Here is a 72,089-nt window from a genome sequence, read left to right as displayed (position 1 = left end):
CCTCTCCTCACATTTGCCCACAGTGCAGTCCCTGCATTCATTCATTTCTTCCTTCATTCCTAGCTTCATTACATCACATTTGCCCACAGTGTCTGTGGGTTTATTTCAATATGTGTATGCATTTTATTCATGTCTTCTGATGTGTATCTTCTCAGATCTTGTTGTCCAGTCTCTTCTCCATCGACTTCAGTAAGAGCTCAGAATACTGCTGCAGGAGAGCAAATGCCCTGTCTCTCTCACCTTTGACCCCTACCTCCCCCCTCACTGCTACCTCCCCCCTGAGCCCTTGGCTTCTATGTACAGGGAGAGGTAGGGAGTCTAGTTCAGTCTTCACTGTTCCCAGAGCCTCAACCAGAATCCTCTCAATCTCCCGCTGCTCTGCATTGAGGTCTGCCCCTGACCCACAGCCCAGCACCTGGAGAGAAACAAGGGGTATACACAGTCAAATACGTCATATGGACACATACTGCAAACATACATGCATATACATAAAATACATATTTGCACAAACAAAATATTAAACACCCAAGATGCATATGCAGACACACACATGTGTGTACACCACAGGAGGCTGCTGGGGGGAGGACGGCTTATAATAACAGCTGGAATGGAGTTATTGGAATGGTATCAAACACATGGATAACATGTGTTTGATGTGTTCGACACCATTCCATTTATTTCGTTCCAGCCATTACTATGAGCCCATCCTCCCCAATTAAGGTGCCACCAGCCACCTGTGGTGCACACACACAAACACACACACACACACACACAAACACACACACACACACACACACACACACACACACACACACACTGACACATACACATACACCAGACTGACCACAATATAAATAAGTCCCAGACTTTATTGTGTGTTATCCTCGATGATTTTACCCATGTGCATGTATGGCTTTTTCAAGTTTTATGTGTGTTTGTTTTTTGAATTAATAAACTAAACTAAAAGCCCCAGACTGACCGTAGTATAGAGCTGGGTGGCTTTCCTCACACTGCTGTGCAGCTCTGCTATAGCCTGTCTGCATGTTTCCACCATGACAGGGGGCTCTGCGGGAGAAAACAATCAATCAAGTGTCTCATAATCAGTGAGCTGTGAGTAGTAAACACACACACACACACACACACACACACACACACATTAGTTCACATATCTTGCATTACTCATCTCATATATACAGTACCAGTCAAAAGTTTGGACACACCTACTCATTCAAGGGTTTTTCTTTATTTTTACTATTTTCTACATTGTAGAATAATAGTGAAGACATCAAAACTATGAAATAACACATATGGAATCATGTAGTAACCCAAAAAGTGTTAAACAAATCAAAATATATTTGAGATTTGAGCACTTGTTGGCTACTTTTCCTTCACTCTGCGGTCCAACTCATCCCAAACCATCTCAATTGGGTTGAGGTCGGGGGATTGTGGAGGCCAGGTCAACTGATGCAGCGCTCCATCACTCTCCTTCTTGGTTAAATAGCCCTTACACAGCCTGGAGGTGTGTTGGGTCATTGTCATGTTGAAAAACAAATGATAGTCCCACTAAGCGCAAACCAGATGGGATGGCTTTGACTGACCGTCATGTCTTAAAGTAATGATGGACTGTCGTTTCTCTTTGCTTATTTGAGCTGTTCTTGCCATAATGTGGACTTGGTATTTTACCAAATAGGACTATCTTCTGTATACCACCCCTACCTTGTCACAACACAACTGATTGACTCAAACGCATTAAGAAGGAAAGAAATTCCACAAATTGACTTTTAACAAGGCACACGTGTTAATTGAAATGCATTCCAGGTGACTACCTCATGAAGCTGGTTGAGAGAATGCCAAGAGTGTGCAAAGCTGTCATCAAGGCAAAGGGTGGCTACTTTGAAGAATCTCAAATATAAAATATATTTAGATATCTTTAACACTTTTTTTGGTTACTACATGATTCCATTTGTGTTATTTCATAGTTTTGATGTCTTCACTATTATTCTACAATGTAGAAAATAGTAAAAAATAAAGAAAAACCCTTGAATGAGTAGGTGTGTCCAAACTTTTGACTGGTAGTGTATATACTGTATTCTATACTATTCTACTGTATCTTAGTCTATGCCGTTCTGACATTGCTCGTCCATATATTTATTTATATATTCTTAATTCCATTGCTTTACTTAGATTTGTGTGTATTGGGTATATGTTGTGAGATTGTTAGATATTACTTGTTAGATATACTGCACTGTCGGAGCTAGAAACACAAGCATTTCGCAACACCCGCAATAACATCTGCTAAACACGTGTATGTGACCAATACATTTGATTTGACACACACACACACATACACACACACACACACACACACACACACACACACACACACACACACACACACACACACACACATGAGCTAATAGAACACACACATGCATTCTTCTGGGGGTGGGAGCGCAGCACGGGGCCCCTCTCTGGAGCACACACCTCCAGCCTGACACAGGGAGGGAAGCTTCAACAATCAATTGTTGTAAATTGCTATTGTTGTTGTTTTAATTGCATTGAGTGCATGTGTAGGGTCGGTCTTGCCCACCTGTCATCTTGCTGAAAAATGAGGACCACAATGGAAATAAGCCTTTATTGTGATTTTATTCCTGATCATTTTGTGCGTATGTAATGTTGTATCCGGGTGGAGCAGCTTACTACTTTTAATTATCCAATAAATTCAGTCAATCAAGCAATCAATCACATTTCCTCTGTATAATGCTTTAGAAATATATATTATAAATGTTTTACAACAAAACAAATAACCTGTGTAAAGAGTCTTGTATCCTCTCTATAGCTACTCACTTTCTCCCCTTCTGCCTTCTCCCTGGGGACATGGTCCTCTCCCTGGGGACATGGTCCTCTCCCTGGGGACATGGTCCTCTCCCTGGGGACATGGTCCTCTCCCTGGGGACATGGTCCTCTCCCTGTCTTTGTGGCCCTTCCCCTGTGCCCCCTCTATCAGGGGTCTCACCTTGGACATCAAAGGCCTCTGCTCCCTCTCATGGACCTTGGTAGAACATCACCTGGTTACAGTGTACAGTTCTGTACTAGGCAGGGTGAACGCAACTCTAGACAATGAAAAAAGCGTTGTTGGTGTTGCGTACATGTGAAAGTAGAAATGGGCTTCAAGAAGTATGTGTCATAAAGTCTTAATGGGTACAGTGTAACATGTTATAGATGCATTGGTTTATGCTTTTAGTAGGAGAACAATGTAACATGTTATAGATACATTGGTTTATGCTTTTAGTAGGAGAACAATGTAACATGTTATAGATGCATTGGTTTATGCTTTTAGTAGGAGTACAGTGTAACATGTTATAGTTGCATTGGTTTATGATTTTAGTAGGAGAACAGTGTAACATGTTATAGATGCATTGGTTTATGATTTTAGTAGGAGAACAGTGTAACATGTTATAGATGCATTGGTTTATGCTTTTAGTAGGAGTACAATGTAACATGTTATAGATGCATTGGTTTATGCTTTTAGTAGGAGAACAGTGTAACATGTTATAGATGCATTGGTTTATGCTTTTAGTAGGAGAACAATGTAACATGTTATACATTTATTTACATTTACGTCATTTAGCAGACGCTCTTATCCAGAGCGACTTACAAATTGGTGCATTCACCTTATAGCCAGTGGGAAAACCACTTTACAATATGTTTTATTTATTTATTTATTTTTTTTTTTTTTAATTATAGATGCATTGGTTTATGCTTTTAGTAGGAGAACAATGTAACATGTTATAGATGCATTGGTTTATGCTTTTAGTAGGAGAACAATATAACATGTTATAGATGCATTGGTTTATGCTTTTAGTAGGAGTACAGTGTAACATGTTATAGTTGCATTGGTTTATGCTTTTAGTAGGAGAACAGTGTAACATGTTATAGATGCATTGGTTTATGCTTTTAGTAGGAGTACAGTGTAACATGTTATAGATGCATTGGTTTATGCTTTTAGTAGGAGAACAATGTAACATGTTATAGATGCATTGGTTTATGCTTTTAGTAGGAGTACAGTGTAACATGTTATAGATGCATTGGTTTATGCTTTTAGTAGGAGAACAATGTAACATGTTATAGATGCATTGGTTTATGCTTTTAGTAGGAGAACAGTGTAACATGTTATAGATGCATTGCTTTATGCTTTTAGTAGGAGAACAGTGTAACATGTTATAGATGCATTGCTTTATGCTTTTAGTAGGAGAACAGTGTAACATGTTATAGATGCATTGGTTTATGCTTTTAGTAGGAGAACAATGTAACATGTTATAGATGCATTGGTTTATGCTTTTAGTAGGAGTACAATGTAACATGTTATAGATGCATTGCTTTATGCTTTTAGTAGGAGAACAGTGTAACATGTTATAGATGCATTGGTTTATGCTTTTAGTAGGAGTACAATGTAACATGTTATAGATGCATTGGTTTATGCTTTTAGTAGGAGTACAGTGTAACATGTTATAGATGCATTGGTTTATGATTTTAATAGGAGTACAGTGTAACATGTTATAGATGCATTGCTTTATGCTTTTAGTAGGAGAACAGTGTAACATGTTATAGATGCATTGGTTTATGCTTTTAGTAGGAGAACAGTGTAACATGTTATAGATGCATTGGTTTATGCTTTTAGTAGGAGAACAATGTAACATGTTATAGATGCATTGGTTTATGCTTTTAGTAGGATTACAGTGTAAATTAGTAAATAAGAGACACATGACACAGACACATGACACAGAGACACATGACACAGAGACACATGACACAGAGACACATGACACAGAGACACATGACACAGAGACACATGACACAGAGACACATGACACAGAGACACATACATATAGTCAAAGGGAAGGTTTGAAAGTAGTTGATGTGAGAAGGCATTAAGCTGACTCACCTTTCAGGCAGCAGTGGTGACAGTAGGAAGGGACAGAGACAGATGGACAGACAGGCCAGAAAGCACACGGACACTTATCATAAAGAGAAGGGTGGAGCGGAGGGAGAGACAGAGTAATGGAGAGGAAGAGTGGCGGTGAGGATGATAGAGGAGCGTCGGCGTTGATTCCGACCTGCCTGGGGGTCGGAGGTCAAGGTGTAGGCCTGGAAAGAATCTAGGGGGTGCTCTCTACACACCGCCTCCTCCAGATCTGGAACACTAAGAATGGAAAATAAATGTTTCATGGCACTTCATTGTTGTATTAGGGGGCTCTGTGTCAAACGACACCACATTCACCAAATATTGTACTACTTTCTTTTAGCCAAACATACTGCACTATATGGAGAATTTGTAAGGGTGCCATTTCAAATCAAATCAAATCAAATTGTATTGGCCACATGCGCCGAATACAACAGGTGCAGACATTACAGTGAAATGCTTACTTACAGCCCTTAACCAACAGTGCATTTATTTTTAATAAAAAAAGTAAAATAAAACAACAACAAAAAAGTGTTGAGAAAAAAAGAGTAGAATTTAAATAAAATAACAGTAGGGAGGCTATATATACAGGGGGTACCGGTGCAGAGTCAATGTGCGGGGGCACCGGCTAGTTGAGGTAGTTGAAGTAATATGTACATGTGGGTAGAGTTAAAGTGACTATGCATAAATAATTAACAGAGTAGCAATATGGGGTGGGGGGTGGGGGTGGGGGGCAGTGCAAATAGTCCGGGTAGCCATGATTAGCAGAGTAGAGCAGGAGTAGAGTCAGTGAGACAGTAGACACTGGCTTGATAGAAGTACAATGATTTTACTGCTTACTGTCAATTAGACAGAATCAATGTAATGTAATCTTTTTTTAAATGTCAGTGTTAGACAGGTGTTTACAAATATCACCTCCAAGATCATGTGTCTTGTGAAGCTATTGTACTCCTCCTCTGAGGCTAGGTTATTATTACCAACAGTAGTAGAATGTACTGTATGTGCTGTACTGAACATCAGAGGTACTGAGCAACTCACCCTCTGTGGCCAGGTTCTGTGCAGACTGGGACATCTGTAGTCCAGCTGCTCGGTCCAGAAAGGCTGGAGCTCTGGCCAGGGGGCTTGACATCCTCCAAAGGTGAGCCCCAAGAGGCCTCTTCTTCTGGGGGTGGGAGCGCAGCACGGGGCCCCTCTCTGGAGCACACACCTCCAGCCTGACACAGGGAGGGAAGCTTCAACAATCAATTGTTGTAAATTGCTATTGTTGTTGTTTTAATTGCATTGAGTGCATGTGTAGGGTCGGTCTTGCCCACCTGTCATCTTGCTGAAAAATGAGGACCACAATGGAAATAAGCCTTTATTGTGATTTTATTCCTGATCATTTTGTGTGTATGTAATGTTGTATCCGGGTGGAGCAGCTTACTACTTTTAATTATCCAATACATTCTGTCAATCAAGCAATCAATCACATTTCCTCTGTATAATGCTTTAGAAATATATATTATACATTTTTTACAACAAAACAAATAACCTGTGTAAAGAGTCTTGTATCCTCTCTATAGCTACTCACTTTCTCCCCTTCTGCCTTCTCCCTGGGGACATGGTCCTCTCCCTGGGGACATGGTCCTCTCCCTGTCTTTGTGGCCCTTCCCCTGTGCCCCCTCTATCAGGGGTCTCACCTTGGACATCAAAGGCCTCTGCTCCCTCTCATGGACCTTGGTAGAACATCACCTGGTTACGGTGTACAGTTCTGTACTAGGCAGGGTGAACGCAACTCTAGACAATGAAAAAAGCGTTGTTGGTGTTGCGTACATGTGAAAGTAGAAATGGGCTTCAAGAAGTATGTGTCATAAAGTCTTAATGTGATACAGCGTATTTTACCGTACCTGTCATTGCGCTAATGCTAGTTAGCATTGGCTCACGAATCTACCTCTAACTTCCTTCATACTGCACGCAGAGACATAAAAATGGTATTCACGAGTTCATCTGACTCTGGGTAAGTAAGAAAATGCCAGAATATCGCAGTATCCCTTTAAGGATCCCTTGTTTGTCCCAATACCTGTTGTTTGAGCTTCTGGCCAGGAATGGTGCTGACATACTGCTACTGAAAGCTCTGCTGCGCTCTGCTGGGGAGGAGTCAAATTATTTTAACGTTCCCATACAACAGTTTATGGGTAAAATGTCACCTCTATGTACAAAATTTGAGTGTGTGCTTGTGTCCTCTCTTACCCATATTGCTGGGCTCAGCCAGTGTTTCAAAGTGCTGTTTAAGGAAGGCCTCATGGTGACTGTCATCTAGTGGGTCAGAGACTTTCCTCATCGCCTCGTCCATACTAGACACTTCCATCTTCCTCTCCTCCTCCTCCTCCTCCTCCTCCTCCTCCTCCTCCTCCTCCTCTTCGTCCTCTAGGTCAGAACTGTCCTCATCTGAGCTGAGAGGCTCTGCTGAGCCCTCACAGTCTGGGAGGAAAGGTCAAAGTTCAAAGGTCAGTATGTGTGTTTGTGTGTGTGTGTTTGTCAGTGGAGGCTCCTCAGAGGAGGAAGGGGAGTTATCTTTTTTAGATAAAACTATACTAAATGTATTCACGTCACCAAATAATTGATTAAAACACACTGTTTTGCAATGAAGGTCTACAGTAGCCTCAGCAGCACTCTGTAGCGTAGCACCATGGTGTAGCCGGAGGACAGCTAGCTTTTATCCTCCTCTGAGTACATTGACTTCAATACAAAACCTAGGAGGCTCATGGTTCTCACCCCCTTCCACAGACTTCCACAGTAATTATGACAACTTCCGGAGGACGTCCTCCAACCTATCAGAGCTCCTGCAGCATGAACTAACATGTTGTACACCCAATCAAAAGATCAGAGAATGAATCTAGTACTGAAAGCATAAGCTACAGCTAGCTAGCACTGCAGTGCATAAAATGTGGTGAGTAGTTGACTCAAAGAGAGAGAAAGACAATAGTTGAACAGTTTTGAACAAATACATTTCTTCCAAAATTAAGGAGAAGCAAGAGAGAGAGAGACAGAGAGAATGTGAGAGCGAGAGAGAGAGAGAGAGAGAGAGAGAGAGAGAGAGAGAGAGAGCTATATTTGGTTGTATTATTATTATTTATTTTTTTACTTAGCTAGCGAATGCAGCTAGCTAGTTTAGCCTACTCAAACACCCAGCTCAAACAGAGAGGGATGCTATGTTAGCTAGCTGGCTACGGCTATCCAACACTGGAACTCTTCCAAGGCAAGGTAAGCTTTTGGTTTTATTCATTTATTGCCACCAGGGCCTGCCGGAGTAACTGCTAAACTGCTTTCTTATTGTACACTGTACTGCATGATTGTAGCGGATTTACTAACGCGTTACTTCTAGTAGCTATGTTGACTATGACGTGACAACAACGTAGGCTGTGTGAACCGGTTAGCGGTCATGATATGAAGGTTTGGTTTGGAAAGGTTTTTTCGCCCGGTCACAGACAACTGATGTGTTGTGCACTGAAGTCCAAAAGCGAAGGGAAAAGGTGAGAGAAAGAGAGCGCGTAGATAGTTGCGAGAAAGAATTATATATGCAAATGTGGCTGCTATGAAAGTTAACTGTGTTTGCGTGTGATCAGGGGTGTATTCATTCCACTGATTCTGTTGAAAAACGTTTCTTAAACGGAAGCAAACGGAACAAAATGGGGATAAACGTTGTCCAATTGAAACTCACATTTGCAAACTGTTGGACTAATGATTACACACTAGATCAGCTAGATGCAGGCAAGAGTGTGCAAGGCGGTAATGAATGTGTCACTGTCTGTCACTTTGATTACTTTTTTTTCGACCTGTGCACCTACGTTATAAACTTTCATTCATAGGCTAGGTTGTAGCAACCTCATGATGGGTATAGGGAAAATTTGAGTATCATGTAGTAGCCTAAACCTATCGATGTTACAATGAACTGGGTGAATGGAATATGAATGAGAGTCATCCAATATGCTGTAATAGAAATAAGGCCATGTTCATAAAAAATCTTAAACGGCACTGACCGCCACTGGTGTGTGTGTGTTTGTATGTGGGTGTGTTCTTACCTCCATGATCCGGGTCAGGAGTAAGCTCTCTACTCTCATAGCCTACAGAACAGGCACTGTCCTGGCTCTGGCTGTCCTGGCTGTCCTGGCTGTCCTGGCTGTCCTGGCTTTCCGGCTCACAGTTCCCCTACCCAGGCCGCGAGGCGACTCCTTCACCAGATAAAGAGGAAAACTAAAGGAGGAAGTCTGAAGGTAGAAGAGGTGTGTTTATTTATGCATAATATATGTGTCCTTATGTGTGAGTGAGGATTACCTGCCCTGTCCACTGGCAGCATCTTCGCTCCCCTCGGGGTACAGCACACCTCCATCAGTCCCCTGGGAGCCCAGGTTAGGATCAGGGTTAGGGTTGGTGTTGGGGTTAGGGGTCAGCCAGGCAGCAGAGTGGGGTCGAGGACGACGTCTCTTAACCAGCTCCTTCAAGTCCTGTTTCTCACAGAACAGAGGCATGTAAGGGTTAGGAGCAGGGGCGGTGTGTTCAATAGGGCGATATGGGCGACGCACTGCCAAACGGGAAAAGGAAGGGATTTTTTTTCTAATCAATTATATCACGGCAACAGTAGTTATCAGTGTTGTAATCTAGACGTCTGATCTGCCACAGTGCCACACTGCCACTAAATGTCCAATCAGGCTAAAGTCGTGCTTCAAATGGCTCCCCCCCCTTTTGGGGCGATTTCAGTCAGGTTGAAAATCGCCCAGAAGTCTGTCATAGACTCCCATGTAAAATCTATTTTTTTCAAATTTCAGAGCTTTCAATACAATCTCTATGGGTGTCTGAGGGCTTGCACTTACGCGCTTTCGTCATACGTAACGTAACCATGAACGTAACTAAGAAAAGACCGGGTAGCAGCCTCAATCAATTCACTACTACTATCAAAATGGCTAGGCTTCAGTGCAACTCGATTGTGTCTTTGAAAGAAGTTCCTTTTTGTCGGCGAACAAATGAAGATAAATTGGCAACGAAACAATTAGGACCTCCCAGACCAAATTTAATAATTCAACAGGTTTCTACTAAAGGCGGAAAGTCCTACACCCGAGGATTTTCCAAAAATTGGTACGAACGAAAAAATAACATTGCCACTCAACTGGATGAGGGATACAGGCTAGCTGTCCGCCGCCACAACGATGAGGTTAGTGTTGATAATCACAAGTTTACTGGAGAACTGAGACCAAGTAGAGACTTTGGACAGGGTGGATATGGTATAATAAAGGCAGTTTATTCAGAGGTAAAGATATCTGGAATCGCGTGCACGGACCCGTTCGTCAAACTCTTAGGGAGCTATACATTAAGCCCCATTACTTACCATATCAGATAAGAGAAATTGCTGCAGCTACATATATTTTACATCCTGGCCCTACATAGTTCACTATTTGCATCACTTACCAAAATATTACATGTGGTCATATATGCTTGGAAAGTGGAGATGCCATAGAACGTCAAAAAAGTAAACATTGCTGGAGACACATTGCCGTTTTGGAGAAGACATCGCGTTGCTAGCGAAGAGATTTGTTGTGGCAAATGAACTTGGGCTGGGAATTGCCAGGAACCTCACGATAAGATATATGCATTGCGAGTCTCATGATTCTATACGTATTGCGATTCGATACTGTGATTTTATTGCGCACCATATGTCTGTTGCAGAGGGATCAGAAAGCCATGAGAACGAGTTTTGATCAGTCATGGAAATAAAAGTGCTGAAAACAAATTGGCTCCCAATGTGAAAAGATTGAGAACAAGCTATGAAGGAACAATAATGGTGTTTTGGTGCAGGTACAGCCAACTAGCGCTAAAATATTGCGATATTGTCAATACAGTATATCGTAAAGTATCACTATGTAACTCGATTTCTTTCACCCCAATCCCTCAAATTAACGGTAAATAACTGAATTGTTTGCCCCACATTTAGCTAAGATGATTAGCTAGCCAGCTAAAATGTTTTATTTAGTTAGCAGTCGCATCTACAATAGTTTACTGTCAATAACATGTCTCCAAAAATGACGTGGTGTCTCCAATTGTGTTGACATTTTACAATTGCGATGCGCATCCATGAGTATCCACTTTCTGTAGCTCAGCTGGTAGAGCACGGCGCTTGTAACGCCAAGGTAGTGGGTTCGATCCCCGGGACCACCCATACACAAAAATGTATGCACGCATGACTGTAAGTCGCTTTGGATAAAAGCGTCTGCTAAATGGCATATTATTATTATTATTATTATTATCTGAAGAGAGCCCCGAAACATTGTGTGCAGACATTTTATGCAATAAATGAAGTAGGTTGAATCTAGTAGTTCTGATCTTCTGATTGGTCCTGATGAGTTGGGCGAGGTCCCCTCCAGGCTACTGTCACTGTTGCATTGGCTCTGAGTCGGGTTCTCTGTCTTCAAATGTTCAGCTAAGAGAGGGGATTTTTGTGTGTGTGTGTGTGTGTGTGTGTTTAACAGTGATGATGTGTGTGTGTGTGTGTGTGTGTGTGTGTGTGTGTGTGTGTTTAACAGTGATGATGTGTGTGTGTGTGTGTTTGTGTGTGTGTGTGTGTGTGCCTCAGAGCAAGAACTCGTGAGTTGGAAGAACTGAGAGGCCTATGGCGTGGGTGTTGTCCTTGGCCACCTGCTGACAAGGCTGACAAGATAGGACCCTTTTGTCCATTGTTATTGGATAGGAACAGAATTTATAACCAGCTCCTGACCTAAATAGATCTTAGCACAACATTTACTCAACATATCATATTCCATATTCACTATAACAAATATATTTACTACGACATTAGCAAGAACCGCCACATCCTCAGCCGGCTAATCCAGTGTGTGAAGTTTGCGGAGTGTTTGAGTTAGCTTTGCGAGGCAAAGATGAAACTGAGGGCTCCACCAACCCTGGTAAGTCAACACTTTTGAGATCAGTCAATAAATGCTTCTGGTATTGACTTATATGCTGCCCCTGTCTTCATGTTGTTGCTGGACATATCTTTTTTAAAATGTGTGTAGGTCACCTAAATCATCAGAAAAATTGCCCCCCCTGAGAATTTTTTCAGGAGCCGCCACTGGTTAGGAGTGTTAGGGAAAACCAAGTCCATCTACCTGTCTAGAATCTATTAGTAATCTATTAGCTATAGATATGACCTCTATTAAGGTACCTCCTCTCTCCCTCTCTACCTTTCTCTCTTTCTCTTTCTCTTTTTCTATCTCTCTCTCTCTCTCTCTCTCCCACCCCCCTCCCTCTCTATCTTTCTCCCTTTCTCCCTTTCTCCCCCTCTCCCTCCCTCTTTACTCACAAAGGCCTCTTGCAGCTGGAGATGCTGCCTGTTTCTCTCTCTCTGAGCCTTGAGGCCTTTATTGTGGGAGGAGCCGGTGATGGAGAAGGCGTCTAGCTGTCTCAGGTCCAGCATAGATTTGACCATGAACTCCAGAGAGCCCATACGGCAGGACCAGCAACGCCGGGCCGACAGGAGGGCTCAGGTGCCACAGGGCTGTCTGGGGCCTGGAGAGGAGAGGGTAGGGAGGTGGACGAGAGAGAGGGGAGAGAGAGTGAGGATAGAGAGAGAGAGTGTGAGCGAGAGAGAGAGAGAGAGAGAGAGAGAGAGAGAGAGAGAGAGAGAGAGAGAGAGAGAGAGAGAGAGAGAGAGAGAGAGAGAGAGAGAGAGAGAGAGAGAGAGAGAGAGAGAGAGAGAGAGAGAGAGAGAGAGAGAGAAAGGAAGGTAGAAAGACAGTAGCATGACCAGTTATCAACAGCAGAGGGCAGAATGGAGCAAGCTCTCTCTGTGTGTGTGCATGTGTGTGTTAGTAACTACAACAGTCCAACCGACCTTCTTAGATTCCAAGTCCTGTCCTTCATCTGATGCAGCTATAATAGACAAGAATGCAGTATTGAATGTAGTGGTGCAAGAAGAATCTGCCCAAACATTTAATCCAGATATGATCAGTCTATACCTGTGTTGTTGTCATGGCTACTCCCTGAGGAGGTGTTACTGTTGACTGTGATCGGTTCCGGGTCACAGGGGTCGTCCCCACTCCTCTGGCCCCTGCTCCTCCACTTCATGGTCACACTGTGATGACACCAGACCCAGAGCGGGCGCACTGTACCCCTCACGCCTACACCACACACACAACAGCAAAAAGGAGAGTGAAATATCTTCCCAGTCCTCTAGCCCATACCCCTTGTGGAAACTGTTACTCTACTGATTACACTCATCCAATCCTTTACCTGAGTATGGAGGTGTTGCAGAGGGGTGTGAGGGGGGTCGTCTGAGTTGGGAAAGACGTTCTCTCATATTCATTGTCAGCTCTGGAGCCAGACGCCACACAAAGATACAGCTGGAATAGACAATGGCCAGCGGTCAGGGAGATATATATCTAGCCACCATGACAGCTTTAACAGACACAAAGACACACATGTACCTGCCACTGTGACAGGGGGGTCATACCTGTCCCCAGACACAGAGATGAGATGTTTACAGTCGTTGGTGAACTTCATCCCAGTCACTATCTCTGAGAACAGGAAGAGAGAGATACTCAGCTGGCTGCTAGGTTGTTTTCATACTATGTGTATGTGTGCAGTATACAGTATGGCATGGAGTGTTACCAGAGTGTCCGAACATGGTGGCCACACACTCTCCAGAGCAGAAGTCAAAGATGCTGATGTTCTTATCAGAGCAGCTAGTGGCAACGTACTGTCCAGACGGATCAGTCTGGACCAGCATGGGGAGCAACACAACAAAAAGGTTGAAAAGTGGTGGATACCAATAATTCAATATGATATCGATATCGTTTAATATGGATATGAGCAAGCCATATCGTGATACCGGTTTATCCTTGCTGTTAACCGACACTATTATGTAAAAGAGCATACATACATGACTGATCGTGCAGGCACAAAACCCTCTCACTGGTTCTCAACTTAGCATACTTAACTGCCTGCTGATGGGCCATCAACAGGCTTCCTATTGTAGTCTAACTGGTTGGGTAAGCCTCCAGAACATTCAAACTTGGCCCAATGGGTCATCAGCAAGAAGTTGTATGAACTCCACAAAGCCGTGGAAGTAAAGTCCACACAGTTGCAATGTTATTCATTCAAACTGATTTGATACTGATATCGGATCGAAAAAACGCAACTGATATCAATGTAGATTTTCCATACCAGTGCTCATCACTAGTTGAAACATTGTGACTATCACAAGCTTCATAAATAACTTATTTGGCGAGCAGCAACAGTGAGCTGACATTTTCTTTCTGTCATTGATAGAGTTTTAGATAGAGTTGAATGATACTAAACCTTGAGCAGGCTGCCATCCTCAGTCTGTGAACCCTTGTAGAGTTTCTTCTGTTTCCCACTGCTGATGTTGAAGATCCTGATGCATCGGTCCTGGCAACACACAGCAGCGTACTTACAGCTGGGCTCTACATCCATGTCATACAGAGCACACTTCATCACCACGTGGTGAGACCGCCTGAACTCTGTACCTCTGTCTGTCTGAGGGGGAAGAGAACAAGAAAACTAATGATATCATTTGTTTATTTATCTAGCTTACTGTTGTTTGACTCTTGAACAGTAATGTCAACATCATCTTAAGTTATTCTCTATGTCTGCAGGTCACATACAAGCAGAGCTACATTACATTCCAGACAGTAAGGGATGTTTTTAATACTCATAAAAACAAGACAGAAAGTTAAATACTGACACGCAGCCACTTGGTAAAAACAAAGAGCATGTTAATAGATGGAACAGATCCCAGTTACTTACATAATACCTTACATAAAAGGTCCCAGTTACTTACATAATACCTTTTGGAATTCTGTAATTGTAACGTGGCACAATAGCATGTTCCTTACCCTGTGTACCCTGATTGAGTGTTGAGTGTCTTACCCTGTGAGCCATACGGAAGTAGATGCTCTTGTCTGCTCCACAGCTGATCATCCTCACCTTGTTGTCATTGGCTGAAGGAGAGGCAATGTCACCATAGCCATGAGACCAATCACAGAGCTTTGATCATGACCAAGATCTTACATAATTTTCTCCTACTGTCAAACCTTACTACATAGACTGTTTCTGTTCTACAGAGTGAGGTCTTCCTCTCTGATGTCGTGAGGTCACAGGTCACTCACCAGCGAATCGGACGGCTGTGATGGATGAAGAGTGTTCGTCCAGGGTCTGGACTAGACCATAGTCTTTGTCAGCATCCAGGACGTGGATCAGATGGTACTCCAGACACAGTATATCGGAGTCATGGGCCTCCACCTTCTGAATCTCTGCCATACTGCTGAGGTCATGAACCCTGCAGAACATACGCACAAACAGTGTGTGAAAAGGTACTCCTGTATTGTACACCTCTTAACATCCAGTTAGATACATACGAAACTCCATTCCCATCCCCATTCCATCCCATCCCCATTCCATCACATTCCATTCCATTCCCATCCCAATCCCCATCCCATTCCATACCCATTTCATTCCATCTCATCCCATCCCCATCCCCATTCCATCCCCATTTCATTCCATCCCATCCCATCCCCATCCCATTTCATCCCCATTCCATCCCCATTTAATTCCATCCCATCCCCATCCCCATCCCCATCCCCATCCCCATCCCATTCCATCCAATTCCATCCCATTCTATCCCCATGACATTCCATCCATTCCATTCCAATCTCCATTCCATCCCCATTCCATCCCATTCTATCCCCATCCCATTCCATCACCATCCCACCCCATTCCATCCCATCCCTATCCCCATCCATACCATTCCATCCCATTCTATCCCCATGACATTCCATCCATTCCCCATTCCATCCCATCCCATTCCATCCCAATCCCTATTCCAGTCCATCCCCATTCCATTCCATCCAATTCTATCCCCATGACATTCCATCCATTCCCCATCCCATTCCATCCCATCCCATTCCATTCCATCCCCATACCATCCCAATCCCATTTTAATCCCGTTCTGATCCCGTTTCCTACCTCAGTATCCCGTTGCGGTCTCCAAACGCCAGGTGTTTCCCATTGGGGCTGACACAGATTGTCCTGATGCCTGTCCTGGTCTCTGCTGTCTGACTGTCTGTCTTCTGTGTACTTACTGACACACTTCCCTCTGTATCCACCAGGGCAGCGGTGTTTCCATCCATATAGATCACCTTCAACAGGTCCTGAGGGGTAGAGAGGTGGATGAATGAAGGAAGGATGGCCGGAGATATTGGATGAAAGAAGTAAGGATGGCCGGAGATATTGGATGAAAGAAGTAAGGATGGCCGGAGATATTGGATGAAAGAAGTAAGGATGGCCGGAGATATTGGATGAAAGAAGTAAGGATGGCCGGAGTGCAGTGGAAGTAAGGGAGCAAGAAGACTCCCAGGAGCCAATACAGCAAGAGGTTTAACAGTTTATCTCAACACAATACAGCAAGAGGTTTAACAGTTTATTTCAACACAATACAACAAGAGGTTTAACAGTTTATCTCAACACAATACAGCAAGAGGTTTAACAGTTTATCTCAACACAATACAGCAAGAGGTTTAACAGTTTATCTCAACACAATACAGCAAGAGATTTAACAGTTTATCTCAACACAATACAGCAAGAGGTTTAACAGTTTATCTCAACACAATACAGCAAGAGGTTTAACAGTTTATCTCAACACAATACAGCAAGAGGTTTAACAGTTTATCTCAACACAATACAGCTTTTCACATGAAGAGGTGGGTTGCTACACTATATATACAAAGGTATGTGGACACCCCTTCAAATTAGTGGATTCGGCTATTTCAGCCACACCTGTTGCTGACAAGTGTATAAAATCGAGCACACAGCCATGCAATCTCCATAGACAAACATTGGCAGTAGAATGGCCTTACTGAAGAGCTCAGTGACTTTCAACGTGGCACCGTCATAGGATGCCACCTTTCCAACAAGTCAGTTCGTAAAATGTCTGTCCTGCTAGAGCTTCCCCGGTCAACTGTAAGTGCTGTTATTGTGTAGTGGAAACGTCTAGCTGCAACAACGGCTCAGCAGCGAAGTGGTAGGCCAGACAAGCTCACAGAACGGGACCGCCGAGTGCTGAAGCGCGCAGCGCATAAAAATCGTCTTTCCTCAGTTGCAACACTCACTACCGAGTTCCAAACTGCCTCTGGAAGCAACGTCAGCACAGGAACTGTTCGTCGGGAGTTTCATGAAATGGGTTTCCATGGCCGAGCAGCCGCACACAAGCCTAAGATCACCATGCACAATGCAAGCGTCGGTTGGAGTGGTGTAAAGGTCGCCGCCATTGGACTCTGGAGCAGTGGAAATTGGCAGTCCAACGGACGAATTTGGGTTAGGTGGATGCCAGGAGAACACTACCTGCCCGAATGCATAGTGCCAACTGTAAATTTTGGTGGAGGAGGAATAATGGTCTGGGGCTGTTTTTCATGTTTCGTGCTAGCGAGGTCCATACACAAATGGTTTATCGACATCAGTGTGGAAGAACTTGACTGGCCTGCACAGAGCCCTGACCTCAACCCCATCGAACACCTTTGGGATGAATTGGAACGCAGACTGCGAGCCAGGCCTAATCGCCCAACATCAGTGGCTGACCTTACTAATGCTTGTGGCTGAATGGAAGCAAGTCCCCGCAGCAATGTTCCAACATCTAGTGGAAAGCCTTCCCAGAAGAGTGGAGGCTGTTATAGAAGCAAAGGGGGGACCAACTCCATATTAATGCCCATGATTTTGGAATGAGATGTTCGACGAGCAGGTGTCCACATACTTTTGGTAATGTAGTGCATCTACCGGACTACATTGTGAGACATGGAACACTCACCTTACTGAGAACATTGTGTGTGTGCGTGTGTCCCTGACCCTCTGAACTCCACAGTCTGATTGTGTTGTCTGCTGAACAGCTGAAGAACACTCCAGAACACAGGCCAGACTCTGGGACCTCTGAGACCTCTGGGAACATCTGGAGAACAGAGAGCACTTCCGCGGGAAGTAGTATTACTTTATTACTCCTGTATGAGCGGACCAAAATAGCAGTCAGCAGCGCGGGGAGAAAAAAGTCATGGAGAAGGATACGATAGAACAGTATAGTAACACACTCTGTATAGGACTGAGGTACTTCCATATACAGTTGAAGTCGGAAGTTTACATACACGTAGGTTGGAGTCATTAAAACTCGTTTTTCAACCACTACACACATTTCTTGTTAACAAACTATAGTTTTGGCAAGTCGGTTAGGACATCTACTTTGTGCATGACAAAAGTAATTTTTCCAACAATTGTTTACAGATAGATTATTTCACTTATAATTCACTGTATCACAATTCCAGTGGGTCAGAAGTTTACATACATTAAGTTGACTGTGCCTTTAAACAGCTTGGACAATTCCAGAAAATGATGTCATGGCTTTAGAAGCTTCTGATAGGCTAATTGACATCATTTGAGTCAATTGGAGGTGTACCTGTGGATGTATTTAAAGGTCTACCTACAAACTCAGTGCCTCTTTGCTTGACATCATAGGAAAATCAAAAGAAATCAGCCAAGACCTCCACAAGTCCGGTTCATCCTTGGGAGCAATTTCCAAACGCCTGAAGGTACCACGTTCATCTGTACAAACAATAGTATGCAAGTATAAACACCATGGGACCACGCAGCTGTCATACTACTCAGGAAGGAGATGTGTTCTGTCTCCTAGAGATGAATGTACTTTGGTGGGAAAAGTGCAAATCAATCCCAGAACAACAGCAAAGGACCTTGTGAAGATGCTGGAGGAAACAGGTACAAAAGTATCTATATCCACAGTAAAACGAGTCCTATATCGACATAACCTGAAAGGCCGCTCAGCAAGGAAGAAGCCACTGCTCCAAAACCGCCATAAAAAAGCCAGACTACGGTTTGCAACTGCACATGGGGACAAAGATCGCACTTTTTGGAGAAATGTCCTCTGGTCTGATGAAACAAAAATAGAACTGTTTGCCATAATGACCATTGTTATGTTTGCAGGAAAAAGGGGGGACTTGCAAGCCGAAGAACACCATCCCAACCGTGAAGAATGGGGGTGGCAGCATCATGCTGTGGGGGTGCTTTGCTGCAGGAGGGACTGGTGCACTTCACAAAATAGATGGCATCATGAGGAAGGAAAATTATGTGGATATATTGAAGCAACATCTCAAGACATCAGTCAGGAAGTTAAAGCTTGGTCGCAAATGGTTCTTCCAAATGCACAATGACCCCAAGCATACTTCCAAAGTTGTGCCAAAATGGCTTAAGGACAACAAAGTCAAGGTATTGGAGTGGCCATCACAAAGCCCTGACCCCAATCCTATAGAAAATGTGTGGGAAGAACTGAAAAAGCATGTGCGAGCAAGGAGGCCTACAAACCTGACTCAGTTACACCAGCTCTGTCAGGAGGAATGTGCCAAAATTCACCTAACTTATTGTGGGAAGCTTGTGGAAGGCTACCCGAAACATTTGACCCAAGTTAAACAATTTAAAGGCAATGCTAACAAATACTAATTGAGTGTATGTAAATTTCTGACCCACTGGGAATGTGATGAAAGAAATAAAAGCTGAAATAAATAATTATCTCTACTATTATTCTGACATTTCACATTCTTAAAATAAAGTGGTGATCCTAACTGACCTAAAACAGGGAATTTTTACTAGGATTAAATGTCAGGAATTGTGAAAAACTGAGTTTAAATGTATTTGGCTAAGTTGTATGTAAACTTCCGACTTAAACTGTACCCTCAACCACAGCACAATGAATCATCTCTACAGCCCTCACATATTACTCTGATATCTTGACATTATGTTTCTTACCTGCAGGTCCCAGACACAGGCGGCGTGATAGAGGGCAGAGTGCACCTTGCCCAATCAATGGAGGTCCCTGACGTCCCACACATACAGGCTGTGGTCGTTATACACGCAGCTCAACCAATGACTGACCGGGTCATAGTTCACTGCCACCGAGTCAGGGTAGAGGGCAGCCATCTTGTTGGTGAACAGGTGGCTGATGGGAGGAAGGAAGGAATGTGTGACTAATGTTAATGCATGGTATACCAGGAGTAACCTGCATCATTCAGCTCATAATATGGTGTTTGTAAAACAGGGATGTGAAGTTGCCCATAGACACTGATATAAAGCCAGTCCAATGGTGGTTAGCATTGGGAAGGGTAAGGTGATCTTAGATCTGTACCTAAGGGTAACTTTTATACAAAGGTGTGTACGTGTGTGTGTGTGTGTGTGTGTGTGTGTGTGTGTGTGTGTGTGTGTCACACCTGGCCTGTGTAACGGTGGACACGTCAGTGCCGAGGTGGTGTGGTCGTGGCAGGGTGCAGATGAACCCCAGGTCAGCAGGGCTGAAGGCTCGTACCATGCCATCAGCACAGCCACAGAAGATCAGCTCCTCTGACACACACAGAGACCTGTCCACACTGGTCTACAGGGACAGGAGGAGATCGATCAACCAATCAGTCAGTCTACCAATTAATCAATCAATATCATTTAACTTGGAGGTACTTCTCAGACACAGAGGTCTACAGACAGGAAATGATGCAACAGAGAAAATGTAGTCTAAAGGACACAGGGATCCAGTCAGTAATGTCCTGGCCTCACTCCTGGTTGGACTTGGATGGACATCCTGTCCCCGTCCCTGTCCCGGTCCCTAACCCTTATCACTCTGTGATCCCCTTATCGCTGGCAGGACACAGGGGACACACAAACCTCTATAGAGCCTACAGTTGGACAGAGTCCATACCAAAGACAGACATGAACCCCTTTCACGCAACAGACACATCAAATCATATCAAATTGTATTTGTCACATGCGTGTAGACCTTACAGTGAAATACTTACTTACAAGCCCTTAACCAACAATGCAGTTTTAAGAAAAATAAGTGTTAAGTAGAAAATAGATAAGTAAAAATAAAAAAATTTGAAAAATAAAAAAAGATTAAAGAGCAGCAGTAAAATAACAGTAGCGAGGCTATATACAGGGGGTACCGGTACAGAGTCAATGTGCGGGGGCACATGTTAGTGGAGTTAATTGAGGTAATATGTACATGTGGGTAGAGTTAAAGTGACTATGCATAAATAATAAACAGAGAGTAGCAGCAGCGTAAAAAGAGGGGGGGGGGGGGACACAATGCAAATAGTCCAGGTAGTCATTTGATTAGCTTGGGGGTAGAAGCTGTTAAGAAGCCTTTTGGACCTAGACTTGGCACTCCGGTACCGCTTGCCGTGCGGGTGGCTGGAGTCTTTGGCAATTTTTAGGGCCTTCCTCTGACACCGCCTGGTATAGAGGTCCTGGGTGGCAGGAAGCTTGGCCCCAGTGATGTACTGGGCCGTACGCACTACCCTCTGTAGTGGCTTGCGGTCGGAGGTCGAGCAGTTGCCATACCAGGTGGTGATGCAACCAGTCAGGATGCTCTCGATGGTGCAGCTGTAGAACTTTTAGAGGATCTGAGGACCCATGCCAAATATTTTCAGTCTCCTGATGGGGATTAGGCTTTGTCGTGCCCTTTTCACGACTGTCTTGGTGTGTTTGGACCATGATAGTTTGTTGGTGATGTGGACACCAAGGAACTTGAGAGAGACCATGCCAGCCAAGTCCTAGCATGAGGCCACCTGTTAAAGGCAACTTCACACTCCAATGTCATTCACTAAGCCCCTCCCTAGGGAAAAAAAGATCAGAACTGGGCTGCCTGTGTAAACGCAGCCTCAGTGACTCACCCGTAGATCCACCCACTTGTCCAGCATCCTCTTGCTGTTGAACTCACAGAGCAGGCCGGAGAATGTGATACAGAAGGTGCTGTCAGCCTTAGAGCCACGCCCACATGCCACGTCACAGAATAAGTTGTTCCTCAGCTCCCCCAGGAGACCAGAGCGCCCCAGCAGAGGGACTGGAGCACTGGCCTGTAGGGAGACAACAGAAACACTAGTGTTATTAGTGTTATTAGTATTATTAGTAGTATTAGTAGTATTCACAGGAAGCTGCTGAGGGGAGAACGACTCATAATAATGACCGGAACGGAGCAAATGGAATGGCATCAAACACCTGGAAATCATGTGTTAGATGTATTTGTTACCATTACACCGATTCCGCTCCAGTCATTAGAACGAGCCCGTTCTCCCCAATTAAGGTGCAACCAACCTCCTGTGGTAGTATTATTAGCTAATATGTGTTAGTATCAGGAGACTGGAGCACTGGCCTATAGAGAGACCAAAGAGTGAATCAGGTTCATCAAGACCAGGTTTGGTGACTGCTCTACACAAATGTTGCAGTGGAAACAAAGAAACAGTGGAAACAAAAAGATGGAGGTACCTTGATAGATTTGAAGTGGTCCAGGTCCCAGAACTTGACGTGTCTGTTCCCTGCTGTCACAAAGTAGGAGCTGTCCTCAGAGAAGGACACTGCTGTCACCTTACTGGACACCTTGTTAGCAGCAATTACTGTGTTCTTCTGAAAACACAACATGTACAGCAGAAGGGTAGATACTATTGATTCACAGAAATGTCACACAGGGCAAATTAGAATTGAATTGGTTGACAGAAAGCTGACATTGGGCAAGTAAGATAGATGCCTATTGGCCAGAGGCTGCTGGCGTACCTTCCATGCCCAGACGTGGACCATCATGTCGTGCTGGTAGCCCACACTGACAATGTATTTACTGTTCGGAGAGAAGGCCACACAGGACACACTGTACTTATGTTCCTGCAGCTCTGCCACCTGCTGCTGCTCACACACACCGCAGGCCAGACTGGGAGGGGGGAGGTGGAGGGAGAGAGGGGGAAATAGATGGGTAGAAGGGGAGACAGAGATAAAGTCACAGTGAGATTACACATGCTGTGTCAGCCACAATCTACTCTGTCTGAACCATCTCACACACTATCAGAGGTCAAAAGGTTGTTACTTTAATCTGACTGTGTCCAGATCAGAGTTCAGGACAGGGTCAACCGAGGATACAGGGACTCTAAGAAAAACACTGTGTGTGGATCAGCTCCTCTGTGTGTGTGTTGTTAGATCATCCTCTCAGGGATACAGGGATATCCTCAACTTTATCTCTGACACATCCTACTGATTGTTCTGCTCTCAGTAACAGACTCATCATCACCTCCATTGTAGGGGACTTCCATCAATATAATGACAGAGTCAATTAGTGATATTCTAATCTTCAACCACAACCCAAATGAAAATTACATTTAGGAAGCATTCAATTGACATACACTCCTCAAAATAACCAACAGCAGTCCTATGGGCATGGTACTTGGTACTTTGACCCCTGCTGCTATTGCAACTCCGGAGCGTTCATCCACTGACAGGATTTAATCGGCTCTGATTGGCTAGCAGGGATTAGGCTAACGTGCAGCAGACGATCAACACAACAGCATGGAGTCACATGAGCTGATATGGAGCTAGAACATTACCACACCTACTGTACAACACAGGGAGATATTCAAGCAAACCTGCTAATCAGCTTTTGAGGATTAAAATCAAAGCAACATGAGAGAGAGTAGACTTTTAACAGTACATAGATGTACATCTATGCTAAATGTGGTGCTTTTTGTTTTGCTAAGCTGCCCAGCTAAGTGTGAAAGAGAGAGAGTTGGAGAACTTACCTCTCCAGTGACCAAGTACTTGCCATCTGGAGAGAAGGACAGAGCTGTGATAGTTTTCCTGTGATGAGAGAAAGAAAAGTATTCTGTTGTTACAGTCATACCTGTATCAGGGGATGACTAGAGGATGACTAGAGGATGATTAGAGGATGATTAGAGGATGAGTAGAGGATGATTAGGAGATGAGTAGAGGATGATTAGGAGATGAGTAGAGGATGATTAGGAGATGAGTAGAGGATGAGTAGAGGATGACTAGAGGATGATTAGAGGATGAGTAGAGGATGACTAGAGGATGATTAGAGGATGATTAGAAGATAAGTAGAGGATGATTAGAGGATGATTAGAGGATGAGTAGAGGATGATTAGAGGATGATTAGAAGATAAGTAGAGGATGATTAGAGGATGATTAGAGGATGATTAGAGGATGATTAGAGGATGATTAGAGGATGAGTAGAGGATGATTAGAGGATGAGTAGAGGATGAGTAGAGGATGAGTAGAGGATGATTAGGAGATGGTAGTGTGAGTGAGTAATCAGTAATGTCTCACCTGGATGTATTGAGGATGTGGTGCTGTATGTTCTTCTTGGGTTTCAGCAGAACCACCACACAGCTACAGATCAAGATACACACACACACACACACCCCAGGGTTACACAGTAGTCATTACTACTGTAACTACTACACTGTTAACTTTATTGAACCAGAACTTGCCCATGCAGTGTCATTTTCAAAAATTGCCTCACGTGTCTTGTCTAGAATAACTACATGACATAAAGGCAATTTGTGTTTTCCAAAAAGGCTGTGATTTGGTATTTGGTATTTGATGAATACAGAAGTGACAGAACAGTAGGGCTATGTGTGATGTAACACTAGCAACCCAACAGGTGTGTTAGTTAACTAACAGGCTTCCAAAGGGCTGTTTATTCTACTGTTCTGATTTCTGCAACAATGCTTCTCTTAATCCTGAATATGTAATATTTAAAGTAGCGTTAATACTGCAAAGTTTCCATTGATCCTAAACATAATCGCTAAGCCAGGCTGATAATCGTGTGAACCTCTTTGAGCTTCTACCTGCCTGCCATTCAAATTTGATACCTGAGTCCCCGTCATAATGCATGTCTATCACTTCCTGCTATCACCACTTCCTGGTCACAGTTATTGTGGGGTTGCAGACACCCTGGCAGCTGTGAATACTGTAACACAGCTCTGCGTGAACCAGGTCCCTGGACTATTAAGTGTACCAGGAGCATGCAGTACACATACAGACACACACACACTGTCACGCCCTGGCTCTGGGGACTCTTATATGTTGAGCCAGGGTGTGGATTTTTCTATGTTATAGTTTTCTATGTTGTGTTCTAGATCGTTTAGTTTCTATGTTGGCCAGGGTGGTTCCCAATCAGAGACAGCTGTAGCTCGTTGTCTCTGATTGGGGACCATACTTAGGCAGCCTGTTGGCACCAGTTTATTGTGGGATCTTGTTCCGTTAAGGTTTGTGTTATTAACCTAGGACTTCACGTTTCGTTTGTTGTTTTGTTCGTGTCAGTACTGAATAAAGTATGTACGCTTATCACGCTGCGCCTTGGTCCGCTTCATCATGTAACGATCGTGACACACACACAGTACACACACACACACACACAGACACACACAGTACACACAGACACAGACACACACACACACACACACACACACACATACAGTCCTTGGCACAGAGCTAGTCCAAGGACCTAATGATCTTGCTGCATTTCTGTCTCTGTTTACTGTTTCTGCTTACAGGCAGTGTTAGCAGCAACCCTGAGAAACTCTGATTGTCCATCCCTCCAACCCCAGCCAATCTTAGTTTGGACTCATTCAGCACTGCTAATGTTGAGCCAGGACCTTGCATAGTCTGCATGAGGCAACAGCAACTTTGTGCACAGCACAGCTAAGCAAAACCTCAGCATAGAGGAACAAATGTAGGGAATGAGTCCCGGGATGAGAGCAGAGTATTACAGAGCCATCTTGATGGGTTTTAACATCCAATGAGCACTGTTAGAACAGAGAAAAAAACTTGGTTCCTCCATGATAGCACACACACACACACACACACACACATACACACACACAGTTACCACAAACAGTGCAGTTTCATTGTATAGTGACAGCAATCTCTCTTTTGTTGTTTACAAATACAAGCGCAAATCTCTCTCTCCTCACCCAGCAGGATAGGCCACCAAACCTGAGTGGGGGTCACAGGCCAGACCACTGTTGCCAGACGCTGTGATTCCCAGAACCCTCTCCAGAGTCACCTACAGGGGAAGACAGAGATTTGCCATTTTAACAAACATTTTTCCCACTCCCAAATCGACCCCTAGCCCCCAACCCCTGGCCCCTAGCCTGTAATCACTATGCACTAGTGGAGTTCTGAGAGGGTTTTTTAAGTAGGTATTGCATGTTTATTTATGAACCCAGGAAGATTAGTCCTGATGGACTAATGGCGATGCTTTAAATAGCTTTTGGGGTCTGGACAGATAGGTAAACAAATACTTCAATACCTCCCTGGAATGTTTGGACACTGAATCGCATCTATTATCAATACAGTGTGAGAGGAGGCTGATTGATTAGTTAGCACGCTGTTAGTGTGTGCTGTTCTGTTCTTGATTTTCTCAACAATAGATCACATGATCAGATGGAGGAGCCACTGACTCAACCTCATGCAATGGAAAAGTGTCAGTCATCTCTGACAGTGAGCTGAGGAAAGACGTGTAAATGCCTAAAAATGATTAATTTTTTAAGCCTAAACTCAGACACCTTTCTGAATTGGTGTTTTGTGATGTTCATCTGTCAGAGATCAACTAACTGAGATAAAGTGTATTGAACAGATTTAACCCCTCCAAGCCCTTTAGGTCAGGGACGGCAGCCAGGGAAGGAGACCTGACAATGGACAGGCTTGGTTTGGCATGTCAAACTGAGAGCTTACGACTGAATCAGTTAGTGTCTTCTTTCCTAATAGGCTATGTGATATTCAGTTTAAAGGGGAGCAATATATTCAAAGACATATAGACTACAGTACACAATAGGCATTCAAAGGTCAATAGAGAAGCAAAATACATGCATAACGTTACGGTATAGAATACAATATATCCTTCTTTTTTTTTTTTTACCAGGTTCTCAGTTGTTCACAGCCCTAGGACTGTTTTGTAGGGAATATGAAGTCTCACATTTGAACATTTCAATCTGAGGTGCCTTCAGAAAGTATTCATACCCCTTTACTTTTTTGACATTTTGTTATGTTACAAAGTGGGATTAAAATGGATTTAATTGTAATTTTTGTCAACTATCTACACAAAATACTCTGTAATGTAAAATAAAAATTCAAACGTTTGTTTTGTATTAATAGGAAAATAAAACACTAATATATCTTGATTAGATAATTATTCAACCCCCTGAGTCAATACATGTTAGAATCACTGGCAGCGATTACAGCTGTGAGTCTTTCTGGGTAAATTTCTAAGAGCTTTGCACACCTGGATTGTACAATATTTGCCCATTATTCCTTTAAAACATTTTCAAGCTCTGTCAAGTTGGTTGTTGAACATTGCTAGACAGCCAAGCTTTGCCAAGCTTTGCCACTAAGTTTCAAGCCGATTTAAGTCAAAACTGTAACTAGACCTCTCAGGAACATTCGATGTTGTCTTGGTAAGCAACTCCAGCATATATTTGGCCTTGTGTTTTAGGTAATTGTCCTGCTGAAAGGTGAATTTGTCTCCATGTGTCTGTTGGAATGCAGACTGAACTAAGTTTTGCTCTAGGATTTTACCTGTGCTTAGCTCTATTCCATTTCTTTCTATCCAAGCATACCCATAACAAGATGCAGCCACCACCATGCTTGAAAGAAAATTACTCAGTAATGTGTTGGATTTGCCCCAAACATAACACTTTGTATTCAGGACAAAAATATCATTTATTTGCCACATTCTTTGCAGTATTAATTTAGTGCCTTATTGCAAACAGATACATGTTTTGGAATATTTTTATTATGTACAGGCTTCCTTCTTTTCACTCTGTCATTTATGTTAGTATTGTGGAGTAACTGCAATGCTGTTGATCCATTCTCAGTTATTTCCTATCACAGCCATTAAACTGTAACTGTTTTAATCCCTGAGCGGTTTCCTTCCTCTCCAGAAAAGGAGTTAGGAAGGGTGCCTGTATCTTTGTAGTGACTGGGTGTATTGATACACCATCCAAAGTATAATTAATAACTGCACCATGCTCAAATTTATTTTTTATTTTTTATTTACCCATCTTCCAATAGGTGCCCTTCTTTGCGAACCATTGGAAAACCTCCCTGGTCTTTGTGGTTGAATCTGTGCTTGAAATTCACTGCTCGACTGAGGTACCTTATAGATAATTGTATGTGTGGGGTACAGAGATGGGGTAGTCATTTAAAAATAATGTCATACCTGGCTGCCACTACTCTTGCACAACTAAAAACGTTATCTATCTCATCTACATTTTTTAAGTCACTCTAACAAAACGATTCTGAGGTAAGTTGATCTAATATTTAATAATTTAGAAAAAGTTATATACATAATCTAATTAATTTAGACCTATAAACTTTTTATATACAGTGGGGAGAACAAGTATTTGATACACTGCCGATTATGCAGGTTTCCCTACTTACAAAGCATGTAGAGGTCTGTAATTTTTATCATAGGTACACTTCAACTGTGAGAGACGGAATCAAATGATACAAACCCCCCAAAAATCAATTTTAATTCCAGGTTGTAAGGCAACAAAATAGGAAAAATGCCAAGGGGGGTGAATACTTTCGCAAGCCACTGTAAGTATCAACCCCTTTGTTATTTGTATTTGTATGTATTATGGATCCCCATTAGTTCCTGCTAATGCAGCAGCTACTCTTCCTGGGGTTGTCACGACTTCCGCCGAGGCTGCCTCCCCTCCTTGTTCGGGCAGGCTTCGGCGTTCGTCGTCACCGGCTTACTAGCCACTGCCGCTCCATATATCATCATTCCATTTGTCTTGTCTTGTCAATTACACACACCTGGTTCATATCCCCTCATTAGTCCGTGTATAAGTGTTCCCTCTGCCCCCTTGTCCTTGTGGGTGATTGTTTTATGTGAGTTGAATGTAGCTCGGTGGAGCTACTCGTACCTTGTATTGCCGGGGTAGATTGTTCCCCTGTGCCTGTATTTTATTGTCGCTATCCAGCGCAACTGTGTACGACGGAATAAACTCTGTATTCTGTGACTTACCCTCCTGCGCCTGACTCCTTCTAATAATATGCCATTTAGCAGACGCTTTTATCCAAAGCGACTTACAGTCATGTGTGCATACATTTTTACGTATGGGTGGTCCCGGGGATTGAACCCACTACCCTGGCGTTACAAGCGCCATGCTCTACCAATTGAGCTACAGAGGACCACTCATCACAGGGGTCCAGCAAAATGAAGGCAGTTATACATTTTAAAAACATTATAATACATTCATAACAGATTTCACAACATTAAGTGTGTGCCCTCAGATCTCTACTCCATTACCACATATCTATAACACAAAATCCATGTGTACATGTGTATAGTGCAAATGTTATTGTGTGTTTGTATGCATGTGTCTATGTTTGCGTTGTTTCACAGTCCCCACTGTTCCATAAGGTGTATTTTTCTCTGTTTTTTAAATCTAATTTTACTGCTGGCATGAGTTACTTGATGTGGAATAGAGTTCCATGTAGTCATGGCTCTATGTAGTACTGTGCGCCTACCATAGTCTGTTCTTGACTTGGGGACTGTGAAGAGACCTCTGCTGTCATGTCTTGTGGGGTATGCATGGGTGTCCGTGCTGTGTGCCAGTAGTTCAAACAGACAGCTCGGTGCATTCAACATGTCAATACCTCTCACAAATACAAGTAGTGATGAAGTCAATCTCTCCTCCACTTTGAGCCAGGAGAGATTGACATGCATATTATTAATGTTAGCTCTCTGTGTACATCCAAGGGCCAGCCGTGCTGCCCTGTTCTGAGCCAATTGCAATTGTCCCTCTTTGTGGCACCTGACCACACAACTGAACAGTAGTCCAGGTGCGACAAAACTAGGGCCTGTAGGACCTGCCTTGTTGATAGTGCTGTTAAGAATGCAGAGCAGCACTTTATTATAGACAGACTTCTCCCCATCCTAGCTACTGTTGTATCAATATGTTTTGACCCTGACAGTTTACAATCCAGGGTTACTCCAAGCAATTTAGTCTCCTCAACTTGCTCAATGTCCACATTATTCATTACAAGATGTACTTGAGGTTTAGGGTTTAGTAAATAATTTGTCCCAAATACAATGCTTTTAGTTTTTGAAATATTTAGGAATAACTTATTCCTTGCCACCCATCCTGAAACTAACTGCAGCTCTTTGTTAAGTGTTGCTGTCATTTCAGTTGCTGTGGTAGCTGACGTGTATAGTCATCCGCATACATAGGCTTTACTCAAAGCCAGTGGCATGTCGTTAGTAAAGATTGAAAAAAGTAAAGGGCCTAGACAGCTGCCCTGGGGAATTCTTGATTCTACCTGGATTTTGTTGGAGAGGCTTCCATTAAAGAACACCCTCTGTGTTATGTTAGACAGGTAACTCTTTATCCACAATATAGCAGGGGGTGTAAAGCCATAACACATACATTTTTCCAGCATCAGAATATGATCGATAATGTCTAACAAGCCTAAATTAGTTCAGGAGTAAAAATGTGCTTAAAAAGTCAAATAATAAATTGCATGGACTCAATCTGTGTGCAATATTAGTGTTTAACATGATTTTTGAATGAATACCTCATCTCTGTACCCCATACATAAAATTATCTGTAAGGTCCCGCAGTCAAGCAATGAAGTTCAAACACAGATTCAACCACAAAGACCAGGGATGTTTTCCAATTCCTCGCAAAGAAGGGCACCTATTGGTAGATGGGTAAAAAAAAGCAGACATTGAATATCCCTTTGAGCATGGTGAAGTTATTCATTACACTTTGGACGGTGTATCAATACACCCAGTCACTACAAAGATACAGGCGTCCTTCCAAACTCAGTTGCCGGAGAGGAAGGAAACAGTTCAGGGATTTCACCATGAGGCCAATGGTGACTTTAAAACAGTTACAGAGTTTAATAGCTGTGATAGGAGAAAGCTGAGGATGGATCAACAACATTGTAGTTACTCCACAATACTAACCTAATTGACAGAGTGAAAAGAAGGAAGTCTTTAAAGAATACAAATATTCCAAAACATGCAAGTAATACTGCAAAAAATGTGGCTAAACAATTAACTTTTTGTCCTAAATACAAAGTTTTATGTTTGGGGCAAATCCAACACAACACATCACTGAGTACCACTCTCCATATTTTCAAGCATAGTGGTGGCTGCATCATGTTATGGGTCTGCTTGTAATCATTAAGGACTGGGGAGTTTTTCAGGATAAAAAATAAACGGAATAGAGCTAAGCACAGGCAAAATCCTAGAGGAAAACCTGGTTCAGTCTGCTTTCCACCAGACACTGAGAGATGAATTCACCTTTCAGCATGACAATAACCAAAAACACCAAAGGCCAAACCTACACTGGAGTTGCTTACCAAGAAGACAGTGAATGTTCCTGAGTCGCCGAGTTACAGTTTTAACTTAAATCTGCTTGAAAATCTATGGCAAGACATGAAAATGGTTGTCTAGCAATGATCAACAATCAATTTGACAGAGCTTGAATATATTTTTTTAAAGAATAATGGGCAAATATTGTACAATCCAGGTGTGCAAAGCTCTTAGAGACTTACCCAGAAAGACTCACAGCTGTAATCGCTGCAAAAGTGATTCTAACATGTATTGATTCAGGGGTGTGAATACTTATGTAAATTCGAAATTTCTGTATTTCATTTTCAATAAATGTGCAAATGTTTTATAATTATGGGGTATATGTCATTATGGGGCATATTGTGTAGGTTGGTGAGAAAAAAAATTGATTTAATCAATTTTGAATTCAGGCTGTAATACAACCAAATGTGGAATAAGTCAAGGGGTATCAATACTTTGTGAAGGCACTGTAGTTACACAGAGTAATTTCTTTAATTGAGTTACACAGTCATTTTTTAGATACTTTAGGATAATTTTTACATGATTTGGCACAAAAACGAGAAAATTGACCTTACATCAAAACATCATCATAGTGAGGATATTAACAGTGAGATATGCAATGCCCTTTTGTTTCAATATTTGATTTATTTAATTTAAATATGATACCTAGACTTTAGCTTTTAGGAGTTCATTACAAACAAATGTCAAACAAACATTTATAAAAATTTATTTTAACACACTAGCTTAGGGGTAACGTGGGATAACAGCTCCCCCTTAGCTAATGCACTAGCTTAGGGGGGACATTTTACCCCACGTTACCCTATTATCTGGGTTCATTTATACCACAATAAAGCAAAATGTTGCTTTATAATGTTTCCAAAATGACACCCAATAGAAATATAATCTGCATGCAATGACACTAAAAGCCTTTATTCTAACAGTTTTATTCTAAAGCAGTGTTGAACTGCCGTGACGGCTGTACTGTAGTCGGAGTTTATATTTTGTGACTAAACTCCCTCTCTCTCTCCTCTAGTAGAGTAGGAGGCCCATTGACGCTGATCGAAGGTCAGTTTTGTTACCCCGCCTACACCGTTGGGATGTGGGGAGGGCGGCAGAGCATGTTGATCCTAGATCAGTGCGTGTGTGTCAATCATTCATCCCTTGGTTAAATTAGCACTGAGAAAAATAAAATGTTATGCTATTTATCTAATATGATAGTGAGATTAATATGATTGAATTTAGTAGCTCAGTTAAAGTTAGCCTACATCTGCACACTGTATGTAGCCTACAAGGCCTATAATCAGAGTGGAAGAGGCGAAGCGAGAGGGATAACTTGGCCCAAAATCGGTCTTCACCACCAGGTGGCGTTCTTGTTTTTTTCGCTCACAAAGCGAGGAGTTTTTGTATGGAGGTCAATGAGTGTGTCGAATTTGTTTTACAAGAAATTGAATAGCTTTTTTGCTATGTGTCACTTATTTGATCTAATAGAAGTTTCGTAATGCTTAGGTCTGGGACGGGCAATTGGCGGCCCGCACATCCCCTTTTGTAGGCCCGCGGACCAATTTCACTCAGTCGGGGTCTCAATTTACTGTTGAGAGTTAGAATAATAGAATACACGGTGCAATTTCGACATTTGTTTGTGCAACAGCAGTCACTCAATTAGTCCATGCCAGCAAAATCCAACATTTGATAGGTAAATTAGTCTAGCGGCCTATGTAAATTTGTAGTAAACCCGACCGAGGTGGGGCCCATTGGTCATCAGTTATCATATTAAAAACTGGAAACATTTGCCTCCACCCTATTGCAAAATGTGTAGAATTGCAGGAAATTAGCTGTAAAACGAAAATGTTTTACTCGCAAGGTGGGCGTGGTGTGGGTACGTAGACCCACAGCAGCCCTTCATGAGTTCCGCTTTTTGTGGCCCCACCCCTATCAAAGTTGCCCATCCCTGGCTTAGGTCGTTACGAGTGTACTGATAAGTAAGACACGTGACAACTTTGAGAAAAACATTTTACATCCGTGTTGCGCAAACGCGTATCTGCCCTCTCATTGGCTAGAATGGTCCCACCTGATCTGGTCAATATAATGGATAATCTGTGCTATAATGCAAGTGTAACAGATACATAAGTGTGTAAAACCCATTTAAAATATCAGTTTAAACTTTGTGCCATAAGAATCAATAAGAAAACCACAATTAATTCCTATAATAACTGCAATAATTACTTGCCAATTACTGCTAGAATGACTAGTCAAATTATGATTGTTCTATAATATTCTACACCTTCACATTGTGAATTTGTCGTGTTTCATGGAGGTTAAGACAACTGCCACAGCAAAGAAATGCATGTACAGGTTTATTCATTTTCAAGGCCACAGTATCTTGCCAGCACATCTGAGTGACTGAAGTAAAACAGTAATTTCTTTCCAAAAAAATGTATGAGGAACATTATACAACACAAGACAGACATATATAAAAAGAAAACACATATTTACAAAGGTTATTTTCATAGATACATTACAGTATAGCTTAGATTGTGTCATGATTGTGAGTCAGAAAAGGTTGAAACACAAGTCTTATTTTTTTTTTAAACATGTAATGCAGAAATTCCTCAAAAATCAGACATAAGAATCATTGAACAAGGAGTACCATTGGAAAACATGGGTAAGCAATCCATAAGGCAAACCGAAATATTCAACATGGTTGTGACGGTGTAGAAATGACAGAAAAAGGAATGGTATAAATTGACTTAAAGTGCTATTTTTTTAAAAATTCATAGACCTCGGAACTAAATGAAGAGTGTATTTGAAAGACTGGGACGCACCAATCACAGCTATAATACAACAATTCTTCACAGTGGCATAGAAATAACATTTACAGTGTTTTTGACATGAACAAACATGAATGTTGTACATCTCAAATTAATGATTTTAAGCTGCAACAATTAGGGCTTATTGGTAACATCCAATTGGGCCAGAAAGTAATTGATCTGTTTTGTGGTCATGTTCATGCATGTCCATTATTTTATAAAGTTAAATCGAAGACAACACACACCCCTACATTAAAGACACAGGGAGTGAAGTCATGAACCAACCGTGATACTGAAGATAAAAAAATAATACAGACCTTCCCTATACCGTAAATCTTCAACAATTAGTGGTTTGATTATTAAATAACAATAAATCAACTTTCTAGAACATAATAACAATATTGACTTCATCAAAAATGCATGACATGTCACATTCACCCCAATATGGGGCTATAGTCCTCTGTACCTGTACAACGGCTCAAACAGCAGTCAAACCTTCACTACATTCATACAGTACATTAATTTAATGTTTCGCTCAAAGACTTAGGATGTTCGGAAAACGGAGTGTCCTGTAGGTGTAAGTTATTGTCTACTTTGTTGTGTATTCAAGAGAAGGCAGGCAGATGAGTGCTAAAGCTAAGAGAGGGTTAACTCACACAGGCATAACTGTCCAGGGTCCTTTGATCTGTGAACAGGCACATGCGGTGGTCTCAATGGGATTTCAGGACCTCTTTTCACAACTTAAAGCTTGAATCCTTAATTGAAACAATAAAAACATTTTTGTAAAAAAGCGGAGGGACGGGCCTGGAGAAATGTAACCACTCTCAAATTCATAGAAAGAGCTATGGATGCAATGAGTAACCATGTAACCATGCATGACATAAAACAATTTAACCATGTTTTGAGGCTGTACAGTGTGTTTGTTCACATTTACTTTGTTAACAAACATTGGAGTAAAACAAGCGTATATTTTGTGTTCTGATGGGGTACGACAGTTGAACGAAGCTCATGAGGCATTTATTTAGAAGTTATATTCTTCAAGAATCAATGGGTATACATCTTACATTTATAAGTCAAAAAATGGATGCAGCAACTAAGGATTCTAGCTTTAATGACAGTTAACGGCACGTCTGTTAGGAGTATGATTCTCTTGCTCCTGTGGTTGGAGCTAGGCTGAAACGCAGCGTCATTGGAGTGGAAGGAGAGAAAACAAGGGGAGGACGCCATTTTAGACTACTACAGTATCGAGATGAACCAATGGAAACCGTGTGGAAATGCAGCCTTAGTCTCAGTTTCACTAGGCCTTATCAGACCTTGTCGTCCTCTTCCCACTGACAGGGCCCTTCACCGCTACAGCGCGGGTCACATGTCGTGTTCCAGACCGACCCACAGCCTGTGGCGTTTTACCTGTGCTTCCTTTAGTCATGGCTACAGGGCTATTAACCTCAGCTCCTCCTCGTGGAGGTTTGGATGGGCTGCCCTCAGTCTTCACCACAGGGCTACCTCCCCCAGCACGAGTCCATCTCGCCGGGTTTAACCCTGCCCGAGTTACAGGAGCCGGGCTAGTAACCGCATCCCTAGTCACCTTGGCCGGACTAGAACCATCTCGCCGCACCTTGGGTGGCCTACCCAAAGTTGCAGGGCTACCGGCAGCACTCTTCACAGGCCTACCCCCATCTTGAGTCACTGGGGTAGGGGTACTACCCCCAGGTCCAGTCGTCACCACAGGGCTAGTAGTAACCCCAACCCATCGTACTTTAGGAGGCCTACCCCGCCTCGTAGGGCTAAGGCTATGTTCCCTTGGTGTTAGTTGGATTTCACCACCCCCAGTGTTAGTCACAAGAATACCCCCAGGTTTAGACACTGGGGTAGGGTTACTAGTACTACCCGCGGTTTGTGTCACGTTGGCCTGGTCGTTGCCACCAGTCGTTGCCACAGAGCTATTCACCCCAATCCGTGATACTTTACGGGGCCGACCCCGCGGAGCAGGGTTAGTAGTGATATCTCCAGCTGGTGGTGTCTTGATGTCATCTGGTGGTGTCTTGATGTCAGCTGGTGGTGTTTTGATGTCAGCTGGTGGTGTTTTGATGTCCAAGCGAGGCCTTCCCCGTTTCCTCTTCACTAGTTGAGCCTCTGAGCCGTCTGTGGAGCCTCCCGCTCCCTTTTGTGTCAACAAACCATCCTTTTCCTTTGATGTCACCAAGCCAACCTCTGCCTTCTGAATGATCGAGCTATCATTTTTCTTTGGTGTGACCGAGCTATCCTTTCCCTTTTGTGGGACCAAGCGATCAGCTTCTTTCTGCGACACCGTGCTATCCTGTTCTTTTTGTAGTTCTGAGCTATCCTTTCTTTTCTGTGTGACTGAGCTACTCTTGCCCTTTAGTGTCACAGAGCTCTTCTTTCCATTGTGTTGGACCGGGCTATCCTTTCCCTTCCGCCCCACTACTATGCCCTGGTGTTCAGAGAGAGCCTTCACCAGTATGGCTGCCTCTCCCTTGGTCAGAGACAGGCCCCAGCCTCCAGCGTCACTCTCACCCCCCATCTGCAGTTCCTCCAACGGCCTCCAGATGGCACTGTTTAGGGGAGCAATCTCCACGAGGGGACACTTCATACCAGAAAGCCTCTTGATTGAGTTTTTATTGATCAGTGACTTCTTCTCTTTTGGAGTTGAGCTGTTGTCCTTCTCTGTGGAAGTCTCTTCTTCCATGGATCCATTACAGACAGGGGCCTGTGGTTCCTCCTTACCTACCTCTGGCCTCTCCTCTGCTGGGCTGTCTGAGGGCTTCTCAGCCTCCCCAGACACTCTCCCCTGGTCCTTCTTCTCAGGGCCAGAGGCAGACACAGAGGGCTGTGGGTCAGGTGTCTGAGAGAGGGGCTGTGCGGGGTGGATAGTCGGGGGCCTATACTCCTTTTCCTCAGCTCTCACCTTCTCCACAACCTCCTTGGCTGCTGAGGAGGTGGGGTTGGAGAGAGAGATGGCTGTTGATGGTCTCTTCATAACTTTCACTGTGTAGACCGCTCTTCCTGCTGTGGATAAAGGAAATACACAACCGTTAGACTGACAGACTCACAACAACATATTCTAGTCAGAATGCCAGTCTAACGATCATAACCCTTGGCACATTTTACCCATATAGTGTGCAAATGGACTTCAAAACACAGTTATTACGCTCTTCCAATTCAGCATTGTTGATATTTCATATTTAGATATAGAACTTGCATAATCTCTTAAACATGAGCGTGAGAGACCAAATATGGGTGTCCTGTTCCTGTATGCGCTCACCTGGTTTGGAAGCACGAAGCATGGAAGGGGGAAGCATGGAAGCAGGAAGTATGATCTTGCCGCTCTTGGTGCGTAGAACAGCAGCCACTGGTTTCACAGAGCCACTAGCTGCTCCTGCCTGACCCAGAGAGCTAGCTTGAGACACCTGGGACACTGGGATATACAGATAAATAAGAGCTATATCTAAATGGTTTATCAAAGTTAGCTGGCTAACTCATTGATCCTGCTTAGTGGCCATACTCCCACAGAAACAGGTGAATCAGGTGCGTAGGTGTAGGGATGGTACAAAAGCCTGTAGACACTAGCTATCTAGGGGGGCTGGCAGGGTCATACCTCATAGCCTTTCTTGCAGTCAAATGCCCAAATTGCCCTCTAGTCACCTCATGGGTGGAACATTATTCATAATGTATAATTAATCAACATTATTTCAAAAAACGTGCAGGAAATCCAGTGTTTCTATGTCAAACGGTTTTGTTATATTTCAGTCTTCTGTGATGTATATAAAGTGTAATATTGGGATGCAAACTCAACATTTCAACTATATCTGACATGGTACAGGGGTATTTTTTTTATAAAAGACCATAACCCTGTGTGTTAGGTGTATAGATTTGTTTAAGAGTACCAAGAAACACTGTGTAACCCTGATTTAGCCCAATGCAGTAAAAGGATAATTATTAAACGGTGTCACAAATCCAAAGCTGCATCTGAATGTTTATTTAAGTTAAATTGCTAATTCATTATGCCAGCTTAGTGCCATACCTCCTGTTGTCAGACATAAGAAGCAGGTTATTATTACCTGTCAGGGTGATGGGACTAGGGGTGGAGGTAGTGGAGGAGGAGACCTGGGAGGTAGAGGAGGAGGTGGAGGTAGGGGGGACAGCTGCTCTCCTCTGGGCAGCCAGAGTCCGTTTCTTCTCCCAGATCTCCTTCAGCTTGGCCATGATCAGCTCCTCTGGCTTTCCTACAATAAAAAAAAAAAAAAAAAAAAAAAAACACATCCGAGTTCACATTAATATGCTTCTTGCCTTCAAAACATGTTGAATGAATCTCTGGTAATACTGAGGCAGAAACAACCACATAATAAAAGTATCTCAAGTAAGTGTTTAAGTAAGCTAGTGATAAAGTAAGCTAGTGATAAAGTAAGCTAGTGATAAAGTAAGCTAGTGATAAAGTAAGCTAGTGATAAAGTAAGCAAGTGTTAAGTACATGTTAAGTAAGTAATTGATTAAGTAAGTAAGTTGTTAAGTATGTAAGTAAATAAGTAAGTGCGTGATTAAGTAAGTAGCTCCAGTCAGACGTACCAGACATGTATGCGATCTCCTTGACATAGACAGACTGGATCTCAGTCAGCATCCTCTTCTTCTCCTCCAGAGACTCAGAGTCCACCGACAGGGTACGAATCTCCTTCAGAGCCTGATGAAATAATAATGAAATGTTAAAATCCCTTTTGTATCTTTATTATTAACCATCTATACCCAAGCTGCAAACCTATGGGAAGCACAGAGGTAAAAAATGCGACCATGAAAAAGTTGAGTTTATTAATAAAAAATATATGAATGTAAATGTATAATTCTTGTGTCTACCACAGTACAGGACAAAATTAACCAAAACAAATAGCCGGTTACACAGCCACATAACAGACTGTCCCTTACCTGTGAGAGGAGGTGTAGCTTGGAGACCTTGGGGTCCAGTTCTTCCATGAACAGCACCTGTTTGAGTCTGGTGAAGAGCTTCTGGTGCTCGCCACGACGCAGCCTCTCGGTCAGGGTGCGGTTCTTACGACCCCCTCCCTCACCAGACCCAGACCCCTCCTCCTCTCTCTTATCCCTCTGATGCTGCAGGGCACAGGGGTCAAAGGTTAAGGCTTATTGAGCATTCTATTGGGTATTCCGAGGTATTCTTAGACCTACAGTGGCTTGCGAAAGTATTCACCCCCCATGGCATTTTTCCTATTTTGTTGCCTTACAGCCTGGAATTAAAATGGATTATTGGGGGTTTTGTATCATTTGATTTACACAACATGCCTACCACTTTGAAGATGCAAAATATATTTTCTTCTGAAACAAAGAAGAAATAAGACAAGAAAACAGAAAACTTGAGCGCGCATAACTATTCAACCCCCTCCCCCCCCCCAAAGTCAATACTTTGTAGAGCCACCTTCTGCAGCAATTACAGCTGCAAGTCTCTTGGGGTATGTCTCTATAAGCTTGGCACATCTAGCCACTAGGATATTTGCCCATTCTTCAAGGCAAAACTGCTCCAGCTCCTTCAAGTTGGATGGGTTCCGCTGGTGTACAGCAATCTTTAAGTCATACCACAGATTCTCAACTGGATTGAGGTCTGGGCTTTGACTAGGCCTTTCCCATACATTTAAATGTTTCCCTTTAAACCACTCAAGTGTTGCTTTAGCAGTATGCTTAGGGTCATTGTCCTGCTGGAAGGTGAACCTCCGTCCCAGTCTCAAATCTCTGGAAGACAAACAGGTTTCCCTCAACAATTTCCCTGTATTTAGCACCATCCATCATTCCTTCAATTCTGACCAGCTTCCCAGTCCCTGCCAATGAAAAACATCCCCACAGCATGATGCTGCCACCACCATGCTTCACTGTGGGGATGGTGTTCTTGGGGTGATGAGAGGTGTTGGGTTTGCGCCAGACATAGCGTTTTCCTTGATGGCCAAAAAGCTCAATTTTAGTTTCATCTGACCAGAGTACCCTCTTCCATATGTTTGGGGAGTCTCCCACATGGCTTTTGGCGAACACCAAACGTGTTTACTTATTTTTTTCTTTAAGCAATGGCTTTTTTCTGTCCACTCTTCCGTAAAGCCCAGCTCTGTGGAGTGTACGGCTTAAAGTGGTCCTATGGACAGATACTCCAATCTCGACTGTGGAGCTTTGCAGCTCCTTCAGGGTTATCTTTGGTCTCTTTGTTGCCTCTCTGATTAATGCCCTCCTTGCGTGGTCCGTGAGTTTTGGTGGGCGGCCCTTTCTTGGCAGGTTTGTTGTGGTGCCATATTATTTCAATTTTTAATAATGGATTTAATAGTGCTCCGTGGGATGTCCAAAGTTTCAGATATCTTTTTTATAACCCAACCCTGATCTGTACTTCTCCACAACTTTGTCCCTGACCTGTTTGGAGAGCTCCTTGGTCTTCATGGTGCTGCTTGCTTGGTGGTGCCCCTTGCTTAGTGGTGTTGCAGACTCTGGGGCCTTTCAGAACAGGTGTATATATATACTGAGATCATGTGACAGATCATGTGACACTTAAATAAAGTTCACCTGTGTGCAATTAACTAATTATGTGACTTCTGAAGGTAATTGGTTGCACCAGATCTTATTTTAGGGGCTTCATAGCAAAGGGGGTGAATACATATGCACGCACCACTTTTCCGTTATTGATTTTTTAGAATCTTTTGAAACAAGTAATTTTTTTCATTCCACTTCACCAATTTAGACTATTTTGTGTATGTCCATTACATGAAATCCAAATAAAAACCCATTTAAATTACAGGTTGTAATGCAACAAAATAGGAAAAACGCCAAGGGGGATGAATACTTTTGCAAGGCACTGTATTAAAGGGGAATATAAACACTTTAGGAAGTAAAACTAAGCAAAGAGATGTATTCCATCCACTAATTCTAAACATGTGCATTTAACATAAACATGTCTATTTTATTTTGATATTGAACAATCTTTATTAGAGGTATGGGTAGCGCAATCTTGAATTGCCATAGTAGCGACTGACGCCAATGCGTTATTGGCAGGGTTGAGCAAATTGTGAGTTTTGGCAGGGGACAGAAAGTGAATGCTGCCACCTGGATGTGGCTCACCTCCACTGGAACTGAAATGTTTCTCACAACTTTGACAGCTTTGTCATTGAGATCAGGACAACAATATTAAGGTAAGAAATTGTATAAGATTTTTTTTTCTGTTGGTAATTATAATATTTACATTTTTGAGTATTTTTCCCGATTGATGAGTATGTGACTTGAACTTTTGATAACACGCCGAGTAGACAGTCAGCTAAAACGAGGCAAGGTAGCTAGCTAGCTAATTGATTGATTTCGCCCTTCTCGTCTTGTCTTTTTGATGTTAATGTTGTCTTTGATAACTGTACAAAATAAAATTATCATATTGACAATTTGTAACCACGCCAGCCCAGGACCTCCACATATGGCTTCGTCACCTGTGGGATCGTCTGAGACCAGCCACCCGGACAGCTGATGAAGCTGTGGGTTTGCACAACCGAAGAATTTCTACACAAACTGTCAGAAACAGTCTCAGGGAAGCTCATCTGCGTGCTCGTCGTCCTCACCAGGGTCTTGACTTGACTGCAGTTTGGCGTCTTAACTGACTTAAGTGGGGGCGAATGCTCACCTTCGATGGCCACTGGCACGCTGGAGAAGTGTGCTCTTCACGGATTAATCCCGGTTTCAACTACCGTATTTTCCGCACTATAAGGCGCACTTAAAAGCCTTTAATTTTCTCAAAAAAAGACAGTGCGCCTTATAATCCGGAGCGCCTTATATATGGATCAATTGGTTAATTGGTTGATCCATACTGGTTGTACACGGCGCTCAAGGTGCTCTGTCAAAATGTTTCAGTATGAAAAACCAATAAAAACAATTTAATAATAATGAAATGTTTCAGTACGACTGGTAAACTACAAAGCCGCACCACTTGCAGCATTACGGTAGCCAGTACACACCGGTATTGTGCTTACTCACAGTCCCACACCACTTGTGTGTGTATAAAGACCCCAAAATGGCACCTTTCAAGAGACACGCTTACGACGCAGAGTTCAAGCTCAAGGCTGTCGGTCATGCAGTAGAATATGGGAATAGAGCAGCAGCGAGAGAATTCAACATTAATGAATCAATGGTACGGAAGTGGAGGAAGCAAGAAGATGACCTGCGCCAAGTAAAGAAGACTAAACAGAGTTTCCGCGGGAACAAAGCGAGATGGCCACAGTTAGAGGACAAACTCGAACAGTGGGTTGTTGAACAGAGAGCAGCAAGTAGAAGCGTCTCTACAGTCACTATTCGAATGAAGGCAACAGCGCTAGCACGGGACATGACAATCGATGAATTTCGAGACGGTCCTTCTTGGTGCTTTCGTTTTATGAAAAGACGTAATCTCTCCATCCGCACACGAACTACCGTCTCGCAGCAACTGCCAAAAGATTACCAAGAAAAGCTGGTCACTTTACGCGCATACTGCAAAAAGAAGATCACTGAAAATAATATCCGGCCAGAGCACATCACCAACATGGACGAGGTTCCACTCACCTTTGATATTCCCGTGAACCGCACTGTGGAGAAAACGGGGACCAGTACGGTGTCTGTACGTACCACAGGGAATGAGAAGTCATCCTTCACTGTAGTTCTCGCCTGCCAGGCTAATGGCCAGAAACTTCCTCCCATTATTATTTTCAAGAGGAAGACCTTGCCAAAAGAGAACTTTCCAGCCGGCGTCGTCATCAAAGCTAGCCCGAAGGGATGGATGGATGAGGAAAAGATGAGTGAGTGGCTGAGAGAAATTTACGTCAAGAGACCGGGTGGCTTTTTCCACACAGCTCCGTCCCTATTGATCTACGACTCAATGCGCGCCCATATCACCGATGCTGTCAAAAAACAAGTGAAGCAAACTAATTCGGAGCTTGCCGTCATTCCGGGTGGATTAACTAAAGAACTCCAGCCGCTAGATATTGGTGTCAACAGGGCGTTCAAAGCTAGAATGCGAGCTGCGTGGGAGCAGTGGATGACAGAAGGCGAACACACGTTCACCAAGACGGGGAGACAGCGCCGGGCGACTTACGCCACTATCTGCCAATGGATCGTGGATGCCTGGGCTGATATATCGGTCTCAACTGTGGTCAAAGCTTTCACGAAGGCAGGAATAATCTCTGAACTGCCAGGCAACAGCAGCGACACTGACTCAGATAATGACGAGAGGGAGCCGGGCAGGTTGGATGCCGTAGTCGCCCAACTGTTCAATTCGGACACTGAAGAAGAAGAATTCGAGGGGTTCGTGGATGGGGAATGAACTGAAAAAGTGAGCTTTACGTGTTATATGTAACTGAACAATGTTGAGTTATGCACTAACGTTTGATTTAGTGGTATCAGACTGTTTCTTTTACTACGTGTTTACTGAATCAGGGAAAGGTTCCCCTCCACGTTTGGGAGAAGAGTGAGCAAGGCTGGGAGATATTGTTAATATGCACATTAACGTTTGAACAACATTACCATGGGAGTGAACAGAGTTGTCAGAACGCTTAATAAAGTTTGACTTTATCTGACTGTTTTGTTGACATTCCTTTTAGCACAGCTCCATCTAGTGGATGCATAACGCAACCCCAGTCAATTCGTTTGACTACAGTATCTTCTATTCTATGCGCCTTATAATCCGGTGCGCCCTATATATGAAAACAGTTCTAAAATAGGCCATTCATTGAAGGTGCGCCTTATAATCCGGTGCGCCTTATAGTGCGGAAAATACGGTATATACCGGGCAGATAGCGTGTATGGCGTCGTGTGGGCGGGCGGTTTGCTGATGTCAACGTTGTGAACAGAGTGCCCCATGGTGGCGGTGGGGTTATGGTATGGGCAGGCATAAGCTAGGGATAACGAACACAATTGCATTTTATCAATGGCAATTTGAATGCACAGAGATACCATGACGAGATCCTGAGGCCCATTGTCGTGCCATTCATCTGCCGCCATCACCTCATGTTTCAGCATGATAATGCACGGCCCCATGTCTAGATCTGTACACAATTCCTGGAAACTGAGAATGTCCCAGTTCTTCCATGGCCTGCATACTCACCAGACATGTAACCAATTGAGCATGTTTGGGATGCTCTGGATTGACGCGTACGACAGGGTACTCTTATCTCCCTCACTAACTTTAAGCATCAGTTGTCAGAGCACCTTACCGATCACTGCACCTGTACACAGCCCATCTGAAATTAGCCCACCCAACTACCTCATCCCCATATTATTTATTTTGCTCATTTGCACCCCAGTATCTCTATTTGCACATCATCTCTTGCACATCTATCAATCCAGTGTTAATACTAATTGTAATTATTTTGCACTATGGCCTATTTATTGCCTTACCTCCATAACTTGCTACATTTGCACACACTGTATATATGTTTTCTGTTGTATTTTTTGACTTTATGTTTTGTTTTACCCCATATGTAACTCTGTGTTGTTGTTTTTAATCGCACTGCTTTGCTTTATCTTGGCCAGGTCGCAGTTGTAAATGAGAACTTGTTCTCAACTGGCTTACCTGGTTAAATAAAGGTTAAATAAATAAAATCAATTTCCCGCCAATATCCAGCAACTTTGCACAGGCATTGAAGAGGAGTGGGACAACGCTGCATGAGGCAAATGGTGGTCACACCAGATACTGACTGGTTCTGATCCACGCCCCTACCTTTTTAAAAAAAATTATCTGTGACCAACAGATGCATATCTGTATTCCCATTCATGTGAAATCCATAGATTAGGGCCTAATTAATATATTTCAATTGTCTGATTTCCTTATATGAACTGTAACTCAGTAAAATCTTTGACATTGTTGCGTTTATATTTAAACAGTCCCTTATTTGCAGGTATACCCCTTTTATACATATCAGTGGGTAACTGGCAAATTGGGAGGGGTGGGGAGTGTTATTAAACCATGGGTGCTGTTTGCAGTTCAAATTAGGGAGTAGTTAAACAATGCATGTGTTAATGAATTTACCTGCAAAAAAGGAGAGTACCATTCATCCAGAACCCAATACATGTATTTTGGTTACGGGGTCTGAAAATACTACAGGAATCATGACTAGTTCTTTAGGTGACTTTTATTTTTCCATGTTTTTTACCTCCTACCCCTTTCAGATATCCAAAAAAGCTGGTATCAAAATGCAGAAATGGTAAATTAGTGGGATTTTGGTCTGCTAGTCTTCACCCAGTAGCTCAGATTGTCACTTGTCATTTTGCCTCTCTTGCATACTTTTAATTTGCTCCCATTTTGACTCTGTATTAGGCTATAGGCCTAGCGGAATGTATGTATAGAAGAAATTGAAGTTCTAAAAGCCAATTATTGTTATTATATGCCTTATTCTTATATTTTGTAATTCCAATTTTCTATGTAACTTGCACTTTGTTTTCAGGCTTGAGTGAGACGATGGACTCCCCTCAAAGTTATTTCAATAAAGTTATTGATTTATTAATATTATATTACTTGTGCATGTCTTTCCTTATAATATTTAATACTAAATGCCATTTGTAATATGTTTTGGTGCAGATCGGTGTTTAATATACAATCCATATAAGAAAGTATCTGATAACAGAACATTCCATAGAATTCTAGAAAAAGACCACCGTTCCCTAAAACGGCTGTAACTCATTCACAGTGAAAGGTATTACTATTCTGATTTGAGATTTTCAATCTTTACAAAACAAGGAAGACTTAATATGCTCTAAGGTATTTTCTATCTTCATTAGGAAGTTGTGTAAATGGAAATTGTTTGGGTATTTTTTTGGTTGATTTTCATACAAGATCTTTTCACTGATCTTTTTTCTTGATTACCATTTGTTTGATGTGGCAGCGGAAGTTCGCCCATAAGAGTGTTAGGGGCGGCGCCCCACTTGTGATTGGTCCCCCCCAAAAAAACATGGTCTTTAAAATAAAAAATGTAATATATATATACAGTGGGGAGAACAAGTATTTGATACACTGCCGATTTTGCAGGTTTTCCTACTTACAAAGCATGTAGAGGTCTGTAATTTTGATCATAGGTGCACTTAAACTGTGAGAGACGGAATCTAAAACAGAAATCCAGAAAATCACATTGTATGATTTTTAAGTAATTAATTTGCATTTTATTGCATGACATAAGTATTTGATCACCTACCAACCAGTAAGAATTCCGGCTCTCACAGACCTGTTAGTTTTTCTTTAAGAAGCCCTCCTGTTCCCCACTCATTACCTGTATTAACTGCACCTGTTTGAACTCGTTACCCGTATAAAAGACACCTGTCCACACACTCAATCAAACAGACTCCAACCTCTCCACAATGGCCAAGACCAGAGAGCTGTGTAAGGACATCAGGGATAAAATTGTAGACCTGCACAAGGCTGGAGTGGGCTACAGGACAATAGGCAAGCAGCTTGGTGAGAAGGCAACAACTGTTGGCGCAATTATTCGAAAATGGAAGAAGTACAAGATGACGGTCAATCACCCTCAGTATGGGGCTCCATGCAAGATCTCACCTCGTGGGGCATCAATGATCATGAGGAAGGTGAGGGATCAGCCCAGAACTACACGGCAGGACCTGGTCAATGACCTGAAGAGAGCTGGGACCACAGTCTCAAAGAAAACCATTAGTAACACACTACGCAGTCATGGATTAAAATCCTGCAGTGCACGCAAGATCCCCCTGCTCAAGCCAGCGCATGTCCAGGCCCGTCTGAAGTGTGCCAATGATCATCTGGATGATCCAGAGGAGGAATGGGAGAAGGTCATGTGGTCTGATGAGACAAAAATTGAGCTTTTTGGTCTAAACTCCACTCGCCGTGTTAGGAGGAAGAAGGATGAGTACAACCCCAAGAACACCATCCCAACCGTGAAGCATGGAGGTGGAAACATTCTTTGGGGATGCTTTTCAGCAAAGGGGACAGGACGACTGCACCGTATTGAGGGGAGGATGAATGGGGCCATGTATCGCGAGATCTTGGCCAACAACCTCCTTCCCTCAGTAAGAGCATTGAAGATGGGTCGTGGCTGGGTCTTCCAGCATGACAACGACCCGAAACACACAGCCAGGGCAACTAAGGAGTGGCTCCGTAAGAAGCATCTCAAGGTCCTGGAGTGGCCTAGCCAGTCTCCAGACCTGAACCCAATATAAAATCTTTGGAGGCAGCTGAAAGTCCGTATTGTCCAGCGACAGCCCCGAAACCTGAAGGATCTGGAGAAGGTCTGTATGGAGGAGTGGGCCAAAATCCCCGCTGCAGTGTGTGCAAACCTGGTCAAGACCTACAGGAAACATATGATCTCTGTAATTGCAAACAAAGGTTTCTGTACCAAATATTAAGTTTTGCTTTTCTGATGTATCAAATACTTATGTCATGCAATAAAATGCAAATTAATTACTTAAAAATCATACAATGTGATTTTCTGGATTTTTGTTTTAGATTCCGTCTCTCACAGTTGAAGTGTACCTATGATAAAAATTACAGACCTCTACATGCTTTGTAAGTAGGAAAACCTGCAAAATCGGCAGTGTATCAAATACTTATTCTCCCCACTGTATATATCATTCATGGATTATGTTTTAAATGCTCATAAAAGTACAGTAAATGTGTACATTTAGGTTAAAAATATATTGTTAAAAACAAGCAATTCAGTTACTACTCTGCCCCTCAGTAAGTGCCATCTCCGCCTACGTGGGCGCATAGGTCATGCTAACAGACAACTACATCTAACAAGAGTCGAAGGACAGAGGGATACACTCGCTAGAACCTTCTCATCGCGGATCTGGTAGGACAACAAGCATGGCCATTTTGATTGTTTCCCCCTGATGTTGTTTATAAGGTTCTGCTGTAGGTGACAGGGCGACATGTGGGGACTAAAACAGCATACAACCGGGTGTATCACAAAGCATGATCAAATGAATTAGTCAGCTACAGAAACATAAAAAAAATTTTGGTCGATTTTGTTGTCAAATTAACCAGTTAGCCATCTACCTTTGATAAGCAGCTAGCTAGCTATAGCTCGCTGGTAGCTTGCTAGCTAGTTAGTTAGCTCCCATGCCAATTTCAAGTCTTTCTAAACTAATATCTAACTCAGAAATATGAAGTTATTTCAGAATGAAAGTTAACTGGCTAGCGCATCATGCTTTGTGACATTATGTTAGTTAGCTATCCTTGTGCACTCGTTCTTTCGTGAGCTGGCTGCTCATTCTAAATAGTATAATCTAATCCGTTCAAAACAGTGGCAGCATGTGCAGCAGTGGTCATTCAGTTTTTGACATGCAAAAGTGAAATAGGTGTATTTATGCAGTTGTTAAAAATGCATAGATCCCTTGATATATCTTAAAGATACTATCAGTAGTTCGAAAACTTGGCATCATATTTTCTGTCATGCTGCTTTGTTGACAACTCCAACCACCTTGCGCCCCGGGTATTCAGCCAATCAGCAGCCGCTGTGATGCTATTGTATGTCATATCATTTGAAAGGGCCGTTTCTCAGCTTTCAAAATATGGTCTCATTTATGGTTTGACACCAGCAAATTTAGCTCAATGCACGCAGAGTTCATGGTCTTTCAGCCAGTTTTGGGATTCAGACATTTTTTGAAAATCCTGCCAGTGATGCAATAATGCCAATAGGGCAATTTACAGTTCCAGTTAGCTGGTGGTCTAAAGCCTAGTGTTACCATTCCCCTTTAAACTATGTTTTTTGCCATACATGAGAGACCTTAATTAGACAGCTCTGTAAAAGAGTGCCTAAGAATACTACAAAACAAGATGTCGCTCTGAAGTTATAATGGACAGATGGGAGAGGTCTTACCTTTTCTTTTGGTTTTGGTGCCGTTTCCCCATCCTGACTGTTTTTTCTGTTAGGGAAAAATATTAAATTTCAGACAAACATGTAAAAACCTTTACTTGAACCCCAGCTTCCTTGAGAGTGTCTCACGCAAAATCATCCAGCTAAATAGCCTACACACACACACACTACAGTCTTACTGTGTGTGTTTGACAGTGGCCCTCATCTGAGCGATGGTGATTCCCTGTCTCCTCTCCTCCACCGTTTCGATGTCCACCGCTTCCTCCTCATCCTCCTGGGGTGAGACAACACAATCTGGCTTTACAAAACACTACACCACAACTCAACCAAGTGCAACTGCAGCGAACGTTTACACACAGAATACAATAATTACTAAAATCAAACCATCAAAAATTAAGCTCGCTTACGTTGGCGTATTTATCACTGTCGGAATCCGAGTCGTCCGAGGAGTCGTCCGAGGAGTCGTCCGAATCTGAATCAGAGTCCTCGACCTTAAAATCAGGATGTCCGTTCTCATGCATTCTTAGAGTGGTAAACCTGCTGAACTCAGTGTCTTTCTTCCATGATTCTGGGCTCCATAGTCCCGAGCCCTCCCCCACCTCCCCTCTCTCCCCCACCTCCCCTCTCTCTGCATCACTCTCGTCCGACAGCATCTGCTCATCACAGGTCAGCTCATTGGGCTCCACAGGACAAGAGGTGTTGGATTTGGCTGATCTGCGGTCAGATTTAAAGCCCTTTGGCTGAGTTAGACTCAGTTTTTTCTGGGCTAGAGCTGATCTGGAGTCAGATGTATTGGTATTTAACCCTGGGGTGTAGGAGTGGTCTTCTGTTTTAACTGGTGTCAATGCTAGAGGCAAGGGAGAGGAAGAAGAGGTTCCTCTCTGGTTCTTCTGTACCTTTACCCCTCCAGGTCCAGAGGATGATTGGGTCTCCAGACGATGCCCTTCTTGTTGTGAAGCTAAGGCTGCTACCGTGTCACCCACGGCTGTGGTTCTGATTAGTTCAGGTAGCCGGGGAGCACCTCCTCCAGTACCTCCAGGCTTAGGGAGCTGGATGAGGGTGAAGCCACCAGGCAGGGACACTCCAGCTGGGCCTCCCACGGTGCCCTGGCCTAGACCCTTGGAGCCCTGGTCCCCTGCAGTCGGAGGACAGATCCTGAAGGAGTAGGTCCCAGTCTGGCCCAGGAAGCTGGGGGTCTTCAGGGAGGAGGAGACAGTGAGAGACAAGGGGGAGGAAGAAGAGGTGGTCTGGGATGGGGTGATGGCACCCAACTGGCCCATGATGAATTTGATGAGGGGAGCGTGGGGAGGGGGGCGTGAGGAGGTGAGAGGAGGGGGAGGGGGGAGTGTCTTGTGGGTGGACGGCTTAGTAGCAGAACCTGTTGGGACAACACAAGATATCAAGAGGGTGTTGAGGATGTGGTTGTGTGTGTGTGTGTGTGTGTGTGTGTGTGTGTGTGTGTGTGTGTGTGTACATTCATCAGTACATGAACTCACGAGGGGTCTTGTCTTGATTATTTGCCTTTATGTGACGCATCTGATTCAGAGGTACCAGCTTGATCAACTGTCCGTTGGGCTGACGATACATTTTACAGCCCTGGGAGGAAGAGACTGTCTGTAGTAGCATCTTCTTTCCAGCAGGGGGCGACACACCAGGGGGCGAGCACTGGGAGGTGCCTGGGGCAGGAGGAGGGGCCATGGGGACCAGGAGCTGGGGAGAGCCGGCTGGGTCTTTAGGGTCTGTGGTGGTTTGACTGGTGGAGGTTTTACCTTTAGATTTGGTGACACCTAGGGACCATGGTGGTCTGTACGGAGGAAGCCTGTTCTTCCCTGGAAACAGACAGCAGTGACAGTGTAAGAAAGAGGCCTTTTCTGAGATAATACAGAACTATAGCCATCCTTGAACCATCAGGCTTCGGTTACTCAACTGTCTAATTACATCATAATTAATACAATACAACAAAATGTACAAGTGTTGCAGTAAGGTTATGTTGTGGTCCTCTGTAGCTCAATTGGTAGAGCATGGCGCTTGTAACGCCAAGGTACTGGGTTCGATCCCCGGGGCCACCCATACGTAAAAATGTATGCACGCATGACTGTAAGTCGCTTTGGATAAAAGCGTCTGCTAAATGGCATATTATTATATTATATAACTTCTACTTCAAGCCTCTATTGAGGAGCAGTGAAAGGATCTTACCTGCTGGTGTCTGGAATACTTTCTGGGCCATAGCCATAGCTGTAACACTACTACTGCCTTGAGGAGCAACAGCAGTGGCTGCGGTCTTCAAGTGCCCAGCACCTACAGGTGTTTTCTTCGCCCTGGGGAAGCAGTTGAGAGGCTTTTGAGAGGCCTTCTGAGGGGCCTTGGCTACAGAGCGCAACCTGCCGGTGACGAACGCAGCTAGCCGATTGGCCGGGTGCAGAGCTCCCATCTGCCCCAGCAGCAGCCTGGCCTGGGAGTAGGATTTACCGTTCACCTGGGGAGGAAGATAGAAAGAGAAAGAGAGAAGAGAAAGAATGGAGAGAATTTAAGCAGAACAGATTAACATAAAGAACAGGTTCCCTGTAGAGGATTGAGATTTTCACAAAATCTAGGTACAATTGTTAAATTAGAAATAACTTGGAGCTCCTCAATAACAAAAAAAAAAAACACTACAAACTACACTTTATGGCTAGGTCTCGTTTCAAAAATGGATTTAAAATGTCCAAAATCGAGGTAAAGTGAACCTAATAAGCCCACCTGGATGAGTCCTACAGCAGGACAGGTTGGTTGTTTCTTCCTGGCTTTCAGTCTGCCTGCTGGCACTACTCCAGTCAGGAAGGGAGTCACTCCGACCTGCATCTCTGGCTCCTCAGGATCAGGCTTAGGGATGCCCTCTTCCTCCTCATCTTCATCACTGTCGTCACTACTGTTGTCTGTGACTTCACCATCGGATTCATCACTATCATCGGTATCGTCGTCTTCAGCCTTACTGATGCAGACCTTGAAGTAAGGAAGTGGATGATAATACAGTGGCTTGCGAAAGTATTCACCCCCCTTGGCATTTTTCCTATTTTGTTGCCTTAACCTGGAATTAAAATGGATTTTGGGGGTCTTGTATCATTTGAGTTACACAACATGCCTACCACTTTGAAGATGCAAAATATTTTGGGGAGTGAAACGAACAAGAAATAAGACAAAAAAAGGAAAACTTGAGCGTACATAACTATTCACCCCACCCAAAGTCAATACTTTGTAAAGCCAACTTTTGCAGCAATTACAGCTGCAAGTCTCTTTGGGTATGTCTGTATAAACTTGGCACATCTAGCCACTGGGATTTTTGCCCATTCTTCAAGGCAAAACTGCTCCAGCTCCTTCAAGTTGGATGGGTTCCGCTGGTGTACAGCAATATTTAAGTCATACCACAGATTCTCAACTGGATTGAGGTCTGGGCTTTGACTAGGCCATCCCAAGACATTTTAATGTTTCCCCTTAAACCACTCGAGTGTTGCTTTAGCAGTATACTTAGGGTCATTGTGCTGCTGGAAGGTGAACCTCCGTCCCAGTCTCAAATCTCTGGAAGACTGAAACAGGTTTCCCTCAAGAATTTCCCTGTACTTAGCGCCATCCATCATTCCTTCAATTCTGACCAGTTTCCCAGTCCCTGCCGATGAAAAACATCCCCACAGCATGATGCTGCCACCACCATGCTTCACTGTGGGGATGGTGTTCTCGGGGTGATGAGAGGTGTTGGGTTTGCGCCAGACATAGCGTTTTCCTTGATGGCCAAAAAGCTCAATTTTAGTCTCATCTGACCAGAGTACCTTCTTCCATATGTTTGGTGAGTCTCCCACATACCTTTTGGCGTACACCAAACGTGTTTGCTTCTTTTTTTCTTTAAGCAATGGCTTTTTTCTGACCACTCTGCTGTAAAGCCCAGCTCTGTGGAGTGTACGGCTTAAAGTGGTTCTATGGACAGATACGCCAATCTCCGCTGTGGAGCTTTGCAGCTCCTTCAGGGTTATCTTTGGTCTCTTTGTTGCCTCTCTGATTAATGCCCTTCTTGCATGGTCCGTGAGTTTTGGTGGGCGACCCTCTCTTGGCAGGTTTGTTGTGGTGCCATATTCTTTCAATTTTTTAAAATAATGGATTTAATAGTGCTCCGTGGGATGTTCAAAGTTTCTGATATTTTTTTATAACCCAACCCTGATGTGTACTTCTCCACAACTTTGTCCCTGATCTGTTTGAAGAGCTCCTTGGTCTTCACGGTGCCGCTTGCTTGGTGGTGCCCCTTGCTTAGTGGTGTTGCAGACTCTGGGGCCTTTCAGAACAGGTGCATATATACTGAGATCATGTGACAGATCATGTGACACTTAGATTGCACACAGGTGGACTTTATTTAAATAATTATGTGACTTCTGAAGGTAATTGGTTGCACCAGATCTTATTTATTGGCTTCATAGCAAAGGGGGTGAATACATATGCACGCACCACTTTTCCGTTATTTATGTGTTATTTTTTTCATTCCACTTCACCAATTTGGACTATTTTGTGTATGTCCATTACATGAAATCCAAATAAAAAATCCATTTAAATTACAGGTTGTAATGCAACAAAATAGGAAAAACGCCAAGGGGGATGAATACTTTTGCAAAGCACTGTAAATCACACTCCTGAGCATCAACTTGTCACTGATCGAGATTCTATGCACTGATCAAATTATGCATTTTAAATCTGAAACATAGAGCAATTCTGAACATTATGTGTATGACAGCATGAGTTGGTCCAAATAACTGCTTCTTTAAGACGGAAACGGCATGTTTATTGCTTTATTCTAATGGTTATTATCCCCCCTACCTTGAATATGATGATGGTGCCCTCAGCCTTGCGTGTGTGTGTGTTGGAGAGGAGGCGGACATGGTAGGGGCCAATGTTGAAGGGTTCAGACAGACGGTTCTGGGTCATGCGTCGACACAGAACCCCCAGGACCAGTTTCCGGTGCTGGTCCCAGTTACACTCTGACTGGATCTCCAGCTGCCTGGTGGGCTCAGAACCTTTAGGCTTCTTGGCCTGGGTGGAAGGACTTTTCCCTCGTACTACTACGGGGGAAAGGTCAGATTTCACAGGTTAAGGGTTTTAGGGGTCAACAGATTAAAACATAACATCTTGAATAGCCTCTTAAGAACTGTGGTGAGCAGTGATTCTGTGTTCCATCTTACCTGGTTTATTTGGAGGTGAGAGGATGGCAGCAATAATTTTCTGCAAAGACAAGAAAATTAATAAATGACATTAACTGAGAGGGGCTCACTTTTACATGACCAGGATAGACTAGCTTTGTTACTCCTCTTCCATAGCTAAATGTTTGTCTGCCTCTAGTGGCTAGATTAACTTCCTAAATCAGTGGTCACCAACCTTTTCTGAGTCAAGATCACTTTCGCAGTCAAAATGCAAGCCGAGATCTACCGCTCAGAATTTATTTTAAACATGACTTTTAAAAAATGTAAGTCTATGCAACATTAACCTCATAAAAACAGTGCTGTAAGAATGGGGTTTGTGCAGTAGGCCTAATACATTATCACAGCATATTGGCTCTATGCTTGATCTGCCAATATTGTTCTTCTCAGACCATATTATATTTCAAAACTCGAGCTTTGATAACAAAATAGATCAGTTGGTGTATCACTTGTGAGGCACAGCGGAGCATAAATGTAAATCATGTTTTATTTTACTGGACTGATGGTACCTGCATCTGATGGTCAGTCTCAGCGCAGGGAGGGAGAGAGCAGCATAGGGTCCGCCTCTCACGGTCCCTGCTCTCTCCTTTCCTCCGGTGAGACTGACCAGAGAGAGGGGACACCGTCTTCCACCTGATGATGGAGTCTCACCGCATCTGCCTCATGCAGAAATTCATATTGTTCCTATGACCAGGGAAAGTGAAATATTCCTTGATATGAAAATAGACACGACGAGCTGCTAATAATAATAAAAACGCAGGGCTATCGATACACTTGGCTGCAGCGCGAGTAGAAGTAGGGAGAAGCGTGTTTTATGTTTTGTAAAAGTGTTGAATAAAAACTTAAACATGAACTTACTCATAAAAACAGCAGCTCTTTGCTGTATTCTTTGACAGTCTCTCTTTGGTCATGGTTTTAAAAGTTATGAAATCTCACCTAGGCTAGCATCAAACTTTGCTGTGGGGTCATGGAAGCTGTAGGCATAGTCATTTGAGCTATCCGATTGGCCAGCACAGTAGGCACACAGTGCGATTTGATTTGATTTAGCCACAGCGCTCCTGGTCTGCCGGGTAGGCAGAGTTTGTCCCTTCAGACAAATTAAAATGGTTCAAAATGGGAACACTTTGCCTACCCGGCACGCAGGGCTTCTGAATCAAGTGCACCTACCGCCAACAGGGCTTCTTAATCAAGTGCACCTACCGCCAACAGGGCTTCTTAATCAAGTGCACCTACCGCCAACAGCGCAAGACCGGAAAAAAATTATAGGAGCGCAAGGCTTTATCATTGGCTTTTCTACAGAAATGTTCGCCGATTGACTAAGAATGCCATGAAGATCGATCGACCAGTCGATCACACTCCTTAATGCATCTACTCCGACAATAAATATTTTGTGTGTGTGTCCTGTGCCTCACCTTTCTGCTGCTGGGGATGATGGAACTATTACTGTCCTTAAAGAGGTGGACCTGTGGCGGCAGCACCTGGGGCGGGGGTTTACTGTTGAACTCTCTGACGCGGGCGCACGTCATCATACTCTCAAAGTACTTGTAGACTGGGTCCTTGTCCTCCTCTCGCAGCTGCAGAGAACACACACACTCACTCATCTCCTTTTCATATACAGCTTTTGTCAAATCAAGGTTTCCATCATATCACTACAGTTGATGAGTAATTTAGGGTGGTAGTATGACATAGGAAGGATGTTTCACAAATGTCACCCCATTCCCTGCATAGTGCACTACCAGGCCCCATAGTATACTATGACAGAGCCATTTACCTCGGGGGTGAGACGAGGTATGTAGCGCTTGGGACCAGGGTTGTAGATCTTGGTTAGAGGCTTGATGGGTATGTTGGGGGCAGGTTTCGGGGTGAAGAGAGGTTCGGGGTCCACCCCCGAGGTGCAGTCCCACAGGGTAGAGACACGGATGCCTCGATTGGGCTGGACCTCATGCGCCACGTTAGACACCGCTGGGCAGGGAGAGGAGGAGAATACTCTTTCATTAGTTTGTTCAAGTTGATGTGTAATGTGTCATTCATTTGGTCAATAAAGAATAGAATACAACTCTCAAGTCCCCAAATGCACCCTGGGTATGAACTTACTGTAAACAGGCAGTGTCTGGTGCTGGTTGTTCTCTGCTGCTGTGGTCCGTTTGGTGATCTTGCGTTTAAAGCAGGAGCAGCCCAACATACAGTCTGGCCTGTAGCAGTGGAGTGGACCCCTGGACACCCGGGCCAGGCTGGAACACACACACCCCAGTCTGCAGAACTCAGAACCACACTCTGGACCGTCCACTAGGCTGGCCTGGGGGGCACGGCTCTTAGGAAGACCCTGGAAGGCACAGACAATGAGGAGAGAGACCATCAGAAAATGTGTGTGCGCGTAGTGTGTGTGTGTGTGTGTGTGTGTATGATCTCAGTCCTACCTGCGCAGTGAGCAGTGCCATCAGGGCTCTCTCCACCCTCTCGGTAGTGATGTGTGTTCTGTCATGTCCTTGGTAGAAGGTGGCATCCTCCATCTCCATCATTCTCAGCTGGATCTTAGAGAGACCAACCAGTCTGAGCTGGTTCTTAGATAGGCCAGTCAACCCGTTGGAGAGGCCTCCTCCTGGGCTGGTGTCCCTCCTCACTGCCCCCTGACCTGGAGGAGACCTAGAGGTACGAGGAAAATGTTTTGTCCATTTTAGGGTAAAAAAATCAAACTTGCTGTAGGCTTATATTAGACAGACTCAATCCCAAATATCTACATAACATCCTATGAAAACATGCTTTGGGACAACAACAAATATAGAGATGTGTAAACTGTATGACTTGGCATGGGTCTAACATGTCTTCAGTGGCATTTCCTTACCTTTGCGCAGTAGGAGGGCTGGTGACTTTAACCCCAGCTGAAGCTTTAGCAGTAGTAGTTTTGTTACTGTTGGTGACCTGGATGGGCCGTAGCACAGAGGCAGATCTGGCTTTGCCCTGTGCTGGTGTTATATGGTGCTGTTTGCCATGTGGTGGTGTTATATGGTGCTGTTTGCCATGTGGTGGTGTTATATGGTGCTGTTTGCCATGTGCTGGTGTTATATGGTGCTGTTTGCCATGTGGTGGTGTTATATGGTGCTGTTTGCCATGTGGTGGTGTTATATGGTGCTGTTTGCTATGTGTTGGTGTGGGTTTGGGTTTGGCTGCTTTAGGAGGGGTCCTGTGGTTGTTGATGGGTGGAGGGGGTTTCTTTAGAGCGGCGTAGAGGAGGGGTTTCCGAGAGAGGGGGCAGGGTCTACAGAAGGCGGGGGGCGGGGGGGCGCGTGTCTTCAGAACGCTGTCGAGGGTTCGCACGTAGCTGGTGCTGGTCACAGGCAGCTGATAGGCCACGGAGCCCAGGGGGTTGTGGGAGAAGGCAGCAGCGCGGTCGCTGATTCGCTGGGCCTCGCTCTCCAGGTATTGGTCGAGCATTTCGCTGCAGAAGGCCGAGCGGTTGGGGTTGTGGTTCTTAGAGGACTCTTTGATTCTAATGAACTTGTCCCTCCAGCCCTTGATCTTGGTCAGGTCACTGGTCTTCCCCGTCCTGGAGACAAAGGACCTGCTTCCATCTGCACAGAGAGGAGACAAGGCCGTTAGAGAAGAGATACGGGCCCAATTCCAAATCACCTCTAGACCCTTCACCTAGCCTCTACCTCTTTGGTTTTTGGAGACTAAGTAGAGCCATCATTATCTTGCACTTATCAAGTCCCTTCAGAAATGCAAATACTGACAGGGTTGGGGTTTGGGAGTTATTATAAGACCAAACATTAACCTCAAATAATTAACTCCCCCCCATTCTACCACAGTACAACAGTGGAGGAAGTCACATTACTAGGGCTAATTCTGAGTGTTTAAGTTGGTGTAAATCCCGTAATTGCCTTGCCTTATTATCTGCCTGACTGACGAGGGGGTTCAATGAAATGTGGATGATGACAGTAAACTGCCTATTAAGTGCTCAGTGACTCTGATGCATTAAACTAGCTGAGCCATGCAATTGAAAAACCGCTATCATCTTTCAAGTGTAATTAATTTACTACTAGGCTATGCATTCACATTTCTCAATCAGGCAAAAATAACATGTCTATTAATACGTTCCCTTGTTGGCAACTATGACAACATCCCTAGGGCCGCTACCTATGGATATACTCAGCTGAGAATAATAAAACAGTGAAAGTAAATAATAGGTATTGTGTTGGTATCCCATTTCATGATCACTGGAGAGCTTTGAGATATGACTTTCATCCACTATCAGAAACAACCACTGTATGTGGCCTACATTGCTAGTAAATTACCCATCACTTAGTGTGACTCACCAGTGGAGGTAGCGTTGCCCAGCCCAGTGAACACAGGGAGAGGCAGCGGTAGACGCACCCCCAGATACTGTAGATCGATGGCCAGGCCTGGGTCCAGGGAGCTCAACTTCAGACCAACTATAGGCAGGGGGAATAACACACAAGAGTTAGGGTTATCAATGGTGGACATTACTGTGAAATATCTAACTCTCTTTGGACAGAGACTGGTAGGTTTGTGTGGTGAGAGATGCAGAGGGAGAAGGAGTAAGAGGAAGAGAGAAATACAGAGTGTGCGTTGTCCACTCACCCTCCTGTAGGACAGGGTGGATGACCTGTCTGTGTTTGAGTGATTTCAGGTCTTGCAGTAGGATAGTCTGCAGACCTGCGATCTTCTCCTCAACACTCTCCACTATTGCTCACACACACACACACACACACACAGGTTAGAAAATAATAGAATAGTGTCATCATTATTGGAGAGTCTTTCAAGAGACGCATGCTGTATTGTGAATGCCAATCAATGAAAATAACAGTGGATGTTCATGTTCTATTCTGTGTCTCTCCAGCGGGTCTTGTTGCCAAGTACACTGTAATTGACAAGCCCCAGTAGAATAGAACTTCTTCGCTCCCCCTTACCAGTTCTCTCTGGCTGTGCCTGAGTGACTGGTGACGTGTTATTGGATGGCATGTCCTCCACATGGACACCAAGAGCTTCCTGTGACACAGAGGAATATATTACCTTGTCAATACTGTCTGCAGCTTCAGCAAAGATAATCAAAGTTTCCCACCTATATTTCCGACTCAGGGGTTTCTAAATTAACATTTCTGGATGTCTGAAATTCCTATTTCCCATAACTCTGACCGCACACAAGTGTCATGTTTTACCTTGGAAGTGAAGGACACAAAAAGTAGACCCTCCACGTCATCCAGTTCCGGTTGCATAGCAACAGGTACCGGGCTGCTGGTTGCAGTGACAGCTGCTGTCGCCGCCTTAGTCCCCTTAAAGACTTTTCCGGCACTGCCCCACCGATTGCCCCCCGGTTTACGCCCCTTCTTCCATGGCTTAGGGACGGCAAAGGGGGACACGGTGGGGGTCAGAGGTGAGGGGGTAGAAGGAGAAGGCTTGGGTGCAATCTTTTGAGGTTTGGATGTTTTAGGGGTTAAGCTCACAGCCTTGTCCTCCTGAGTTTCTGTTAGCAAAATGGGTGCTGTCATGGTTGGTTCTATAAGCGGAACCTTCTGTGAGGACGGAACCTCAGACTCCATTGGTTCTACAGTGGAAGGTTTTAAAGGCTTTGAACAGCTGTTGGTATGTAACACAGCAGACTGTGTAGAAATCTGAGGGTTAGCAGTCAGGCTGGCCTGTATGGAGGGGTCCATCCCAGCTCCCAGTCTCTCCCCCCCAGCCCCCGGGCTGTTCTCAGGCCTGGAGGCTCCTGAGGGCAGGGCTAGCTGGGCTCGGAGGTACTGCCTGTGGAAGACGTGGTCACTGTCACTGTCGTCCAGATCCATCCCCTCCTCACTGGCAGACACATCAGTCTGGTTGGCGTCTGAATCTGCTGTAGGGCCTGTACCAGGAGCTACTTTCCTCAACTTCCCTGAGACTTCAGCCCCGACAGGGTGAGTTGTAGGGAGAGAACGTTTCTTCATGCTACAAGACAATGAGGGGGGGAATTCAGATGAAAAATATATTTTTTTTTATCGGTGTGTCAAGAATGAATGAAAAACTGAATAGCAACAGTAAAACACTAACATTCAGTGAACTGTAAGAAAAACTGCTGAATTACAGTACAACACGATAACAGAAGGCTTCACTCACCTGATATCAGCCGCCACATCGTTTACAGTCACAATCTGCTCAGTCCCCTCACCACCATTGGGCCTAGCAGAGCTACGACCAGGGGAGCGGGTATCTCCCTTCCCCGCCTGAGGCTGCTCCGGCCTGGGCTTCGCGAGGCGCAGGCTGCCGCTGTCCTCCCGGAAGCCCTTAGCAAAGGGGTTATAATCTATCTTCAGCTGGGTGATCCTGGTGTTCTGGTACGACGTCACGGCATAGAACTCGGTTTGCGGGAACGTGAATGTCATGACCTCTGGGCTGAGGAGCTGGAGGTCAAGCAGCTTAGGGTCAAAGCCAAGGTCGTCTCCATCTGCGACGGGGATCACGTGTAAACTGGGCCTGTAGCGGTGCATGGAGTGCAGCAACACATGCCCCTCCTGGTCCAGGAAGTGGTTAGTCAGTTTGAGTTTATAGAAGGAGACCAGGCTGGCCATCCAGACCTTCCCCAGGGCTGATGAGTCCTGGTGGGGGAAGAGTCGGCATGAGGCCTGGGTGTGTGGTTCTCCAGGACCACTGGGTTCCCACTCCTTCAGGTTCCAGCGATGGCGGTATGTGTCGACGGGGGTGATTGACAGGACCAGGGAGTACCGGCGTGTTGGTTCCAAACCCGTCAGGCGGTAGCGGCAGTAGGGAAACATCCGCCGGCCCTGTTTGGTGAGGATCATCTCGGTTCCACAGCAGTGGAACTCCCTCCAGACATTGCTGTTCTCCAGAGTGACCCCCACACTACCGCATGACCTTACCGCTGAGAGGCCTCCCTCCTCAGGCTGCAGGCCTCCGGGGGCGGTGCCACTGGCAGCAGTTGATGAGAATGGTGAGGGGAGGGCTGGGTTGGCACCACTGTTTGTCATGGTGGCAGCTGGTGATGAAGATGCTGATGCTATGGGTGGGTTGGCTGGCTTAGCATCAGGGTTTTTCCCACTATCCATGGGTACGGCTATGGTTCCACTCGCTTCTTTGTTTGTAATGGCGTCAGTGGAAAAAGCTATTGCTAAGTTAGCTTCACTGTGTGTGGATGATGCCATAGCTAGGTTGACTTCAGTGTTTGTTATGGTGTCAGTGGATGACCCCGTGGCTATGCTGGTTAAGCTTGCATCCTTGTCTGCCATGGCTACAGCTTGGTCCTCCACCCCATCCTCGTTGGCCAGGCCTGGCTCCATGGTGACGCTGTCAAATGGGATTGATGTGGTGACAGAGGTAGTAATGGCCAAGTCCTCTACCCCCTCCTCCATTACAGTAGGGTCCTCCATAGATGAGACAGAGTAAACGTTGTATACTATTCTTCTTCACTTTTATTTTTTAAGTACCTCAAGTTGAACTATGGTTATTTTCAGTTGACATCCTGGAATAATGAAAGAATAATGTTGTTATGTTAGAAAGATGTCTCATGTCAATGGCCAGATAGTGAACCAACTAACAAGTCTAAATTCATGATTACTGCATTAAAAAAATATATATATTAGTTGTGAAAATTGTATGTAAGAAAAACATGGAGATTAAATAAGATTTTAATTGATCAAAAATACATTGTTTTCAGATGTTCGACCTTTATGTCATATCCACTGTCTGCTATCATACAGTAAGTAGGCTAGTGGAAGTTTAGTGTCATCCAAAAGCAGTAGGCCTATCCCAAAAGCAGTAGGCCTATCCCAAAAGCAGTAGGCCTATCCCAAAAGCTTGGACTTTTCTGACACCACACGTTAAGTTACATCAATTTTCTGTTAATCAACTTGTAGTTGTTTCGGTATTTTCTTGAACAATGGCATTGTATTCATGCAATGTGTCATTCAAGTGTAGCAGATAAGGTTGCTCAGCTCACTGGGCTCTCTTCATTGGTAACTTGCTATAGTCTTTAGTTCGGATGGATAACACAGTCTTGAGTCGGGTCCTAAACCACCGGTAAGGAACTAAATTGATTAGCCTAGTTACTAGTCTACTTGTTAGGCCTAGATTACAAAACGTTACAAAATTATATCTAAACTGATTAGGCTAAATTAGCCTAGATAAACGTTTAGGCCAACGTTACATCAATATTTTCCTGTGCAGGTTAAAATGCAATTATGACATTAACTGTAATGTCCTTGTCAATTTCAGTTCAGAAACAATACAAATACCACGACGTCCTTTCATGTAGCCTATAAAAGTGCTTATTGGAGGTGTTACCGTTATTATTTGTTAAATATGGTTATTCCAAATCATATTTCCATCTCAACTATCAAACCATTATTATTTTCCATGAGCTTTAAATCGTCTATTTCTTCAAAAACACATGCCAGTGTCGAGTATAAAAGTTGCTTGACACCACCCCTCGTCCTGTCCTCCCCAAGCCTTGTTGTAGGCCTCCAGATATTTAGCCAGCAAGTTAAAAAGTTGGACATTCACTGACGCCTACCTTCCACCACCGTACGGTGTGTTGCGCTGTTTGGAGAGCAATGATAACAGAGCAAACTCCAACTGTTGCGTGCCGTCGTCGAAACAAAAGGCCTCGAAATAATCTTCGAGCATGCACATACATTCGCAAATGGAGGCCGCCGAAGCCACGCAATGTAGCCTAGCATCGACCATGCACACAGGCGACCAAGGCGCATGCACAACATCAACCCTCAATGGCGCGTGATTTCCCACGCCAGCGCGAGGAAAAGCGGGAGTCCATCCTGAGGATCTCTGCCACCTCGAGCCCAATTCGTGGCCTCGAACAACTCCGGCGACAAGTCTGTGCAATAAACAACAAATACACAAAATTGACTCTACCTTTGTGAATCGTGCAGGAATCGGATAGCGAACTGTCTGTTGTGACTCTCTTCGAATGTTGTGCATCTCCGTACACTTCCAGGCTATCTCTCACTCCTTTCGAACATCTATCTACACGTTCTCACTCCACAGAGACACACACACACACACACACACTCAAAACACACACATCCGTGCTCGGGGTGTGACGTAAGTCACCATGGCGGCACACACACTCAGGTTCAGTTGGTGTGTGTTGCGCAGGCTCCCTCCAGAGGTTTAGCGGCCAGTTATTTATTCCGTGCAGCCGCCACAAAAAAGCATAAAATACGATTCAATCTTTAGTACAACTGATAACGCGGAAAAAAACTTGTAGCCTATCTGCTCTGTTTTGAACACCTCCATTGGGGAAAATGGCAATTTTAGCCTGTATTCCTGCTGTAGCCTATGTGGGTGTGTGCGTGTATCTGTCTGCCTGTCTGTCTGATAGTTGGATATCTGTCTGTCTGTCTGATGGTGGGACATCTGTCTAATATTTGGTCTGCCTGTCTGACTTATGATCTGTCTGCCTTGATCTGACTGTCTGATGATGGTCTGTCTGTCAACAGCTGAGTTACAAGTTAGATCTTCACTAGCCATAGTAGGCTATACCTACCCATAACGTGATAGGCCTATGTGGTTAAAACCATAAACCATAGGCTATGCCATCAATACACTGAATAATAAATAGGAGCACATTTACCATATGGGACAGGAGCCAATAGACAGCCTATGCTATTATTTTCCCATGTCAAAGGGTTTAAGTTGTTACATGGGCGGCAGGTAGCTTAGTGGTTAAGAGCGTTGTGCCAGTAACCGAAAGGTCGCTGGTTCTAATCCCCGAGCCGACTAGGTGAAAAATCTGTCGATGTGCCCTTGAGCAAGGCACTTAACAATAATTGCTCCTGTAAGTCGCTCTGGCAATGACTAAAATGTACATTGTTGTAGCCAGACTGCAATGTCATTAAGTTCTAAATGTAGCCAAATACAATGGTACAGTAGTGTGATAAAAAGGATGCAATTTGTAATTAAAAGTCAATATTGACCATCCAGTATATCAATCCTGTCCCTGGTTACTGCTGTGAAATATAAAAGCTCACAGCGCAAATTGTTACAATTTAAACCACCCAAACTGTTAGCAACAATTGTAGTCCTGTGTAAGCGCTTTAGTCTGCATGGTTTATGCCCCGTATTTTTATATCAGTATAGGACCTTTTGTTAATGTTATTTCAGCGCGAAAAGTGACAGCAACGGTTCATATTTTGTGTTAAATTTGTAACTTCTATCCTATAAATGGCCAATTGCCTATGCTCTTATATGCGCCATTGTTGTCATTGTTTCGCACTGGAATAACATCAACAACGTGATTCCTGACTCCTCAGCCCACCTCAGGGGGAGGGTGAAGGACAAGGAGCCCAGATATAGGACTCCAGGACCAGCAGAGTATTGCAGCCTATTGCTGCCTTCGTCAGGCTGTGAGGGCCGCAACAACGATTTTCTTTATAGGTTAGAACACTAAATAGAGACAAAATCCTGCCTCAAACATCTACATCCTGTCATTCTAAAATAAATAGCCGGCAAACACTTTTAGGACTATTGTGGGCTATTTTGCGAATGCTTCGAATAGTCAATCGTTTATAACAATTCGAGTGTCGGTATATCCATGCTTGGACACTTCCCTAATGATGTGCTGTTGTCTCGCTGTTTCTACCAAGCAGTCAGGAGTTGGACTCGCATACAGGCCTCACTCCCGCACGTTTGATGAATGTTTTAAAATACAAAAAAAGACATTTCAGATCTATGAAATATCAAAATAATGTTTGCATCTAAATTATATCGGAAATGAGGAATCATGAGAAGCAAAAACGAATGAGTGGATTTATAATAGTGGCGACTTGTGTATGGCATATATCTCACAACAACAATAACAACATCAAGACGCATTATGGAAATACAAGTAGGCTAGGCTAGTCTATTCAATTGTAATACGGCATTGGACTAATTTAATTTGTCAATTGAAATCAACCGTTCATGATTATCAGTCAATAATCATCATTATTATTGATGATTAATCACTGATTATTTAAACAGGATTTGAGCAGTTATTCTGAAGCAGACATTCGTTTTTTTTATTATTATTAAAATTCCCTGTCTGACAAGAGATCTTATATGATGGTGATGTGGCTTAGATGATCATGCTGAGTTGAAAATTTATAGTGAGTGGAGTGAGAAATTATGAGATTACTTGAGCCTTTACCCTTTCTGCACATTGCAACCTGTAACTCCTGCTATGGACAGATCAATGAATCTAAATCAATCTCTTCCTTCTTTATTTGAGATGATGCAATTCATTACCAGTTAAAATAGCTTAGAATGTAGGTGTGTTGGGTCATGCATGTCAAATATGTATATTTACACAATGAGTATGATACTTACCAAGTCATACACTTTCTTTCTTTCTTTTTAAATACATTTCTATATACTACAGTTATGGTCAGTTGTTCCTTCAAGTGTGCTATTGATCAGATTTTGTTTCAATCGAACATAGAAACGTGTTACTAGTAAGCTATGCTCTTACAAACATTTTTAACCTGGTTTCCACACAATAAACAATTTGAAAGATCCATCCTAAATACTTCTGAAAATGCTTTAGAGAAGTATAGAATATTCCCTATTCCATACACATATTGCACTCCTAACACACCATGGCAGATAGTTCCCAATATGATTTTATTTGACAATTTAAAATACATAAATGTTACACCAGGCAACAGATACATATACAAAAGTTGTTGAGGATACATTAACAAAAACATCAAGAGACTTATTTTCATTGTGGTACTCTATTAATAGGCAAGGGCTGCAGGGAAAAGTCAAGTGTCATGGGCACTTTGTGCCATACATTCAATCATAGACAAAGTTCAATGTTATATATATATATATATACACACACACACACAGGACCAGTCAGAAGTTTGGACACACCTACTCATTCAAGGGGTTTTCTTAATTTTTACTATTTTCTACATTGTAGAATAATAGTGAAGACATCAACACTATGAAATAACACATATGGAATCGTGTAGTAACCAAAAAAGTGTTAAACAAATCTAAATATATTTTATATTTGAGATTCTTCAAATAGCCACCCTTTGCCTTGATGACAGCTTTGCACACTCTTGGCATTCTCTCAACCAGCGTCACCTGGAATGCTTTTCCAACAGTCTTGAAGGAGATCCCACATATGCTGAGCACTTGTTGGCTGCTTTTTCTTCACTCTGCCGTCCGACTCATCCCAAACCATCTCAATTGGGTTGAGGTCGGGGGATTGTGGAGGCCAGGTCATCTGATGCAGCACTCCATCACTCTCCTTCTTGGTCAAATAGCCCTTACACAGCCTGGAGGTGTGTTGGGTCATTGTCCTGTTGAAAAACAAATGATAGTCCCACTAAGCCCAAACAGGATGGGATGGCATATCACTGCAGAATGATGTGGTAGCCATGCTGGTTAAGTGTGCCTTGAATTCGAAGTAAATCACAGACAGTGTCACTAGCAAAGCACCCATACACCATAACACCTCCTCCTCCATGCTTTACGGTGGGAACTTCACATGTGGAGATCCTCCTTTCACCCACAACGCGTCTCACAAAGACACAGTGGTTGGAACCAAAAATCTCAAATTTGGACTCCAGACCAAAGGACACATTTCCACCGGTCTAATGTCCATTGCTTGTGTTTCTTGGCCCAAGCAGGTCTCTTCTTCTTATTGGTGTGCTTTAGTAGTGGTTTCTTTGCAGCAATTCGACCATGAAGGCCTGATTCACACAGTCCCCTCTGAACAGTTGATGTTGAGATGTGTCTGTGACTTGAACTCTGTGAAGCATTTATTTGGGCTACAGTTTCTGAGGCTGGTCACTATGAACTTATCCTCTGCAGCAGAGGTAACTCTGGGTCTTCCATTCCTGTGGTGGTCCTCATGAGAGCCAAATTCATCATAGCGCTTGATAGTTTTGCGACTGCACTTGAAGAAACTTTCAAAGTTCTTGAAATGTTCCATATTGACTTACCTTCATGTCTTAAAGTAATGATGGACTGTAATTTCCCTTTGGTTATTTGAGCTGTTCTTGCCATAATATGGACTTGGTCTTTTACCAAATAGGGCTATCTTCTGTATAACCCTCCTATCTTATCACAACACAACTGATTGGCTCAAACGCATTAAGGAAAGAAATTCCACAAATTCACTTTTAAGAAGGCACACCTGTTAATTGAAATGCATTCCAGGTGACTACCTCATGAAGCTGGTTGAGAGAATGCAAAGCTGTCATCAAGGCAAATGGTGGCTATTTGAAGAATCTCAAATATAACACATATTTTGATTTGTTTAACACTTTTTTGGTTACTACATGATTCCATATGTGTTATTTCATAATTTTGATGTCTTCACTATTATTCTACAATGTAAAAAATAGTACAAATTAAGAAAAACCCTTGAATGAGTAGGTGTGTCCAAACTTTTGACTGGTAGTATATATATATATATATATATATATATATATATATATATATATATACACATACACACACATACATACATACATACACACACATACACAACCGTCGTTTAAAAGTTTGGGGTCACTTAGAAATGTCCTGGTTTCGAAAGAAAAGCAATTTTTTTGTCCATTAAAATAACATCAAATTGATCAGAAATACAGTGTAGACATTGTTAGTGTTGTAAATGGCTATTGTAGCTGGAAACAGCTGATTTTTTATGGAATATCTACATAGGCGTACAGAGGCCCATTATCAGCAACCATCAGTCCTGTGTTCCAATGGCACATTGTGTTTGCTAATCCAAGTTTATAATTTTAAAAGGTTAATTGATCATTAGAAAACCCTTTTGCAATTATGTTAGCACAGCTGAAAACTGTTGTGCTGATTAAAGAAGCAATAAAACTGGCCTTCTTGAGACTAGTTGAGTATCTGGAGCATCAGCAATTGTGGGTTCGATTACAGGCTCAAAATGGCCATAAACAAAGTCAGTCTATTCTTGTTCTGAGAAATGAAGGCTATTCCATGCGAGAAATTGCCAAGAAACTGAAAACCTCGTACAACGCTGTGTACTACTCCCTTCACAGAACAGCGCAAACTGTCTCTAACCAGAATACAAAGAAGAGTGGGAGGCCCCGGTGCACAACTGAGCAAGAGGACAAATACATTAGAGTGTCTAGTTGAGAAACAGACGCCTCACAGGTCCTCAACTGGCAGCTTCATTAAATAGTACCCGCAAAACACCAGTCTCAACGTCAACAGTGAAGAGGCGACTCAGGGATGCTGACCTTCTAGGCAGAGTTGCAAAGAAAAAGCCATATCTCAGACTGGCCAATAAAAAGAAAATATTAAGATGGGCAAAAGAACACAGACACTGGACAGAGGAAGATTGGAAAAAAGTGTTATGGACAGACAAATCGAAGTTTGAGGTGTTCGGATCACAAAGAAGTTCATTTGTGAGACGCAGACCAAATGTAAAGATGCTGGAGGAGTGCTTGATGCCATCTGTCAAGCATGGTGGAGGCAATGTTATGGTCTGGGGGTGCTTTGGTGGTGGTAAAGTGGGAGATTTGTACAGGGTAAAAGGGATCTTGAAGAAGGAAGGCTATCACTCCATTTTGCAACGCCATGCCATACCCTGTGGATGGCGCTTGATTGGAGCCAATTTCCTCCTACAACAGGACAATGACCCAAAGCATATCTCCAAACTATGCAAGAACTATTTAGGGAAGAAGCATTCAGCTGGTATTCTGTCTATAATGGAGTGGCCAGCACAGTCACCGGATCTCAACCCTATTGAGCTGTTGTGGGAGCAGCTTGACCGTATGGTACGAAATAAGTGCCCATCAAGCCAATCCAACTTGTGGGAGGTGCTTCAGGAAGCATGGGGTGAAATCTCTTCAGATTAACTCAATAAATTGACAACTTGAATGCCAAAGGTCTGCAAGGCTGTAATTGCTGCAAATGGAGGATTCTTTGACGAAAGCAAAGTTTGAAGGACACAATTATTATTTCAATTTAAAATCATTATTTCTAACCTTGTCAATGACTACATTTCCTATTCATTTAGCTATATTTCCTATTCAAACTCATTTCATGTATGTTTTCATGGAAAACAAGGACATTTCTAGGTGACTCCAAACTTTTGAACGGTAGTGTATAAATACACTGCTCAAAAAAATAAAGGGAACACTAAAATAACACATCCTAGATCTGAATGAATGAAGTAATCTTATTAAATACTTTTTTCTTTACATAGTTGAATGTGCTGACAACAAAATCACACAAAAATGATCAATGGAAATCAAATTTATCAACCCATGGAGGTCTGGATTTGGAGTCACCCTCAAAATTAAAGTGGAAAACCACACTACAGGCTGATCCATCTTTGATGTAATGTCCTTAAAACAAGTCAAAATGAGGCTCAGTAGTGTGTGTGGCCTCCACATGCCTGCATGACCTCCCTACAATGCCTGGGCATGCTCCTGATGAGGTGGCGGATGGTCTCCTGAGGGATCTCCTCCCAGACCTGGACTAAAGCATCCGCCAACTCCTGGACAGTCTGTGGTGCAACGTGGCGTTGGTGGATGGAGCGAGACATGATGTCCCAGATGTGCTCAATTGGATTCAGGTCTGGGGAACGGGCGGGCCAGTCCATAGCATCAATGCCTTCCTCTTGCAGGAACTGCTGACACACTCCAGCCACATGAGGTCTAGCATTGTCTTGCATTAGGAGGAACGCAGGGCCAACCGCACCAGCATATGGTCTCACAAGGGGTCTGAGGATCTCATCTCGGTACCTAATGGCAGTCAGGCTACCTCTGGCAAGCACATGGCATCTCCAGACTCTGTCACGTCTGTCACATGTGCTCAGTGTGAACCTGCTTTCATCTGTGAAGAGCACAGGGCGCCAGTGGCGAATCTGCCAATCTTGGTGTTCTCTGGCAAATGCCAAACGTCCTGCACGGTGTTGGGCTGTAAGCACAACCCCCACCTGTGGACGTCGGGCCCTCATACCACCCTCATGGAGTCTGTTTCTGACCGTTTGAGCAGACACATGCACATTTGTGGCCTGCTGGAGGTCATTTTGCAGGGCTCTGGCAGTGCTCCTCCTGCTCCTCCTTGCACAAAGGCGGAGGTAGCGGTCCTGCTGCTGGGTTGTTGCCCTCCTACGGCCTCCTCCACGTCTCCTGATGTACTGGCCTGTCTCCTGGTAGCGCCTCCATGCTCTGGACACTACGCTGACAGACACAGCAAACCTTCTTGCCACAGCTCGCAATGATGTGTCATCCTGGATGAGCTGCACTACCTGAGCCACTTGTGTGGGTTGTAGACTCAGAGTCATGCTACCACTAGAGTGAAAGCACCGGCAGCATTCAAAAGTGACCAAAACATCAGAAAGGAAAGCATAGGAACTGAGAAGTGGTCTGTGGTCACCACCTGCAGAACCACTTCTTTATTGGGGGTGTCTTGCTAATTGTCTATAATTTCCACCTGTTGTCTATTCCATTTGCACAACATCATGTGAAATGTATTGTCAATCAGTGTTGCTTCCTAAGTGGACAGTTTGATTTCACAGAAGTGTGATTGACTTGGAGTTACATTGTGTTGTTTAAGTGTTCCCTTTATTTTTTTGAGCAGTGTATAGTGGGGGAAAAAAGTATTTAGTCAGCCACCAATTGTGCAAGTTCTCCCACTTAAAAAGATGAGAGGCCTGTAATTTTCATCATTGGTACACGTCAACTATGACAGACAAAATGAGAAAGAAAAATCCAGAAAATCACATTGTAGGATTTTTTATGATTTTATTTGCAAATTATGGTGGAAAATAAGTATTTGGTCAATAACAAAAGTTTCTCAATACTTTGTTATATACCCTTTGTTGGCAATGACACAGGTCAAACGTTTTCTGTAAGTCTTCACAAGGTTTTCACACACTGTTGCTGGTATTTTGGCCCATTCCTCCATGCAGATCTCCTCTAGAACAGTGATGTTTTGGGGCTGTCGCTGGGCAACACGGACTTTCAACTCCCTCCAAAGATTTTCTATAGGGTTGAGATCTGGAGACTGGCTAGGCCACTCCAGGACCTTGAAATGCTTCTTACGAAGCCACTCCTTCGTTGCCCGGGCGGTGTGTTTGGGATCATTGTCATGCTGAAAGACCCAGCCACGTTTCATCTTCAATGGCCTTGCTGATGGAAGGAGGTTTTCACTCAAAATCTCACGATACATGGCCCCATTCATTCTTTCCTTTACACGGATCAGTCGTCCTGGTCCCTTTGCAGAGAAACAGCCCCAAAGCATGATGTTTCCTCCCCCATGCTTCACAGTAGGTATGGTGTTCTTTGGATGCAACTCAGCATTCTTTGTCCTCCAAACACGACGAGTTGAGTTTTTACCAAAAAGTTATATTTTGGTTTCATCTGACTATATGACATTCTCCCAATCCTCTTCTGGATCATCCAAATGCACTCTAGCAAACTTCAGACGGGCCTGGACATGTACTGGCTTAAGCAGGGGGACACGTCTGGCACTGCAGGATTTGAGTCCCTGGCGGCGTAGTGTGTTACTGATGGTAGGCTTTGTTACTTTGGTCCCAGCTCTCTGCAGGTCATTCACTAGGTCCCCCTGTGTGGTTCTGGGATTTCTGCTCACCGTTCTTGTGATCATTTTGACCCCACGGGGTGAGATCTTGCGTGGAGCCCCAGATCGAGGGAGATTATCAGTGGTCTTGTATGTCTTCCATTTCCTAATAATTGCTCCCACAGTTGATTTCTTCAAACCAAGCTGCTTACCTATTGCAGATTCAGTCATCCCAGCCTGGTGCAGGTCTACAATTTTGTTTCTGGTGTCCTTTGACAGCTCTTTGGTCTTGGCCATAGTGGAGTTTGGAGTGTGACTGTTTGAGGTTGTGGACAGGTATCTTTTATACTGATAACAAGTTCAAACAGGTGCCATTAATACAGGTAACGAGTGGAGGACAGAGGAGCCTCTTAAAGAAGCAGTTACAGGTCTGTGAGAGCCAGAAATCTTGCTTGTTTGTAGGTGACCAAATACTTATTTTCCACCATAATTTGCAAA

The 72,089-nt window shown here is 43.6% G+C and overlaps 2 protein-coding genes and 1 pseudogene across 3 annotated transcripts; all 3 read right to left on the bottom strand.

Moving 5' to 3' along the window:
• Nucleotides 1-13,007: 13,007 nt before the first annotated feature.
• LOC311106763 (mitogen-activated protein kinase-binding protein 1-like) lies at nucleotides 13,008-34,701 on the bottom strand (annotated as a pseudogene). Its single transcript has 18 exons — nucleotides 34,657-34,701; nucleotides 25,798-25,889; nucleotides 24,146-24,208; nucleotides 23,602-23,659; nucleotides 22,592-22,742; nucleotides 22,307-22,444; nucleotides 21,715-21,897; nucleotides 20,263-20,423; nucleotides 19,805-19,994; nucleotides 17,808-17,945; nucleotides 15,974-16,158; nucleotides 15,118-15,287; nucleotides 14,879-14,949; nucleotides 14,283-14,485; nucleotides 13,598-13,703; nucleotides 13,440-13,503; nucleotides 13,220-13,329; nucleotides 13,008-13,107 (listed from the first exon to the last, which is right to left on the bottom strand). The product of its transcript is annotated as a mitogen-activated protein kinase-binding protein 1-like (transcript).
• On the bottom strand, nucleotides 33,530-49,421 carry LOC311106633 (uncharacterized protein). The gene is made up of 8 exons (XM_084149024.1): nucleotides 49,251-49,421; nucleotides 49,023-49,117; nucleotides 48,847-48,892; nucleotides 38,936-39,118; nucleotides 38,585-38,696; nucleotides 38,080-38,244; nucleotides 37,284-37,436; nucleotides 33,530-37,027 (listed from the first exon to the last, which is right to left on the bottom strand). Exons 1-8 carry the CDS (start codon nucleotides 49,362-49,364, stop codon nucleotides 35,298-35,300), a joined length of 2,598 nt encoding a protein of 865 aa, XP_084005150.1. The 5' UTR covers nucleotides 49,365-49,421; the 3' UTR covers nucleotides 33,530-35,297.
• Nucleotides 49,422-49,684: 263 nt separating this feature from the next.
• Nucleotides 49,685-63,007, bottom strand: LOC311106762 (MAX gene-associated protein-like; the record flags this gene model as incomplete). Its single annotated transcript, XM_084149156.1, has 18 exons — nucleotides 62,937-63,007; nucleotides 60,168-61,527; nucleotides 59,234-59,999; nucleotides 58,985-59,063; nucleotides 58,656-58,757; nucleotides 58,370-58,486; nucleotides 56,899-57,625; nucleotides 56,474-56,699; nucleotides 56,151-56,379; nucleotides 55,828-56,018; nucleotides 55,469-55,630; nucleotides 54,042-54,081; nucleotides 53,680-53,921; nucleotides 51,583-51,825; nucleotides 51,040-51,319; nucleotides 50,340-50,672; nucleotides 49,740-50,221; nucleotides 49,685-49,690 (listed from the first exon to the last, which is right to left on the bottom strand). The coding sequence occupies exons 2-18, from the start codon at nucleotides 61,433-61,435 to the stop codon at nucleotides 49,685-49,687; spliced, it is 5,493 nt and encodes a 1,830-aa protein (XP_084005282.1). The 5' UTR covers nucleotides 61,436-61,527; nucleotides 62,937-63,007.
• Nucleotides 63,008-72,089: the final 9,082 nt, after the last annotated feature.

The sequence above is a fragment of the Coregonus lavaretus genome (genome assembly GCF_964263955.1).
Source record: "Coregonus lavaretus genome assembly, chromosome: 31".
Classification (NCBI taxonomy): domain Eukaryota; kingdom Metazoa; phylum Chordata; class Actinopteri; order Salmoniformes; family Salmonidae; genus Coregonus; species Coregonus lavaretus.
This window is presented reverse-complemented; position numbering and strand designations above follow the sequence as displayed.

What these genes read in the sequence shown, in the direction of transcription:
- LOC311106633 (XM_084149024.1), bottom strand. Translation starts at nt 49,364, where the DNA reads ATGCATGAGAACGGACATCCTGATTTTAAGGTCGAGGACTCTGATTCA. An exon ending in GCCACTGTCAAACACACACA is followed by an intron (nt 48,893 to 49,022) that starts GTAAGACTGTAG and finishes TTTCCCTAACAG; the next exon opens with AAAAAACAGTCAGGATGGGG. An exon ending in TAGTCCCATCACCCTGACAG is followed by an intron (nt 37,437 to 38,079) that starts GTAATAATAACC and finishes TGTATATCCCAG; the next exon opens with TGTCCCAGGTGTCTCAAGCT.